This window comes from Musa acuminata, chromosome BXJ3-11 (assembly GCF_036884655.1).
Source record: "Musa acuminata AAA Group cultivar baxijiao chromosome BXJ3-11, Cavendish_Baxijiao_AAA, whole genome shotgun sequence".
NCBI lineage: Eukaryota > Viridiplantae > Streptophyta > Magnoliopsida > Zingiberales > Musaceae > Musa > Musa acuminata.
Genome location: NC_088359.1, coordinates 25,900,489 through 25,972,577, shown reverse-complemented (window position 1 = coordinate 25,972,577; position 72,089 = coordinate 25,900,489). Strand labels below are relative to the sequence as shown.

The window sequence follows — 72,089 nt, the reverse complement described above, 5'->3', positions numbered from 1 at the left end:
AGCAAAAGATGCTGTAGTAGCTGTTGGAGAGGTCGCCCTACATCTGCCTAGTGGAGCTTTTATTGCATTAGATGCATGTTATTTTGTTCCTTCTATTATCAAAAACATTATCTCCATTTCATGTTTAACAGTTAGTGGATATAAATTTGTTTTTGAGAACAATGGTTGTTCGATATTATTAGTGCTAGTCATAGGTGCCCAGCAAGCCAATCACGTGAGTGATGGCACGTGTGACTTGATACATAATCTTTTTGCTTATTATATTTTGTTATATATCACTTTATAACTATTGCATAAATGCATACATATATTGTGATGTCCTTGGATTTGTGCAATGGGAATCGGATCGTGATGAGATCACGATAATGAGATCGATTCACCTTTAAACACATATCCTAAATGATCCCGGTCATAGGTTACTCGAGAGGGACATCGTGATAACCGGATAGACTGGTGTGCTGTATACCCATCCATATGATGGATGCAGCTGGTCTCATAGCCGCTCGTGTAGGGACACTAGGGATATAGTACAGGTGCTCATTGGAGAATGAGTTCACTAATTGATCCGCTTACGGAATGTTGGATGGTTGATGATGCCTTATTGTCAGACAGCGATTCCGTAGTCCTAGTGGTGTATCTGGTCCTTAGACTTGAGACACCAAGGATGTCCTGTATGAGTGCTCCACTCTTTGATACCAGACTTATAGGTTTGGCAGTCCCAGATCTAGTACAACTGGTCATTGGGAGTGGTAGTCGACCTTACGAGGGCTATTGAGTGTCGATAGAGGATCATCCACTCTCGGCGTCATGAGAGGAATATCCCATGTGTTCTTGCTCAGACAAATCCCTGGCCAGGGTCATTCGGGTTGAGAGAGAAAGAGTTCTCCGGGAGAATCCGATTAGAGCGAGACTCGATTAGAAACCGTATGGGTCTGACAACACCATGCTCGATATACGGTCTCTGGGATATTAGATGGATGAGGGACTATAGGTACACGGTAACTAAGGACAGACAGGTCCAATGGATTGGATTCCCCTGTATCGTCTGGGGACTACGGCGTAGTAGCCTAGTACTTCCGTAGTCGATGAGTCAAGTGAATAATTCACTGAGTTAGAAGGAGTTCTGACAGGTATGACTCACGGCCAGCTCGATATTGGGCCTAGAGGGTCACACACATATGGCAGGCATTGCGATGAGTAGAGGTTCGGATATGAGATATCCGACGGAGCCCTTGTCTTATTGGATGCATATCCAATACCTACTAGGGGAGGACCCATTAGGGTTTGACAGGGGATCTCTATAAATAGGAGGGATTCAGAGCCTCATAGGCTATGGAGTTTTTGAGGAGCGTCGTCGCAACCCTACTGTGTGGATCACCGCTAGAGAGGAGGACGCTTGACCTTCTTTATCCTCTCCTAAGGATCTGCAAGGAAACAGGGATATACGATCTCCCTAGGTAACACAATCTACTCTATACGCAGTTTCATGTTTCGCGGATTTTTCGCACCAATCTTCGCACGACGACGAACATCTTTTTGGGAATCAGGGATTTTGTTTTCTTGTTCTTCCGCTGCGCATGTGATGTTGCCCCCATGATTTCCCAACAGTGGTATCAGAGCCAGGTTGTTCGTGCGAATGATTGGTTTTGAATTGCGTGTGTTGTGTTTAGGAAGAATTTTGACGTCAAAATCATTGACGCAAAAATAAGGAAGGGCAGCAACAGTTGCTGCCCTCGATCTGCGTGTGTGAAGCGCAGCCGAAGGCGGGCAGCACAGGGGCTGCGTCTGCAGCAGCTTGCCGGCGGCCTGCTTGCAGCAGGCTTGCTGCCGGCGGGGCTGGCAGCCCACAGGTAGAGGTGCCGTAGGCTGCTCCCGCGGGCGAAACCCCCCCCCCCCCCCACAGGGGCGGCCACCCGGCGGGACAGCACCGCCTGCGGAGGCAGCGGCGCCCGAAGGGGGCGCCCACCCGCAGCGGCATCGCCGCCAGCGGGCGTGCCGCCGTCAGGCGAGGGCAGTGCCCTCGCCCCGCCGCACAGGCCGCCGTCGGCTGGGTGGCGGCGGCGGCAGCAGCGAAAGGGGGAAAGGGCATTAGGGTTTTCTGGGCAAAAGACAGTTTTGCCCCTCAGAATTTGAGAAATTCCAGTTTCTGTCTTTTGTCCAAATTACGAAAATACCCTTAGGAATTGAGAAATTCCCTACATGTCCCTGATTTCAGAAAATATTAATTAATTAAAAAGTTTAGTTGATTATTATTTTTATTATTATCTAGTAGTCCTACATGATGATGATTATTTATACATGTGATGTATAATGTGTGGACGGATGATCATGGACCGTGTGATGTGTGTACTTGTGATTATTATTATTGAGGTCTGCGAGTCTCCATTATATTTCTCGTTTATTGTCGGGCCTGCGTGCCTATGATTAAGTTGTAATCACATGAAGAGGCGCAGCGGGAGTGTGGATGCGATAGCGGGACCCACGAGACGGACGATCGCGATGCATGAAGATGCATCAAGATGTCGACGGAACCGACGAGGACGAGATGGACGATCACAGGGCATGGAGATGCACCGTTGCACACATAGATCTTGATGTGAGTGATTAGGCCTACTGGCTCGGGCCTAATCACATTAGGTTGTGGTCCATGATCATCTGGTGTAATTGATTATACACATACTAGATAAGTATATATATTTACATGCGATGTAGATATATATTAAATATGTATATGTGTGACATGTCATATTAGGAGACCAAATCTTAGAAACATCTCTCGATAATATTAAGTCGGTAAATGTGAGGCAATTAGATTGACCCACGTGGCCTTCCATCGTTATAAGTAGGAACCGATTCCCGGTGTAGGTTGAGTTGGTCGAGTCCCTCGAGACTCACCTATATCGCGATTCGCTATCTTGCTTAAGACATAGAGATGTCACCGGTGACCTGAGGGCATGGTATACTTGGTCGAGTCCCTCGAGGGTATATCATCAAATCAGACTCATCTTGTAACGAAGGTGTTGACTTAACCGAGCATCATGGTTGGTCGAGTCCCTCGAGGCCATGGTGATTCGGAGGCCGAACAGGACGGGAATCACAAGGAGTTGTGATCGGCAAGAGTTGCCTACCTTTTAGGCTTAGTGTGATTGGTCGAGTCCCTCGAGGTTACACTAAGACGCTGATTGGATCCTGATCCCCACTAGAAGTCTGCCGGAGACTTCTGTTTCACGTGCTGAGGGTGTCGCGTGACTCGTTAGTAAAATAGTGGGAGCATATTAAGATAGAAGTTCATATCTAGTTTATTTCTTGCAAAATCTGCATGTTATTCATTTCTGCTGCATCTTTATTTTCAGAAAATGTCGCTTTCAAATCCCTTACGTGGCATACTTGATGTCAACCGCCTCACTGGTCCAAATTATACGGATTGGCTCCGTAACTTGAGAATTGTTCTCACAGCGGAGAAAATCATGTACGTCCTTGATTCAGTGATGCCTACGCCCGAAGAAGGGGCAAACGAGTATCAGAACTCTTCGATCAGATCGAGGAGGTGAGTACTTAAGTACAGAGTTTACTCAGTTCCTCAAGGACCATAGGATATTATCCCAATGGACACCTCCTTATACACCTCAGCTCAATGGTGTCTTTGGAAGGAGGAATCGTACGCTATTAGATATGGTACGGTCCAAGATGAGTTTCGCTGACCTACCCATCATATTCTAGGGATATGTCCTAGAGACCGCAGCTTACCTTCTGAACAGAGTTCCAACTAAGTCGGTAGTGTCTACACCATATGAGATATGGAAAGGGAAGAAGCCTGATCTTAAGGTTGTTAAGATTTGGGGCTGCCTTGCCCACATTAAAAGACACAACCCCGATAAGTTAGAATCAAGGACAGAGCGATGCAAATTTGTGGGACACCCCAAGGAAACTTGTGGGTATTATTTCTATCATCTCTAGGATCAAAAGGTCTTTGTAGCTAAGAGAGCAGTGTTCCTTGAGAAGGAACACATTCTTGGCGGAGACAGTGGGAGAATGATATAATTGAGCGAGGTTGGAGAACCAAGCTCAAGCACCACTCTACAGCCCAAGTCTGTTCAGGTACTTAATACACAATTTTCAACTTTACGCAGGTCTGATAGAGTATCTCATCCTCCTGAGAGATATGTGGGACATATTAGAGGAGAGGATGTTAAGGATATTGATCCTCAGACCTACAAGGAGACTATTATGAGTATAGACTCCGAGAAGTGGCAAGAAGCCATTAATTCTGAGATGGATTCTATGTACTCCAATAAGGTTTGGAACCTAGTTGATGCGCCCGAAGGTATTGTACCCATCGGTTGCAAGTGGATCTTTAAGAAAAAGATCGGAGTAGATAGAAAGGTAGAGACCTATAAAGCAAGGCTAGTGGCTAAGGGGTATCGTCAAAGGCAAGGTGTTGACTACGACGAAACCTTCTCACCCGTAGCAATGCTAAAATCCATCAGAATTCTATTGGCTATTGCAGCACACTATGATTATGAGATTTGGCAAATGGATGTGAAAACTGCATTCCTCAATGGGAACCTCGAGGAGGAGGTGTATATGATGCAACCTGAGGGATTCGTGTCCAAGAACTGCCCAGATAAGGTGTGTAGGTTGCTTAGATCCATTTATGGACTAAAGCAAGCTTCCCGAAGTTGGAACATAAGATTTGATGAGGCAATCAGATCTTATGACTTCGTTAAGAACGAAGATGAGCCTTGTGTGTACAGGAAGGTAAGTGGGAGCGCTATCACCTTTTTGGTGTTATATGTGGATGACATCCTCATCATTGGGAATGACGTATGAATGCTATCCACAGTAAAGGCTTAGTTATCTAGACACTTCTCCATGAAGGACTTAGGGGAAGCATCCTATTTCTTGGGGATTAAAATCTATAGAGATAGATCCAAAAGGATGCTTGGCTTGTCCCAGTCCAGGTACATAGAAACCATTGCCAAAATTTTTGGCATGGAATATTCCAAAAAAGGGCGAACATGGATATAATACCTTATGCCTCAGCAATAGGGTCTATCATGTATGCCATGCTATGTACTAGGCCTGATATAGCGCATTCTCTGAGTGTCACGAGCAGGTATCAGGCGGATCCAGGCTTGGAGCACTGGAAAGCAGTAAAGTGTATCCTTAAGTACTTGAGAAGGACTAAGGATCTTTTACTAATATATGGAGGTAATAGCCTTAAGATTGAAGGCTACACTGACTCAAGTTTTCAGTCTGATGTCGATGATAGCAAGTCGAATTCAGGGTATGTGTACACCTTGAATAGAGGAGCAGTGTGCTGGAAGAGTTCCAAGCAAGATACCACTACTGACTCGACCACAGAGGCGGAGTACATTGCTGCATTAGATGTAGCAAAGGAGAGAGTCTGGTTGAAGATGTTCATCACAGATTTGGGAGTCGTTACGGATAGCGAGAAGTCGACTTCCTTATATTGCGACAACTATGGGGCGATTACTCAAATAAGGGAACCCGGGTCTCATCAGAAGTGTTCTAAGGAGGTTCCAACTTATCAGAGAGATCGTAACCCGAGGATATGAAGTAGTGGAAGGAGTTCCATCCGAAGATAACATTGCAGATCCACTGACAAAGCCGTTGTCTCATTTTGTCTTTGAGCGTCACAGGGGTCTGATGGGGATCAGACACATAGGTGATTGGCTTTAGGTCAAGTGGGAGATTGCTAGTCATAGGTGCCCAGCAAGCCAATCACGTGAGTGATGGCACGTGTGACTTGATATAGAATCTTTTTGCTTATTATATTTTGGCGTATATCACTTTATAACTATTGCATAAATGCATACATATATTGTGATGTCCTTGGATTTGTGCAATGGGAATCGGATCGTGATGAGATAACGATAATGAGATCGATTCACCTTTAAACGCATATCCTAAATAATCCCGGTCATAGGTTACTCGAGAGGGACATCATGATAACCGGACAGACTGGTGTGCTGTATACCTGTCCATATGATGGATGTAGCTGGTTTCATAGCTGCTCGTGTAGGGACACTAGGGATACAGTACAGGTGCTCATTGGAGAATGAGTTCACTGATTGATCCGCTTACGCAATGCTGGATGGTTGATGATGCCTTATTGTCAGACAGCGATTCCGTAATCCTAGTGGTGTATTTGGTCCTTAGACTTGAGACACCAAGGATGTCCTGTATGAGTGCTCCACTCTTTGATACCAGACTTATAGGTTTGGCTGTCCCAAATCTAGTAAAGCTGGTCATTGGGAGTGGTAGTCGACCTTACCAGGGCTATTGAGTGTCGATAGAGGATCATCCACTCTCGACGTCATGAGAGGAATATCCCATATGTTCTTGCTCAGACAAATCCCTGGCCAGGGTCATTCGGGTTGAGAGATAAAGAGTTCTCCGGGAGAATCCGATTAGAGCGAAACTCGAGTAGAAACCGTATGGGTCTGACAACACCATGCTCGATATACGGTCTCTGGGATATTAGATGGATGAGGGACTATAGGTACACGATAACTGAGGACAGATAGGTCCAATGGATTGGATTCCCCTGTATCGTCTGGGGACTACAGCGTAGTGGCCTAGTACGTCCGTAGTCGATGAGTCGAGTGAATTATTACAGAGATAATAATTCAGTGAGTTAGAAGGAGTTCTGACAGGTATGACTCACGGCCAACTCGATATTGGGCCTAGATGGTCACACACATATGGTAGGCATTGCGATGAGTAGAGGTTCGGATATGAGATATCCGACGGAGCCCTTGTCTTATTGGATGCAAATCCAATACCCACTATTAGGGTTTGACAGGGGACCTCTATAAATAGGAGGGATTCAGAGCCTCATAGGCTAGAGTCTTTGCTTGTCTTTCCTATTCTCCTCTCCCTCTCCACCTCAGAGCAGGCCTGGAGTTTTGAGGAGCGTCGTCGCAACCCTACTGTGTGGATCACCGCTAGAGAGGACGCTTGACCTCCTTCACCCTCTCCTAAGGATCTGCAAGGAAACAGGGATATACGATCTCCCTAGGTAACACAATCTACACTATACGCAGTTTTAAGTTTCGCGGATTTTGCGCACCAATCTTCGCACGACGACGAACATCTTTTTGGGAATCGAGGATTTTGTTTTCTTGTTCTTCCGTTGCGCATGTGATGTCGCCCCCAAGATTTCCCAACACCAATAATTCATGGGCTTATTGGATATCCAATAAGTTAGGAACTCCGGCAGATATCTCATATCCGAACCTCTACTCATTGTAACGCCTACCATATGTGTGTGACCCTTTAGGCCCAATATCGAACTGGTCGTGACTCATACCTATCAGAACTCCTTCTGGATCAGTGAATTATTATCTCCAAAATAATTCACTCGACTCATCGACTACGGACGTACTAGGCCACTACGCCGTAGTCCCCAAACGATATAGGAGAATTTAATCCATTGGACCTATCTGTCCTCAATTATCGTGTACCTATAGTCTCTCATCTATCTAATATCCCAGAGACCGTATACCGGACATGGTGCTGTCAGACCTATACGGTTTCTTCTCGAGTCTCGCTCTAATCGGATTCTCCCGGAGAACTCTTTCTCTCTTAATCCGAATGACCCTGGCTAGAGATTTGTCTGAGCAAAAACACATGAGATATTCCTCTCATGACACCAAGAGTAGATGATCCTCTATCGATACTCAATAGCCCCCGTAAAGTTGACTACCACTCCCAATGACTAGCTGTACAAGACTAGGACATCCAAACCTGTAAGTCCGATATTAAAGAATGGAGCACTCATACATGACATCTTTAGTGTCTTAACTCTAAGGACCAGATACATCACTGAGACTACGAAATCGCTGTCTGACAATAAGATATCATCAACCATCCAGCATTCCGTAAGCAGATTAATCAGTGAACTTATTCTCCAATAAGCACATGTATTGTGTCCCTAGTGTCCCCACATGAGCAACTATGAGACCAACTACATTCATCATATGGACGGGTGTACAACACACCAGTCTGTCTAGTTATCTCGATATCCCTCTCGAGTAACCTATGACCGGGATTATTTAGGATCTGTGTTTAAAGGCGAATCGGTCTCATTATCATGATCTCATCACGATCCGATTTTCATTGTACAGATCCAAGGACATCACAATATATATGCATATATGCAATAGTCAATATAAAGTGATAAATGCCAAAATATAATAAGCAAAAATATTATATGTCAAGTCACATGTGCCATCACTCACGTGATTGGCTTGTTGGCCACTATGACTAGCAGTTATGTTCCTATTATTTCTAGAAATTTAGTTTCTCTATCTAGAATTGATAAGTTAGGATATTATCTTTTTTGGTAATGGTAAACTAAGTATATTTTATGATTCAATAAAATTTAGTTCTAGAATTCTATGTGATGGTTTGTACAAAATTAATTTGAATCTTGAGTTTGCAAAGATGTTATTGACCCTACAATCTAAGTGTTAGATTGAAACATAGTTTCAATAATGAATGATCTTCTATATTGTAGCATAGACGATTGAGGCATATCTCCAAGGAAAAAATTTAAAGATTAGTGAAGGATAATATTTTGAAACATTTAGACTTCACTGATTTTGATGTTTGTATAGATTGTATTAAGGGAAAGGAAACTAAACATACAAAGAAAAATGCCACAAGAAGTAAAGAACTCATTGAGATTATTTATACTGATATATGCGGATCATTCCATATTCCTTGTTTTAATGGAGAAAGGTATTTCAACACATTTATATATAACATGTCTATATATGACTATGTTTATCTAATACATAAAAAGTCTTAGGCCATTGACACTCTTGAAGTGTACATAAATAAGATCGAAAGATAATTAGATAGAAAGTTAAAATTATTAGATCTGATAGGGGTGGTGAATTTTATGGTAGATATGATGGATCTGGTCAGAATATTAGTCCTTTTGCTAGATTCCTAAAACAACGAGATATTTGTGCTCAATATGCATTATCAAGTGTGCCACAACAGAACGATGTTGCTGAAATGCGAAATCATACTCTTATGGATATGGTTAGCAGTATTATAAGTTATTCCTTTATACTTGAGTCGATGTGGGGTGAAGCTCTTAGGACAGCTATGTACATCTTGAATAGTGTTTCTAGTAAGTCAGTTCCATCAACTCTATTTGAGTTGTGGACTGGTAGGAAGCTTATTTTGAGACATTTACATATTTGGTATATCCTATAGAGATAAGAGTATTCAATCCACATGAAAAGAAATTGGATCTAAGAACTATTTCTTGATATTTTATTGGTTATCCAGAAAAATCCAAGGGATACAAGTTTTATTGCCCTAATCATAGTAAGAGGATAGTAGAATCTGGTAATACAAGATTCCTAGAAAATGACAAAAATCAATGGGAGTGAAAAATCTGGAAGGATCAATTTTGATATTGAGGAGATTTAGGTTAATTCTCCTATATCATCTCCTATTCGAGAAATTGTTATCCCTCAAATCAATGAAAGTATTTACGAGGGTGAACAACAAAATAACATCGAAGAACTCTCATATGATATTAATGTTGCTGTTGATGATCTTGTAGAACAATCATAATTGGCAGCTTTGAGAAGATCTCAAAGGAAAAGGAAACATGTCATTTTTTATGATTATGTGGTATATCTACAAGAATCATATTATGATATAGGAATAAAAGGAGACCCCTTATCGTTTTCACAAGCCATAGAAAGTAACAATTTAAAAAAATGATATGATATAATGAAAGAAGAGTTAAAATCAATGGTCCAGTGTTTGGGAACTCATTGAATTGCCCAATAATTATAAAAGAATCGGTTGTAAATGGGTCTTTAAGACAAAACGTGACTCAACAGGCAATATCGAATGATATAAAGGCATACTTGTGACCAAATATTTTTATCAGAAAGAAAGCATCGATTATAACGAGACATTTTCTCCAATTTCTAGAAAGGACTTATTGAGAATCGTCATGGTATTAGTAGCTTATTATGATCTTCAGTTGCATCAGATGGATGTGAAAATAACATTTCTGAATGGAGATCTAGATAAGAAAATCTATATGAAAAACTTGAAGGATTCATATAAAAAGAAAAAGAAAAGAAAGTTGGGCTTGTAAACTTAAGAAATCTATTTATGACCTTAAATAAACTTCTAGACAATGGTATATAAAGTTTCATAATACCATTACTTCCTTCGGATTTAAAGAAAATATTGTTGATCAATGCATATATCTGAAGGTAAGTGAGAGCAAGTTTATTATATTGGTCTTGTATGTGGATGATATTTTACTTGCCAGTAGTGATCTTGGTTTATTGCACGAAACCAAGATATTTCTCAATAAAAACTTTAAGATGATTGATATGAATAAGGCAACCAATGTAATTATTGACATTGAGATATTCAGGGATAGATCTCAAGGATTATTATGATTATCTCAGAAATGATATATTAATTATATTTTCGAGAGATTTAATATACAGTTTTGCTCAACCAATTATATACCTATTACTAGATGTGAAAATTTTAGTTAAAACCAATGACAAAAAAATGACTTAAAAAAGAATCAAATGAAGAATATTTCTTATGGGTGCCTAATTGAAAGTCTATTATATGCTCAAACCTGTACAAGATCAGATATTAGTTTTGTAGTTGCAATGTTGGGAAGATACCAAAGCAACCCAAGAATGGAACATTGGAAAGCTGCAAAGAAAGTAATGAGATATCTACAGGGGATAAAAGATTATATGCTCACATACAGCAGATCAGATCAGCTTGAAGTGATAGGATACTCAGATGCTGATTTTGCAAATTGTCTCGACAATAGAAAGTTCACTTCAAGATTTGTATTCATGTTAGTTGGTGGGGTAATTTCTTAGAAAAGTGTAAAGTAATCACTTATTGTATCGTCAATAATGAAAGCTGAATTTGTGGCATGCTTTGAGGCTACAAATCAAGCTTTATGGTTGCAAAATTTCATCTCTTGTTGTGGTGACTCAATTGTCAGGCCACTAAAGATATTTTGTGACAACGTCACAACAGTTTTCTTCTCTAAGAATGACAAGTACTCTAGTGGTTCCAAGCACGTCGAGATAAAGTATTTGATGGTTAGAGAAAGAGTTCAGAAACTGTAAGTGTCAATTGACAACCTGAGCACCACTATGATGATTGTTGATCCATTGACAAAATCTTTACAGTGTAAAATATTAAAAGAACATATTTTTAGAATGAGGCTTGTGAGCAAGTCATAAAAGATATGATGATACATGTTTAGGTGAATGCTATTATTGATATTTTTCTTGCTTAATTAAAGTTATATGTTTCTTTGTTTACATTTATATTTATGCATATTATAGTTGAATGTAATAATATGATTCTCTTGACAAGATAAATACTAATAATGTTGTGGTATATAGAAGGGAGTATGATATTGATGATATACAACCGCTATTACTCGCATTGATAGTTAAACTTAATATAGTATTATTATGTTTATTTGACTTATTAGCTTGTTTTAAAATTTATGACTATGTATAAAATATGTTTTTCAAAATTCTTTGGAATCCAATTCGATAAAATTATTTTCAAACAAATTTTATGTTATTTATTTTGATTTTAAATATTTTTATATCTTATCAAGGGCAAGTGGGAGAATATTAGATTTTGTAACCCTTTGTAATTGGATAAGATATATATAATATATTAGATTTTGTAACCCTTTATAATTGGATAAGATATATATAATATAACTAATTGGATTCTGATGATATATATTGACCAATTGCTTTTGATAAGAGGAATTATCCTAATAACTTATCCTAGATTCTCTATTCTCATCTGTAAATAGACAAGACACTGGATAAAAAAGTATGCATCGTTAAACTGATCTAATTTTATTTGATTTCAATCCTAATATAAAAAATTATTTTTATATTTAATATAACATATTATAGATTTTTATGCTTAGTTTATGACAAGGTTGTTATCCAAACCCACCATCAATCAATAGTATCATTTACTGCAATCCCTAATATAATCCTGTTAACTAATATGAGAAAAGAAGAAAACAACACCCACTAGACACATAGCAATGTTGAACCATTTCTAAAGAAAAAAAGAAAGAGAGAAAAACCTGAAGTACGCTCAGATGGATAACAACTTTTACTGAAGCCACAAACGCAAATATATACACACATGCCAAGCAAGCGAATACAGTCCTCGACTATCTATCGTCTTCAGATCTACAAAAAAATAGTCGATGCCGGTATCACAGCAAATCAGCACAAAACAATTTTCTACAAATGTGTATCAACCAAACCCAATAGATCACTCGCAAACTATGCAACACTAGGAGACACCAGTCCTTTTCCAATGCACCAAAAGGCATCCACAAGATCCATGCCTTTACGAGCGTGTCGCTATCTGAACACCTCATAAGTTTGCTGCAGACATGCTGCGGCTGCCACTGCCACTGCCTATCCTACTTGTTTCCCACATTGCAGATGCCACAGCTCGAACCTCAGGCATGGTCTCCCAGCTCCCACCTCTTCCCCAGCTTGAGCGCCTATGGTGCAATGCAGCTTGTACTTCCACACCCCTTGTCGACAGAAACTCCCTTCTTAAATCCGGGGAAACTTCACCGAGCTCACTGTCCTTGTCATCCACCATGTTTCTACTGCTTAGACCTCCTTCTAGATCACCAGCTTGTGTGACTGCCCTCAATTCATCCCATGTCACAGGCTTTCTACCCATCTCGATGTCACCCACTGCTCTGCCCATATTTGGACTCATGAAACCGCCACCTATAGTAAGTTGTTGATATTCTTGTTCCCGTGGTACCCTTGCACGGAATTTGTTCTTTGATGGAGGGATGCTTGTAAAAAAGATCTCTTTGAAATTTTCTACTACTCCTCGGTTATATGGGTTAGCTCTCCGATCATAACGGTATCTGAAGTTTTCATAAGTCGTCTAACAAAAGAACAAAGAAAATGATCAAAGAACAGCATGGGCATATACACTGAACTGTCAATAAGAAGTTACAAGGAATAATACCTGATTGGTGCTCATTAGATATAAATGGAAGACTGAGAGGCCGCCAACAAACCAAACTGATATGAAAATGTAGATTATGAGGACAATGGAAGCTGGAGTCTTAGTCATTGCTCTCCAAAGAGATATTTGTTCAGCATTTCTAATTTTCACGATGCACACCCAGGAAAATCCAAAGACATAGAGACAGAGCAAAGTTGTTGAGAAAACAAACATATAGAAGAAACGATAGTTCCTCTGCATCAAGAATACAAGTATCAGTAATAGCCAGAGACAAACTATCTCATGAAAAAAGTGTCTTTTATCTGAAGTCATCTTTGTCAAATGCAAGTAATAGCACTAGTTTTGATAATAATGTTCTAGTTGTTGGCAAACAGTCCTGGATGGTCTACAGTTTCAGGTTTTCATTAGTCATTAAACATATTCATTTGTGAATCAAGCTGGCTCACATTAACATATAAGACAATTTCAAACAATTATACAAAAAATTTGCAACTTACAAGCCCAATGCATTGGCCAACCCATGGGCAATGATGATCAAAACGTTCCACACAGTTATTGCAGATTGAGCAGTGTGAGCAACGAGGAGGCCGATAGAGCAAGCAAGTGTCGCAGAATTTCACCTTTACGGTCATCCCGTTCACATTTACATCCTTTGTTCGTGGTAAATGTAATTGTGCAGTTCGGGCACCTCCAACTTCACTATTATCCTCAAAGATTTCAGCTTCTGGAGGATGTGGATTACGAGGTACTATACCCGGATCTCTACCCGATGTCACAAGTAGAAGAATCAAATCCTGAAAGGCCAAGCCCACATCACACTTTGATTTGGATAAAAATACTTGCAAGTATAGTGATATCATGCACAAAGACAATGTACATTGACAAATCTGGCTATCACACTTCGAATAGCAAAATGCAAGTGCAATAATATCATGCACAAAGTCTATGTACATTTTGGTTCGACACTTAGTTGTAATGTTATTAAAAGAAGAAATATTTGGCTAGTAAAGTGCTACAATGGGGCAAGAAATGCATTTGAAATCTGCAAATGCCATAAACCAAATAGGATAACAATTGGGAGAAATATATAGTATGTATGCATCATAGGGTTCCTGAAATGCAGTCCAATATAAGGTTTGTGCCATTTCAGTTCTATTAAAGTGCCTTCTTATTGATGAGTATTATATTTTATGCAGATACAAGTTATGTGTATTTTAACACCGGCACTTCATAATTCAAGGGACCAGATCAACATAATGCATATGGGCACCAACTTGGACTACCAGTTCAGTAAGAGATGTCCATCTAGTTAATCTGGTAATTGACCTGGCAGCATGACAATTATGCTACTTTAGTAAATCAATATTTCTAGGTAACAAAAGCCATGTCAAACCTTTAAATGTAAGCATGGTTATACTAACCAATGATTTCAAAAGGCACTCGGGCGCTCGGGCGAGGTAAGGCGAGGCCTGAGCGCCTCATTTAATGTCCAGGCAGCACATTTCAAAGAGGCGCCGCCTGCGCGCTCGCCCGAGCCCAAGCGCCCGGGTTAAATCATGCAACCGAACTAGCATTTTAGGTCTGGTTCGATCTCATTTGTGTTAGTTGGTTTAATCAAACCAACTAAAACACCGATATCAGCCTCCCTTGCGACTTCCCCAACCCTAACCTTGCTCGCGATTCGACCATCGACTTTTCCTCTCTGTTGCCGCTGCCACTATCGTTGCTCGCCGCTGCTCGCTGCTGCCACTGCTCTTAATTAGCAGCCTCGGCCTTACTCTTTTTACACTCTTCTTACATCAACTCAACTTAGTATACTGTTAACAGTATTTTTTATTTATTAGATTAATAATATATTATTTTAATTTAATACTGCTAATCTTTATTTATTTAAAATTATTGTTAGGATTTCAGGATAAATGGCAAGTGTACAGAGCAACTCAATAGATTCTCCAATGACATCAAAAAAAGATCCTGCGTGGAAGTATAATTATCTAAAGAATTCTAAAGATCATAATGCAGTGACTTGCATCTTCTATGATAAGACTATTAGATGTGGTATTTTTCGTACAAAACAATATCTATTAAGAAATTTCAAGAATACAATAACTTGCAAGAAGTGTCCACCTGAGGTAAAAGAAAAGTAGCTGGCTTATATGAATGAAAAGAAAATGCAAAAGAATGAATCTTACGAAAATTTACTAGAGGATAATGTTAAACATATCAGGGATGAAGAAGAATATTATTCGATAAGTGTCAACCCAAGTGAGAAAAAAGTACACGACAACAAAAGAAAAGAAGTTGAGTACCAAGAAGTGTAAAAAAGAACAGATGGATCTATATATGTTTCAAGGATCACAGAAGTAATAAGGGTAAGCAGGAGGCTCAAAATTAAGATAAACAAATATAAGTGATGCTTGTGATAAAGAAATAAGAAGAAGAACAATTCAGCACATTGCTCGCTTATTCTATCAGACTAGTCTTCCCCCTTAATACAACTTGTTTAGACAGTCTTAAGGAGATGATTGAAGCTATTGGAATATATGATGCGGGATTAAAACCTTCAAGTTATTATGAGATGCGAGTTTCATTATTGAAAAAAGAGTCGAATTATACAAATGGCTTACTAAAGGGCTATAAAGAATCATGGGCAACACATGGTTGCTCTATTATGTCAGATGTTTAAATCAACAAGAGATGCAGGAGTATAACTAATTTTATGATTAACTGTTCTTTAGGGACCATGTTTGTGAAGTCGATAGATGCTTCATCTTTTGTAAAATCTGAAGACAATTGCAAATTCATGGAAGAAATTGGAGAACAAAATGTCGTTCAAGTCATAACTGACAATAGAAGCAACTATGTATTAGCTTATAAAATTCATATTTTGAATTTTTTAAAATTTTTAATTACTTTATCTTCAATTATATGTGTTAAACTCTTAAGTCTTATCAATTTTCTTATCCTTTATCTCAGGTAAATTACTTGAAACAAAAAGACAACACTTATATTGGACTTCATGTGCAGTATATTGTATTGATTTAATGTTGGACGATAATGAAAAGATCCCTGACTAATCATGCTGAGGCTTTAAATATGATAAGAGAACTCACATGTAATAAAAAATTGGTGAGATATGGTGTCACCCGATTTGCTATTTCATTCTTGACATTATAGAGTGTGCATCGTCAAAAACATAACCTAAGAAATATGTTTACTTCTGAGAAATTGGTAATAAGCAAATGGGCAAAAGAAGCAAAAGACAAGAGGGTCACTGATATCATCTTAATGTCATCCTTTTGGAATCATATAATTTATATATTAAAGATAATGGGCCATCATGTTCGAGTCCTTCAAATTGGTAGATAATTAAAATAAACCTGCAATGAGATATATTTATGAGACTATGGATAGAGCAAAGAAGACGATTAAAAATTCTTTTAATGAAAATGAAGAAACACATGAGAAAATTTTTACAATCATTAACAAAAGATAGAATTATCAACTTCATCGTCCCTTATATGTAGTAAAATATTATTTGAACCCAAAATTCTTTTATAAGATTAAATATGTTAGGTTTAATACAGAAGTTTTGGATGAGTTATATCAATGCATTGCAAGATTAGTTCCGAGCCTTGTGGTGCAAGATAAGATTATTCATGAATTATCTCTATATAAAAATGTCGAAGGTCTTTTTGGAATTCCAATGACAATTCGATCCAGGACAATTATATCGCTAGGTATTAATAATTTGATATAATTAATTTCATCTATAGTATGTTGCTATGTTATTGCTAATAATAACATAAATTTTGCAGTTGAATGATGAAGTCTATTTAGAAATTCCACCCCAAACTTGCAGCAATTTGCTATCAAAATACTTAGTTTGACATGTAGTGCTTCGGGTTGTAAGCGAAACTGGAGTGTCTTTGAACATGTAAGGATCACTAAATATTTTTGTTTCAATTAATTTATTTATTTAGATATATGTATTAATATATTTTTAAATTATATGATATGACAGATTCATTTAAAGAGAATAAATCAATTGGAACATCAACGATTACACGATCTTGTTTACATAAAGTATAATCAAGCTTTGAAGGCTCGTCATGATTTGCGAAATAGAATTGATCCAATCTCATCACAAGATATTGATGATTTAAATGAGCGGTTGGTGGGCAAAATGAGTGTCAACTTGTAAGATGTCGAAGGCGATCTTGTATTTGAATATGTTAGATTGACATGGAGAGATATGACAAGAGCTTCAGGTGTTGGAGAATTACAAACATATACAAGATATATGACAAAGAGAAAAATGAATACAACAACATCAAGCTTGACTCCTTCCATTGTTGAAGACATAAAGAATGAAATATATTTTGATGAAGAGAAAGGACAAGAGGAAGATGACGAACTCAATGAAGATGATTTGTTTGAAAATGACGATAATATTGACTAAGATGAATGACTTTGATGTAAATTTTTTTTGTTTTGAATTTTGAGGCTTTTTGTTAATGTGGCATTGTGACTTTGTACTATAGATTTTCTTAATTTAATATCGTATTTTTATTTAAATAATTATATTTATTAATTATATTATATATTTTTATATTTTAACGTCTCGCTTCGCTCAGGTAAGCGGCCTAGCGCTTTGTAAATCATTGATACCAACCTTGTCAAATGACACTTTTTCAATATGTAATCAATATAGGGGTCACTATATAGGTCAGTTAGTAGGTAATAAGAAAATCATAGGCAGAAGAATCTTCATATAACAAATAGCATTGAATTATGGAGATTAATCCATTAGTTTGAGCAACGATTGAATTTGTACTTCAACTAGTAGTTAGCAACAAACATACATCACACTTATGATAGTGGACTGGGATAAGGATGTCTTAACACGGAAAAACGGAAACGAAAAGTAAAAGAACAAAAATCCAAAAACCCTCTTATGCATGGGAACTTGAAGCCGACAAGGATACTTGCAAAATGACTTAACTAATCATCTGGAAGAAGCTAATGAATTAGAAACTCCCTTTTCTTCGTACTTGAATTATAAATGACAAATATGCTTACTATAGCACTTATAAACAAGGAAAATTGGAAGCTTGTATCTTCAGTAAAAACTTCTATCGAGGTCATGAGATCCAAATCAGAATTTTATGGTTCAGAGAGTAGAGAGCGAAGAGCAACAAGTGTAGTTTATGGCTAAAATTTGGAAAAATAAATCCAAATTATTAGCAAGCTTTCCATATTTGTAGGAGTTTTAGGGATGCCATATCCTTTGTTTTAATGTTCCAATGTTCAATATCTCTATAGGATACTATAGAAGCAGCAACCAAAATGGAGCATCTAAATACCAAAGGAAAAAAGCCATGATAAGGGGACAAGGATAATGAAGTACTTACATATAAAGTGAACAGGACAGCTATTACCATCACTGGTATACCCAGAGTACTGGAAAATTCATCCATTAGTTTTCTGGCAACAAACACGCAGAAGATTGAAACAGGTGCAACAATCAGGAATATGGTGAGAAACAATGATCTCACATCAGGACCAAATATAAATCTCCCTCGAAGAAAAAAAATCTGCACAAGATATGGCAAAGATGTCAATGAAGGAACCAAGTGTTCAACTTCTAAAAAAAGAATTTTCTGCATGATTGTCATAAAAGCATTGAAAACAAAGAGTAAAAACAATCCATTCATCTCACTAATAGGAAAGGTAGAGCAATCAGAAAATTATGCATGAAACTGAATCAATGTAAGCTAGTACTCACTCACTACATGGAATGCCAAGACTCTTAGTAGGTTCTACAGTTGACTTATTTAATATAAAAACTTTAATATTCAATCCAAATGCAGTACATGCAGAAACTTCCTAGTATTATTGCAGGTGTTAAACAGGTAAAATTATGCTCTCAAGTAGAACAAGGCCGACCAACAACTAAGCCGTTTTTAGCCTGACATAAAATCTCGAGCATTTCACATCCTCATAAGTTCTACTGCACATACATGTACAAAATAATTACAAAGAAGGATGACAAAAGTTAACAAAAGGTACTTTCAAGGTTGTCTTGATTGTAAAGACAATGACTACATCTTTAGTATAGCAATTTATTTAACGAGTTCTTTGTTTCAATTTCAAAAGTTCTCCATACAGGGAACTAATGCACCATAAATACAAAATGATTTACTAACAAATGACATAATAATTCAATTTACACAGAACAGGAAACTAAATGGATATGACAAGCCTAAAATAGGTCTCACAGTACTCTTACATTTTATTATGAACAATAGTGCATGCAAATAACTGTCTTGTATGGATCAGTATAAACCTTTATTTTTTTCAAATGTAAATGCAGTGCAGAATAATGAGTTAAAGACTTCTGAACATTGTTCTCCATCGGCTTCAAGGTAAAACTAATCTACACATGTTATGAGCTTATGACATTTTTTGGATAAAACCAAACACAGCAACGGAACTCTACATTCAGTGGATAACAAGGAAGCCAGTAGTTAAATATAATTAGCAAAAGAATCAAGCCCAACATACAATGCAGTTCGGATTCATTCGATAAGGAAAAATAAGCTGAAAGTTGAGAACTTTATAATGCACACAAGATGAAGATTGGAAAAGGAAATTCACTTGACACATCAAATTCATATCCAATAACACACACTTGTACACTCACGCATGAACGCCAGAGGATTTGAAGAAACAATACAAGAAAACTTCAGAAACTTTTAACTTTCCGATCTCTCCTAGACACGAATCACGCAATCAAAACCGAATTTGCCCAATAAGCAAGTCGCAGCCATTCCACCAATCCAGCTGGACGGAGGCGTCGATGAAAGTTTGAGGACATAGATCAACAACACTTACGTTGCTTCCCTTCCAGGCCTCGAACACTCTTGGCGATTCCGCATCCGCCGCCATGCCGCGGGAGGCCAGATCCGAGCCGCGGGGAGGCGGGCCGACGTGCATTAATCACCTCCAAACCACCTCGTATCGTCCTTCCTGAGAGACCTCGATCCTGCCGAATTTTTCCGCTGTCGGACGAAGAAGGGATCTTCCCTAGGGTTCCGACTTGCTCCTTGCTAAGACAGGCACCGGGTTACCCCGATCCGTCTCGCGGATTCCAGCTGCCTCATCCTCGATCGTGTGTCGCATTACCTCTGCCGCCAGCCGCCGCCGCCTCAGGCGGTTGGCTTTTAGACCGACGAGAGCATCGGTGGAGACTGGTGCCTTGGACAGAAGAGAGTGAGAGTATTCTACTGAAGGTCTGAAAGTATCTTTTATTGGATAAATTGCATATAAATATCCTTGGAGACTTCCCGGAAAAAGTTGGGAACTTTGGGTTTTTTTCTCTGTAACCAAACAAATTCTGACAGAGTACTACTCTCGTGTGTATATAAAAAAAATCATTTTAACTCTATAATTTTAAAAAACTTTTATCATAGCCTCAACTCTTAATTGTACCCCCTCACACTTAGCCGCTTATCCTGTTGATCCTCGCCCGCCCATCAACTCTCGTACGGAGGCATAGGCAACTAGAGGAGAAGGAGCGATCGGTGTTGTCAACCTATAAAAGTATTAGCGATTAAGGAAGGAGAGAGAAGGTGATCGACATTGCCTGTCAACCTATGTAAAAAGACACAAGTGATCAAGAGAAAAAAAAAAAAAAAAAAGACAACTGTATTGTTTATCAGCTTGCACATAAAGACATGGATGGAGGGTGAAAACTAATAGAGATAAAATAATCAATTTTTTAGAAGAAAAAAAATAATTTATAAAAAAATTTCAAACTTATGAAGCTATACAAGAAAAACCCAAAGTTATGATTTTCTTTCATGAATTTTCTTGGCTGGCGATCCTGTAGTGACACCATCACTGTGAATTGGGAGACCTGGCAGTGCTCCCTGCGTCCACCGACACAGGAAAACCTCCAAAAATCTCGTGCTCTTATTGGTACTTTCAGCACCGGGTTTGTCTTTGACGGATCTAGTAATAAAAACTTTCCAAAAATTCACACGCAGAAGATCAAATTGGATAAAATTTGAATGGGAGACTAAATAATAATCAGATTCTGTGGGTAAACTTTAAATAAACAAATTCAAAATTGAGTCAATTTGAATTTATCCATCATAAACTCCTAGTATAAAATGCTTGAGTACGATTCTGTTCTTCAATCAGTTTAATTTGACACAACGATATTTTCAAATGTGAAATAAGTGAAAAAGGTTAAAGGCTCCTATTTTTGAGAAAATAAGGTAACCAGCTCGTTCTTGAATTTTTTTTTAAATCCAAATCTTACTCATTATACTGCTCATTACAAAGAACATCTCAACAAGAACCAAATTGAATTAGATAAAATTTCATACTCTTTTAAAAATAGCCTGAATTGGCATGTTTAACTCGTTTTATTCCTAGTGTCAAAAACAAATTCCAAACAAATTAAATAAAATTTGAATAAGAGATATTTAAATGATGACGAGATTTTAGATGTAAAATTTGGCTTGTTGCAGAATTTCAACTTTCTGATCAATCAATGTGCCTGCACACAATCATTTAACAGGGGCTTTATAGTTCTAATAACTTCGAGAAATTCAGTTGCAATTAGGGGAAAAAAAACGTTGTGAAGAGCTCATTGCAAAAACAAGGAAAGTGTTGAGAATGCATGCAAGGCATGTCTGTGCGTGAATGTTGGATGCAGATTATCATTTACGAGTAGTCGCCCAAAAGACTCCCTTGCTACAAATGTTTTGATACATTTGGAATGGCAAGCGCCTTGCGATTTGCCATGATAAGCAATCTGCAACTCACAAAAAATGGCAAGTGCAAGTCAATCGATGGAAACCAAGGGATGTTAAGAAAGTTATGCAGTTAGAGAACATACCAAGCCTGTAAGAAATTAAACACTACTGGCATTTGGGGTACAGAACATCGTAGTGGCCAAGATGACACAGCAACTTCACCCGCGGTGTCGATGACAGATACGTCCTACTTGGATTGCTCCCATTAGTCACGACGTCACTTGGAGTAAGAGCACCTCCATCGGACGAGTTCTGGTCAAGATACTCCACGCTTATAGGCACACCCAAAGCATCCGATAAAGCTACGATCTGAACATGGTTGCTTTCCTCCCCCAACATCTCCACCGACTCCTTGCAGAACTGTAAGCAAGACACAATAGATGGATAAGAAATTATTCACCAACAAGTTGGACACTGCAAAAGTGGAATACATTCGATGACACACGCAACTGCATGATACTAGCCTAACACAAAAAAGTCTACGACCAAAAATACATGCGATGGACAGACGGACAGCCAACAGGCAATAGAAAAGACAAACTACTAAGATGCCTCATAAACTCTACTAGGCCACCTCTACAGATTTACCAGGCCAATAGGCAACAAAAGGGACATATTGGTTGTACATTAAGCAATCTGACCTTCGGATGCAACCAAACATGGATGTAACGAGGATGAGAAGTCACAAATAACCTGGTCTACGCTTGTATTCTCTAAGCCAATAATAAATGGTTCAAAAAATGCTGCTCTTCTGCGTATTTCACCAGACGCAACAATTCTGAAGAACAAAACAACTGCCAGAAAACTTGCTTAGAAGATAAGAGTTATGTTACAGAAAAGGACAAACAGTCTGGGGCAAATTTCTTACGGTTATCTGAGAACGATTCATCACGGCTTATCTGCAGAAGCTCCTCATGACTGTCAATGCAAAATGTGCATGTTATGACATTGAATGGCAGAAAACTCAAAAGTTATTTTCAGAAAAATATACATTGTTTCTTGGTGGCAAATACAAGACACTTGCAATTGAAATCCTACCTTATTGGAGGACAGCTTTCGTTCAGAACATTTTCCAGCAGGCTAATGAACATCTGAGATAATACTCATAACTATCAGAAAATTATCTTCACCGAAGCAGACCTTTTTTTAGTCCTTATCGAAACAAATTTCACAATGAGAATTTCAGCAGGAAGCAGTATATGATCCAACAATATGTAGTAGAAGGGGGTTCTTTGTTCAAAATCCGCCAAGTACTCCTATATGTTCATAATAGATATACCTTAAAGAGTAAATACTGAAGCCAATTAAAAAATTCTTACAACATGCCAGAGGATATGGATCCACTGAAAGTGATTGGTCACCAGTAAAGCAAGATGGTCTCTAGTTAGTTACCTCACAAAAAGTGTTCAGATAATTTCACAATTAAAGCCACAGTTCCATATGTCAGTTAGGCCATTTCATGCCAACTGGTAATTATTATTATTTTCTCAATCACCCAGTATCTCGATACTATATCAGTCTGAATAAAACTCTGAGAAGGGCGAAACCAATCAGTAGAGAGCTGATTGGGATTTCATAGGTAGGCAAAGATAAGCATGTCTGCTGTTGATCACATCCAGAGAGCGGAAACGGCAAAGGTAGAAGAAATGAGAGAAAAAAACAAATATGAGAGAGGATAAGGGTCAAGCTACTCAACCAAACTACATAACCTAAACAAAAACTAAAACCATGTATATCATATTGTCTATGTAGGCCATTGACAATTACATATGAAGGTCATGTAATCAACACATATTAGGCTCTTATATCAACGTCACAAACAATAATTAGATTATCTGTTAAAAAAAATAAAAAAGACAACCTAAAAAATTCAGAACTAAACCTAAGCAGCACTCAATTCAAACCTTATTAAATCATACATAGAATATAGTGCATGGCCAGATGACGCTATATTATGTTTATATATGAAAGTCGGATAAAATGGATGTAGGATCTAGAAATATTATCAAAAGAATTTCTTGGACCTAAAATCTCAAACCCATGCCATTGCCTGAAGTCGTGGCCTAATTTATTATTCATTCTGGGTCAGCTAGCTGGACCAATCAACTAGCTTGACTGCTTTGCATATGCCTATGGATGCTGAGGGTATTCTGCACAATCGAAACTAGTGATACGCTAGGCTTTCAATGGAGCAATCTATTAATTGCTTACAATGAAAGAACAAGTCATAACGTCCCAACTATTGGGGATATCTAACTACTGCTTACACCAAAAAATAGACCAAGGAACCAAGGATTGTATTGAACAATCATGTCCATCAAAAGCCTAATTCCTTGGCTGACTGGGCTGGGCTACCTTTTCCAATGTCCTCCATCAGGGAATTTATGCTTCATTTGAACTTTCCTACTGTATTCGAGTGAACGCAAAATTAGATTAAAGAGTAAGTTTATTGACATCGACAACTATATTATATATCACATTACAGATAAACAAGAAAGAAACGCTCTATGACCAGCAGTCTAGTATTTGTGAAAAGCAAATACATAGTAACATGTTAAAGAACCCCATTGGTTATGAGCTCAAGATACCGCCTAGGTGGAGGCTTATACTTCAAAGAAGAAATCACCTTGTTGTAATTGATAATCTCGGGTGGAACATTAATATGGTAAAATGAAAAGAACTAATATATCATCTAAAACACCATAAAACAACAGCAGTGCATAATAATGAATAAAGTCCTAAAATGGCTGCTTTCTAATTTACAAATGAGGGCTTGCTTGTGCTTCTTTCTTTAGTTTTGGAAAGTTGTTCATCAATGAAACAAGAAAATGTTCATTCGATTCTTGGTCCTGACACATATCCAATGATACATGCAGTGATATCAAAGAGTTGTAATCTTCTAGCTATGAATGTTTGGTAGAAGACTCCTAGAGAAGTACATATTATCCCCAAATTCTTTAATGAGAAAGTTCAAGCAGTTTCTCTGACTTAAAAGACTCGTATTGTTCATCTACACAATGATATAGGCACATTGAATTGGAGGATAAATCAGAAAGGGAGATCTAAACATTTTTACATGCTCTATTTAATCTGAGAGAATTAACAGGAATACATCTAGCATCAGTTACCAGCATTTGTGTTGGTTCAGTATACTAACTAGAAACATGCATAGATCAAACTGCAGAAATTAAATTAAATATAAGTAAAAATCAGGAGTTACAAAACTTACGAAGAAGAATTCATCAACCATAAAATCTGGATCTCCAAGAACTTGTAGTGTCTTCCTACACATTGCAACATTTGCAAGAATACGATCAACCTCAGCTTTGTCTTGTGTTGCCACAATTTGTTCCTATTTTCATATTACATAAACATCACTAACTCATGCTCAGAACATCGTTTGCAGTGAACTCACAAAATACAAAGTTCACAAGGGTTGTCAGAATTTTCTTTTTCAATTACCAGGTAGGAGAACATAAAACTTCGATAGAAACAATTTCCATCACCCCGTATTCGCCTCAGTGCAGCATATTTATTGTTAAGGAGCTGCAAGTTAAATAACATATGGATACAAACAAAATAGAAAACAGTGTAATGCTCAGAAACTATCAACAAGCATAATGAATAGATCAGCAGCATCTGTCTGTGTGTCACCCCACCAAAATGTACCTTGATCTTTTCCTGAAGGATGTGGTCGCCTGACCGAATCTCAGCAGCTAAGAAGGAAAGAGGTTCCTGCACAGTCAGAAGAAGAAAAGTATTGTTTTTACATGACCACATTGTATAATTTGTTACAAAATTTTTTTTATAGTACTTACAGTGAAAACATCAGCTTAGTGAAGTCATGACATAACATTTTAACTTTTGAACAGTTGCTGACCGGTGAAATGCAATTTCAAGTCCTAAAATTGTGTACAAACATTTTGCCATGTCTTTAAATGTTCAATGCATGGAAGGAGATATGGACACACAGACAACATATAATAGACACTGATACAATGAACCCCCATAAGTTGTATAATACAAGATGGCAAGGATATGGTTAAAAAACATAGCTTGTGTTATAGACCAACTTTGGTACAATGCACTTGATTTATATTCTTATTTAAGACTGGCACTGATGGCAAAAGAAGGGGTCATGAGCCCTCTACCCGAAGTCATCTACCCAGTGCGCTGTCGATATATGTCACTAAAGGCCAACTGCCAAACAACTCTTTGATCACAAATTCTAGTGGCGGCCATAGAGACCGGTCCTCACTCCAATCATACAGACCCTGATACCTCTGGCACACTGGCACCGACTAAATTTTGAACATTTATTTCTCAACAATAACCTTGCAGTTATTGCTCTTAACTGCACATCGTACCCATTGGCTCCAATTCTTGGATCATCTTGCAGGTCAGACATTGAATTTGGAGCCCGGTCGGAGGCAAGCCTCAACATCAAAGCTCTGATCCAAACAACTCACGTTAACCATCACTCCTGCTACTACAGTGTGCTTGACAAAGCAAGACATGGGTCATGCAGGCTCATTAATCAATGATGGCAGTTAGCTAAAAGTTAAACACATGAGATACAAATTCAAAAGGACTTTCCGTCTTATAGTAAAAAAATGATCAAAATTAGCAACAAAAATAAAATTGAACTCAGCCAGAATTAGTCAATTCTATCTAATTCTAGGAAATTTAATCGACTAAAGAAGAGGAGAAGAGTGGAAGGGAAGAATAGCAAAAAATAGAAAGTTGACGTGAAAGAGAAACGAAACGGAAACTTATGACAATGGTTGAGATAGAGAAAATACTGCTACTGTTGCGTTCACTAGCCATTATAACCATTGTTTTTGTTGTTTGGCATCATTATTGCATTGTTTTGTTCATTTTCAATACAATGGAAAAAGAAAGGATACTGGAAGTGTAAAGAAAAGGAAAAATAGTAGCCTAACATTTCGACGAAAATGAACATGATATGACGCAGAAGGGAGATATATCATGGGATTCAGAATTGATCTCGAATTCAATGCGAACTCTCTTTATTGGTTTTACTTACTAAGTTGGGCAAAATACTCTTCCAAGAATTCGGGAAATGTGCAACATCGACATGAAGAAATTCAAAGATAAGAGATGAAAGAAGCTAAGATCCAAAAGAGCAGGGCGATTCGCTCACCTTGTCTCCAACGCAAGGGTTCTTGATGGCCACGTCGTCGCAGATGCCGAAAAAATGCTGCGTCAGGTCCCTCCAAAGATAAAAGACGAAATGAACTACGATCCAAAATGGTAGGGCGATTCCTCACCTTATATCCAAACCGGTGCTTGGAGTCGCCGTACCGACCATCAGACAAGCTGGCAATATAGACATCAACAAGATCAGGGTAGGAACCGGGGACCTCGGCCGACGATTTGGGATCGACCCCCAAGGAGGGCACCTCCGGCATCGCCGGCAAATCACCTTCGGCGCCGTCCCCGTCGCCGCTTCCATCGCCGACGAAGTCGTTTCCGGCCTTTCGCTTGTTCGTGATCGCCTCGGCCTCTTGCGCCATGTCGCCTGCTGTTCTTCCCCGCCGGTTTCAGGAACCAGAAAGCAAAAGGGGGAGAGAGCAAAAGAAAGGCGGTTCCAAACCTTAACAACCTCCGAACTGTGAAGATGCTGAGTTGGCGAAGTAATCGTTGGACATTTCGTTTCCGGCTTCAATCTTTTTTTTTTATGAAAATGAAAGAAAAAAAATGGTTAAGCAAATTTTTTTTTTTGCTATTCGTAAATCTTTACTTCATACAATCATTAAAAAATAAAATAATATATTTTTATTAAATACAATCCTCAATTATCTATCATATTTTTCTGCCTTGGCTCGATCTCACAACGCGTGAGGCATTTGCCACGCTCCGAAGGTGATAATATCATGCACAACACATGATAATAACCTTTTGCCTTTGGACTTGTGAGTCGAGATCGAAAGGACGAGTGCCACCATAATCAACATCAATGCTAGTATTAGAGTGACTCCTTTTAACCCTCCACTCAAAAAATATAAATTTTTGTTAATAGTGCTTTGCTTTGGTCATCCACTGTGCTTGACTAATTATATAGTATCATATGTAATTAATTTCATTTAACATTTCGATCTTTACACTTTTAAAAATTATATTGAGATCTTTATATTTATACAAATAAAATATTTAGATTCATTAAAAAGATAATTTTATAATATTAAAAATAAATAAAGAAAAATTTTGTTGGAACAATATATTAATATTCTATTTTCTTAAATATATGAATCTTAATATAATTCTTGAAAATATAAGGATCAAAATATTAAAGATAACTAATTATCTTTTATATACCCACTTAGTGGTTTGTGACGGTAACGACAAGAGCACGAGATATAGAGAAATAGCACGAGAGATAGAAGCGATGAGAAAACTAAGACAAGCACATGCGATTTGAATGGTTCTCTCTATTCATAGTAGATACTTGTACTTAAATGTTGGGCGGCCGTTCAGTGGAAGTTGGTGTTCGATTTAAAAGATGTGAACATCGCTGCTATAAACATCGAGAGAAGAACAAACCCTATTCGCAATGAACACGGCCATGCGCATCTAAATGTATTCGGCCATGGATGTAGTCTCTCATATTTAAAATAAAATAAAATCAACGTACAAAAAGGGAAATTATTTTATTTCAATTTGAAATCAATATACAACCATTCACGGTTGAGTCGGATCGAGTTATTTCAAGGACAACAGAAGGAAAGAAACAGAGCCTCTCTCTACTTGCCAAGGAGACACAAATAGATGGGCCGATGCATACATCCATAATGCAGAAGAAGCATAAGATAAGGGTATGAGCTCAATGGCCCCGTGGATTAACCGCAACAGACTTTAAGCTCTCCGTAGCTCGTGGCCTGCACCGAAAAGAGGAGGATGAGGGCGAGGGAGACACATACAATAAGAGGGAGGAAACGAAGGAAAAGAAGGCGATCATACGTGTAAAAAGGGTCCGAGGTGCCGGATCGGGCGGCGTCCAAGTCTTGGATGTGAGCCACCTTCCGGAGGAAGGACTTGTTGACGAAGCGGCCGGCCTCGCCCACCACCTGATCCGGCATCTCCACCTCCGGGATGGACTCCCGCTTCTTCTTGCTCACCCAAACGCTGGGCGAGTGCACCAGTTGCTGCTTCGCGGTGTGGGCGCCGATGGACAGCGCCACCACTACCAACCCAAACACCACCGCGATCGGCGTGAACTCGGCCTTCGACTCCCTGATGAATGCATTCGGTCAAACAAATAGACGATGCATATAGGATTTGTAGGTTACGACGTTGTCGTGGAGATCAATCAGACCTGGGCTTACTTCCATGATGATCTGACATACTAGCAGCAGTTGCAGGTGACATGGGCTTCATGTTGGGGACGGTCATTGTCGACAGGCGTCGTCCCGATCCCATTTGACGAGCAACCGACCTCCAATAAAACTACAGAGATCACAAAGCAGACCATCATAACAAGTGGAGCAACGAGGGGAGATGGCTTATGGGCAACGGAGAACCCATCGCCGACATCGAAGCCATGATCGAAGATGATGACGATAGCTTTTTGAAGGAACCAATGCGGTGCACGAAGCGTTCGGGTCAGGGTTAATAAAAGCAAACGGTAACGAGGAGACGCGTGGCGGATGCACACCGGCTGCGTGCGAGGGGCATGGTAGCTCGAACACGCGCCGTGATCCAGGACAGGTAACGGGGGCAGTTCGGCTCCACCAGTTCGCCGAGTCCACCACCGCAACGCGTTGGACACCACCAGTTTCGTTTGGTTCTCGTATGGATTGAACGGTCCTCGCGATGGCTTGGGTTAATGATCCACATCGATCCTAGTGAACTCTACTGTGAAATTGCTCTCTGGGATTTCACACGCACACACACTTATATACACTTATATACAAACATTAGAAACATTCTAACCAAAGATTCCACAGCAAAAGGGCCAAATTAAATAATCCACATTTACACCAAGTTGTAAATCAATCAGTCTCCCTGATTTTTTCACTTCCAAGATATATAAACAATTCCATAAACCATGTGAGAGAGATTAAAGAAACTATTTCGTCCAACTCCACTCTAAGTAGAACAAGGACTTGATGCAGAAATTACTGTTGCGAATATATAAGATTAATCCTCACAATGGAATTAGAACCAAGTGCAAAAGATGAAACCGAATTTAAACGTGGGTTAGCAAATGTCAACTTGAAAGGATCACCAATAACAAAATGCAACATACTCAATCACGTCCCAAAAATTACTGTTACCAATATCTAGTACTAATCCTCGTAATGGAATTAGAACCAAGCGCAAAAGAACAAACTGAATTTAAATGCAGATTAGCAAATGTCTCCTTGAAATGTTCACCAATAACAAAATGAAACACACTCAATCATGTCCCAAAACTCCAGTAATTACTGTAACCAATATCTAAGACTAATCCTCATAATGGAATTAGAACCAAGCACAAAAGATGAAACTGAATTTAAATGTGGATTAGCATAGCAAATGTCAAATTGAAAGGACCACCAACAACAAAACACAACATACTGGATCATGTCCCCAAACTCCAGAAATTACTGTAACCGATATCTAAGACTAATCCTCATAATGGAATTAGAACCAAGCACAAAATATGAAACCAAATTTAAATGTGGATTAGCAAATGCCAAATTGAAAGGACCACCAATAACAAAACACAACATTCTCAATCATGTCCCCAAACTCCAGAAATTACTCTAACCAATATCTGATACCGATCCTCATAATGGAATTAGAACCAAATGCAAAAGATCCAACTGAATTTAAATGCAGATTAGCAAATGTCAACTTGAAAGGATCACCAATATCAAAACGCAACATACTCAATCATGTCCTAAACCTTCAGAAACTGCTGCTACCCATATCTAATACTAATCCTCGTACTGGAATTAGAACCAAGTGCAAAAGATGAAACCGAATTTAAATGCAGATTAGCAAATGTCAGCTTGAAAGGACCACCAACAACAAAACACAACGTACTCGATCATGTCCCCAAACCCCAGAAATTACTGTAACCGATATCTAAGACTAATCCTCATAATGGAATTAGAACCGAGTGCAAAAGATGAAACTGAATTAAAATGCGGATTAGCAAATGTCAAATTGAAAGGACCACCAACAACAAAACACAACATACTGGATCATGTCCCCATACTCCAGAAATTACTGTAACTGATATCTAAGACTAATCCTCATAATGGAATTAGAACCAAGTGCAAAAAAAGAAACCGAATTAAAATGTGGATCAGAAGATGTCAAATTGAAAGGACCACCAACAACAAAAGACAACATACTCGATCATGTCCCCAAACTCCAGAAATTACTGTAACTGATATCTAACACTAATCCTCATAATGGAATTAGAACCAAGTGCAAAAGATGAAACTGAATTAAAATGTGGATCAGAAGATGTCAGCATGAAAGGATCAACAATAACAAAATGCAACATACTCAATCATCTTACAAAACTCCAGAAATTACTGTTACCAATATCTAAGACTAATACTCATGATGGATTTAGAACCAAGTGCAAAAGATGAAATTGAATTTAAATGCGGATTAGCAAATGTCTAACTGAAAGTATCACCAATAACAAAATGCAACATACTCAATCGGGTACCAAAACTAAATAGAATACAGACGCAGTAGCATCTGAATTCATAAGACTCGTGTCCCTTACGGATGATCAATAGGAGAGCGGTGTGAATGAAGAACCACAATACGAAATCAATCTCCCTTGCGCCTGAACGAGCATCCCTCGGTGAGCCTCGCACGGCCTCCGGTCGGCTGACAGAGAACCGTCTGGCAGTTTCCGCAGACCACCACGGTCTGCGAGTGGCTGAACACCGTAGTGCTGCAGAACACCATCGCGACGGCAATCAAGAATCGCAAAGAACACGAATAAAATTTGTATCTTCGAATTAGAATGAATGAAAATTACAGGATGGAAAAGAAGCCTTACATGTTGAAGCAGCCTTGGCACTTCACATCCTAGAGACAAAAAAGGAAAACCAACACCAAGACGGACATCGTTACAGGGTTGAAACAATCAAAGGCAATAAACACAATGTTACAGTTGATAATCACCATGAAGAAGGAATTGGGCGACTGCACGAGACGCTTAAGCTTGTGCCTCTTTTTCTCGAGCTCAGCCGGCGGGTTCAACAGATCGATGTCGTTCGGAAGCACCTTTTGTTGGCACAAACACAGACACACAAAAGCAACATAAAGAACAAAGAAAGTAGAAGATCTAAAGAATCGGGAACGAATTAGCATCAGACGAGATAGAATACCGAAATCCGCACAGACATTAGGGACTTACCATCCTGCTGAAAGCGTAGGGAGACCTTGAAAACCCTACGGAAACGGTGGCCACAAGAGAGGCGGAAGTGAGCAGCCCCGGCGGCGAGCGATAGCGAAGAGGAATCGCCCTAAGCGGACGGGTATCATATGTATATAGGAGTCGTCTGGAAAGCGTAAACCGCAGGATGGAACCGTGTCCGATCAAAACCGTTCGTCTCGATTTCTCGTGGATGGTGCCATTTGATACAACGGCGCACTGCACGATGGGGACGGGCGGAATTCGATTCGCTAGTGTCAACCCGAATCCAATAGGAGCTGAACTTTTCATACGTCGATAAGGATCGATAAATACAGATTGTCAATATAAGAGCTTAACTTTAATATCTCTATTAAGAAAACAATCTATCAAAAATGATTAATACAAACAATGGTAAGATGACACCTTTTCGATTTCATCTACCCCATCAGATCTCAGTTTTTATGAACCCAAATAGTAATAATGCCATTCCAGTTGACTACAACCCAAATTTGAAACCATGACCTGCATCCAACTGACTACAATCCACACAAGAATGATTTACTCAACAAGAACAGATTTGTCAAGCTGTTTGCCACATAAACCATCTCCCTTCCAAGTAACTAAAAGAATTTTATAAATCAACAGCCTTTTGACAATATAATTTGTATCACAAGATTCACATTATAGTTGTCTCCACTGTCAGCAAGCCTACCAAATGATAAATGGCTATATTTGCAACTGCTGCTATTCCTGGGAGAGCTGGACAGATATACATGAGGAGTTTTTGCCGTTATGAAACACAGGATTTTCGATTTTAAACATGGTAAACTGTATTAATCATCGTTAATCATAATGACATTATTCAGATTCTCCTAATTCCTCGTTGAAAAGTTGCAAGAAAGGACCCTGAAGAGTCTGATCATACGTTTCTCTGTCATCTGCACTTGCTTCACCAGATGAAAGCTCACCCATTCGCTGCATGCACAATCTATCATATGCCTCCATGTTTAAACCTGAAACCAGGAACAACTCTAGCTCGTCGATGAAGCTCTTGGTGTATCCAGCAAGAAATGGTCGTGCAGCTTCAGATAGCAAAGTCCTGAACTCGGTGCGTTTTTGCTCAGCCATGGCCTTGTTATCCTCCCTTTGTTGTCTGCAACAGTAATTTCTTATCATGATTAGTATGTTTGCAGACCTTCAACATAACATGATAAAAATAGAAGGAATCTAACTTCATAATTTGATAACAAAAGAAACGCTAATTTCAATGTTTATTTTATCTTCGTAGCATAGAAAAATTAAACACACAAACATTAGATATTTAACTTTGCATCTACTATACCAAATCTTTGCCTCCCTACAAACCATCCATGATTGAGTGACAATTTTCATGAAAGAAAAAGAAAAGCAATGTTCGATTGCTCGACGAAAGGTGAACGATGTAGTTGAGCATGTGCGTAAAAGGCACAAATGGGCATTGATTAGCCAAATTTTACTTGATCTAACCAAGATGAGCAAGACATGGGCTTCAAGGTCTACACAAGATCCATTAGAAGAGCCAGATTTGGGGATGCCAACAGAAGAAAAATGGGTCAAGGGCTAAAAGGCCCCATAACAAGAATTTAGAAAATCAGAATTTCTATGTTATTTAACAATAATTTGCAATAATAAGAAAACAAAACAGTACAAATCACTTCAAGTAAAATTAGGTGAATCAATGCATGTGGCTACCTATGACTAGAGAGGCTATTTCTTTAACATTAATCAATACAATTTTCAGTCACGAGGAAGTTTGGTACTTTACCTTCTAAAGAAAGTCTCAGCAACACCATTAATGTGATGCACGATAATGTCAACATCTTTGTCCTATATAAAATTTTATTAGCCTGATAAAATTGAACAAACTAATCAAGTAAGAATTAACATAAAAGGCCTTAAATGAAATTTTAAGAAAGAAGACAAACTTATTTCATTCTCATACTGGGATAATATAGAATCCATTTGTATTCATTTGACACAAACACCAAATATGAAACTGAAACAAACATATCCAGGATTTTTACATGTCTGTTTACTTCAAATGTATTCTTACAGGGATCAAAATTAAATATCAGAGACAAAAAGATCAAACAACTGTCATTCTTTCTCCATGGCATGCATGTTTGCATGGTTCACATGTCACCTGTGATACACTAGGATAACTTGAGATATTAAAGTCTTATCCTCTGTCAACTAAAATTTAGGCTGTGTATATAGAGAGTAGCATCTTAAATTGTAGCATTTTCTATAAAAGAATAGACAAAAACTTTTCACACCCCAAATGTTAAATACATGTCATGAGTATGGTGGCAAGTTTTGGTGCACTAACATTGGCATTCAAGACACTATAACCACAATAGTGATGCACTATGATAAATTGAAATATTATAGAGTCCTATCCTCTGTCAACTAAAATTTAGGCCCAGCAGATATAGAGAGTAGCATCTTAAATTGTAGCATTTTATATAAAAGAATAGACATTAAACTTTTCAACCCCAGATGTATCCTATATCCCCCTTCTTCTACTTAAAGTGAATCTAATCATCAACATCTACCTAATCCCCTATCTCAACTCCTTTTTCTTCCATTTTAGCTTGATAATATCTTTCTAAGCTACTCTTGTTTATTCTTTTAACCAAAGGGAACTTGCCTTCGCGCCCGATACCGGTGAGCAGTTGTTTACGGACTTGCAACTGTTCGTTCAACGTTCTAAGGTCCTTCTTTTCTCCTTCCTCTCTTTTCTCTCTTGCACTAAAGATACATGCTGAATTGCTCATAAAGCTTCTCTCTTTGCGAGACGTCGGGACTTGTCCGCAACTCGTTTTCAAACTAATCAACTTGCTATTTTACAGGTCCTTTGGGACCTGCACGAGGTTGCAACTAAGTTGACCCTTTACGGACGCATATATCGCAAGAGCACCTCATGGCTTAGGCAATCCCAGCTAAGTATGAGAAGTTGGCGCAAGGGTACTTCGTGGCAACTCCAACTAAGTGCGTGACAATTATCGTAAGGGTGCTTCACGACTTAGGCAATTCCAACTAAATCCGTGACATTATGGTATCAGAGCGGGCAAGCAATTCGAGCAAACAACGAAGAAACTTCACAATCTCGCCATAGCAAAGCATCGTGGCAAATCGAGCAAGACGGGGCAAGTCGGACCATTGCCCCAAGCAGCCACAGGTGGGTTGCAAGTGCAGACTCACTGTCATGCTGTTGGAACATGACGAGCGAGAAGTTGGCTACTCTACGCGAGCGGAGGAGGCACAATCTGGAGCGCCAACTGGGAAAAAGAGCCACAAGGAGAGACTCACAAATCGACAAGGTTGAGTTCCTAATCGATTGACTGACGGAAGACACCAAAGACTCTGTGCAACATCTGTACGAAGTCGTGGCGGAACTCACTTCCAGAGTAACATTGCTCACAAGGGCCCTAAATGCAGGGGGGAGCAACACCGGTGTTGCGCCGCCACAAAACTTGAGGCACCTGAGCCTCATTGCTACGGGGATGCCAAGGACGCAAAGGAGCTAGAGAATTTCTTGTTTGACATGGAGCAGTATTTTCAGGCTATAAGGCCCAATTCTAAAGATGCCAAAGTTTCAACAGCAACCATGTATCTAAATGAGGATGCAAAACTTTGGTGGGAAACCCGTTGGGAGGAGATCCAACAAGGTCGGTGTCGAGTTGACACATAAGAGGACTTAAAGTGGAAGATGAGAACTCAGTTCCTACCCAAGAATACAGAGTTCGTTGCAAGGAGAAAGCTGAAACAACTCCGCCAAAGCACTTCCATTCGGGACTGCGTGAAGCAATTTTTCGCACTGATGCTGGACATACATGGCATGTCCAAAAAGGATAAGTTGTTCAGCTTCCTCAATGGCATAAAGTCGTGGGCACAACAGGAATTGCATCGAAGCAATGTCACCGATGTGATCGAGACAATTACGGCCATGGAAAGGCTCAATGACTTTGTTTCCTCGGAGGACTTGGGGAAAAAGAAACAACCTTCAGAAAATTGCCCACCGAAATATTTTCGAGGGAGGGAGTCCGAGGGCGAACAGAGGAAGAAGAATTCCCACAAAGGGTCAAACTCAAAAACCAAGGCCCCAAAACCTGACGGATGCTTCTTATGCAAAGGACAACACATTGTGAGAGAGTGTCCATAGAAACAAATACTCAACACCTTAACAGGTTCAATCCACCCCCCCAAATCGGAGAAGGGCAAGGTCGTCGCTCTTAGTTCAAGTAATTCGGAATCCAGCAATGACGATGAGGAGTCGCAAGGACCCCGGATGAGAGCAATGCGTTTGTTGAATGTCTTGTGAGGTCAAGTGGGGGAGAACATGAAGGCAAAGCCACAGAAAGCAAGGAGCAGCGAGCTGATGTACATGGATATCAAGCTCAATGGCCAAACAATTCGTGCAATGGTGGACACGAGCGCTACCCACAACTTTATTATCGACCAAGAAGCAAAGCGACTTGGGCTAATCTTGAAGAAGAACCCAAGTCGAATGAAGGCGGTGAACTTGGAGGCCAAACGAATCTTCAGGCTGGCAAAGGGAGTCCCATCAAGATCGGAATGTGGAGCGGGAGCACAAGCATGATGACGATGCCACTAGACGACTTCCAAGTGATTCTCGAAATGAAGTTCATGCAAGCGGCGAAGTTAGTGCCAATGTCGTTCCTAAACTCCCTAAGTCTCAATGGGGAGGCCATTTATGAACCTGTTGTGGTGGTGAACGTTCTGAAGGAGTTCATAAACGTTATGCCACCCAAGTTGCTGAAAACTCTACCGCCACGCAGAGGCATGGATCATCATATTGAGCTGGAGCCGGGAGTAAAGCCTCCAGCAAGACCACCATATCACATGTCCTCTCCAGAATTGGCAGAGCTCAGAAAGCAATTAGACGAACTGCTAAGTGGTGGTCTCATCCGTAGTTCCAAAGCATCATTCGAAGCTCCAGTCCTCTTCCAAAAGAAACAAGACGGGAGCCTCCGACTATGCGTCGACTATCGAGCCCTCAACAAAGTGACGGTGAAGAACAAGTATCCCATCCCGCTCATCCTAAATAATCTCGGTCATAGGTTACTCGAGAGGGATATCGAGATAACCGAACAGACTGGTGTGCTGTATACCCGTCCATATGATGGATGCAGCTGGTCTCATAGCTGCTCGTGTAGGGACACTAGGGATGCAGTGCAGGTGCTCATTGGAGAATAAGTTCACTAATTGATCTGCTCATGGAATGCTGGATGGTTGATGATGCCATATTGTCAGACAACGATTCCGTCGTCCCAGTGGTGTATTTGGTCCTTAGACTTGAGGCACAAAGAATGTCCTCTATTAGTACTCCACTCTTTAATACCGGACTTATAGGTCTGGAGGTTTCAGATCTAGCACAACCGATCATCGGGAGTGGTAGCCAATCTTACGAGAGCTATTGAATGTCGATAGAGGATCATCCGCTCTCGATGTCATGAGAAAAATATTTTATGTGTTCTTGCTCAGACAAATCCCTGGCCAGGGTCATTCGGATTGAGAGAGAAAGAGTTCTCCGGGAGAATCCGATTAGAGTGAGACTCGAGTAAAATCTGTATGGGCCTGACAATACCATGCTCAGAATATGATATCTAAGGTATTAAATGTATAAGGGACTATAGATATAAGGTAACTAAGGACAAATAGGTCTAAAGGATTGGATTCTCCTGTATCGTCTGGGGACTGCGACGTAGTGGCCTAGTACGTCCGTAGTCGATGAGTCACTAAGCTAGAAAGAGTTCTGACAGGTATAACTCATGCCCAACTCGATACTGGACCTAGAGGGTCATACACATATGGTAGGCATTACGACGAGTAGAGGTTCGGATATGAGATATCCGCCGGACCCCCTATCTTATTGAATATCCAATAAGCCCTTGAATTATTGGATCATGTGGATGAGATCCAATAAGAGCCAATAAGAGATTATTGGATAGAGATATACTAATCTAAGAGGCTTGGGTAGTTGGATGGAGATCCAACACCCAATAGGGTAGGATCCATAAGGGTTAAGTTGATAGGGAGCCTCTATAAATAGGAGGGAACCAAACACCTATAGGCCAAAGGTTTTCTTGGTTGCCACCTCCTATTCTCCTCCTTAGATAACAGGTCTGGAGATTTGAGGGGCATCGTCGCAGCCCTACTGCATGAATCACAGAGAATGCTTGACCTTCTTCATCCTCTCCTACAGATCTACAGGGATTCAAGGATATACGATCTCCCTAGGTAACACAACTATCTCACCCTTGGTTTTCAGTTTTACGGATTTTACGCACCAATCTTCGCACGACAACGAACACATCTTTGGGAATTTGGGGATTTTGTTTTCTGTTCTTCCATTGCACATGTGATGTCGCCCCTAGATTTCCCTACAGAACCGATGCTCAAATTGTCGGAGTAAGGGGAGCCCTTCGAAGTCCATACAAATGCTTCAGACTTCGCTATTGAGGGAGTACTCATGTAGGAGGGTCACTTGGTGGCCTACGAGAGCCGCAAGCTCAACGAGACTAAGCGATGGTATCCGATGCACGAGAAGGAGATGACAACGGTGGTCTACTGTCTACGAGTTTGGCGACACTATCTTCTCGGATCGTGATTTGTGCTGAGGACGAACAACATCGCTTTGAGTTACTTCCAAACTCAAAAGAAACTCTCCCCAAAGCAAGTGTGATGGTAGGACTTCCTGGCTGAGTTTGATATGGTAATGGAGTGCAAGCCCAAAAGTGCAACTGTTATGGCCGATGTATTGAGCAGGAAGGTGGAGCGGGTGAATGTCATGCAAATGGAGAGCGGAGGCCAAGCAAGTCAGTTGCACTCCAACTTCCTTTCTAGGATCAGGGATGGACTGTACAATGATCCCTAGGCAATAACTATAATGCAACTAATCAAAGAAGGCAAGGCACGACGATTTTGGGTCCAGGAGGGACTCGTCTACACAAAAGGGAATATGGTTTATGTTCCTCGAGTGGACAATTTGAGGCGTGAACTCTTGAGAGAGTGTCACAATTCCCTTTAGGCTGGACATCCGGGCATTCATCGAACATTAGCTCTCGTAGAGAGAGCCTTTTATTGGTCGAAGATAGGAACTGATATGGAGCAGGGATGGACTGTACAATGATCCCTAGGCAATAACCCTAATGCAACTAATCAAAGAAGGCAAGGCACGACGATTTTGGGTCCAGGAGGGACTCGTCTACACAAAAGGGAATAGGGTTTATGTTCCTCGAGTGGATAATTTGAGGCGTGAACTCTTGAGAGAGTGTCACGATTCCCTTTAGGCTGGACATCCGGACATTCATCGAACATTGGCTCTCGTAGAGAGAGCCTTCTATTAGTCGAAGATAGGAACTGATATGGAGCAGGGATGGACTGTACAATGATCCCTAGGCAATAACCCTAATGCAACTAATCAAAGAAGGCAAGGCACGACGATTTTGGGTCCAGAAGGGACTCGTCTACACAAAAGAGAATAGGGTTTATGTTCCTCGAGTGGACAATTAAAGGCGTAAACTCTTGAGAGAGTGTCACGATTCCCTTTGGGCTGGACATCTGGGCATTCATCGAACATTGGCTCTCGTGGAGAGAGCCTTCTGTTGGTCGAAGATAGGAACTGATATGGAGGCCACGAGAGCCTTCTATTGGTCGAAGATAGGAATTGATATGGAGGAATATGTTCGAACGTACCTTACTTGCCAACAAGATAAGGCAAAGCAACGGAAGCCAATGGGACTTTTGGAGTCGTTGCTCGTACCAAAAAGGTCATGGGAGAGTATTTCCTTGAACTTCATATCAAGCTTGCCGGCGGTATGGGGACTCGGATCAATACCCGTGGTGGTCGATCAATTTTCAAAGTGCAACATTCATTGCGGCACCCCTACACTGTTCAACAGAGGAAGCGACCAAGCTGATGATGAAGAATATGGTGAAGTACTGGGAAGTCCTGCAAAATATCATCAGTGATCTAGACGCTCGATTCCTAGGACAATTCTAGATCGAGTTATTCAAGTTGTTGGGGTCTAAGTTATACTTCTCCACAAGCCTCCACCCCTAGATAGATGGCCAAACTGAAAGGATAAACTCGCTCTTTGAGCAATATCTTCGGCACTACGTGAGTGTCAACCAACAAGATTTTGTGAAGTTGTTGGACATAGCCCAATTCTCCTATAACTTGCAGCGGAGCTCTGCATCCAACAAAAGCCCCTTTGAGATCATTATAGGACAATAATCGTCGACTCCTCACACCTTGGCTATTGGTTATACTGGGAGTAGTCCGTCGACATATCACTTTGCAAAAGAATAGCACCAAAATGCAAATATTACGCGGGCTTACTTGGAGAAGACGGTAAAAAAGATGAAGTGGGCAAACTTGGGAAGGCAACCGCAGGAGTTCAAAGTTGGTGATTTGGTGTTGGTGAAGCTCCAACTAGCGTCACTCCAGTTCTTTAGGCATAAAGTGCACAAAGGATTGGTCCGCAAGTATAAAGGACCCTTCCCAATTATCAATGGAGTGGGCAGCGTCTCCTACAAGTTGTAGCTAACAACATGGCTCTAAATTCATAATGTTTTTCGCAACAGCAACTTGAAAGCCTGCCACTCAAACCCGCAAGTTGCTTCTCGAAGTGTTCCAACTCGGCTACCCCTCCACCAGAGCCTCCTACGAGAAGCGAGTTGAAACCATTTTAGCGGATCGCCAAACAAAGCTACCCACCAGAGCTAAGCAAACCGAATACTTAGAGAAGTAGTGAAAGCTTCCTCGAACCGAAGCCAATTAGGAGCTTGAAGACACCCTACGACATAAAGAAGCAGCCATCAAAGCCTACCAACAAGTGTTAACGAGGGCGTCGACAGTTTAAGTGGGGGAGAATGTCACGAACGGGCGTTGACAATTTAAGTGGGGGAGAATGTCACGAACGGTCGAGTAAAAACTGTATGGGCTTCGACAAGGACATCAAAGGAATAAGTGGGGGAGAATGTCACGGACAAAACTGTAAATGGGGTATTTGATGTAATGCTCATGTATGTCTGTGTCTTTCGATTTTATTCATGCTTTACACAGCATGCAAATGGCTGACAGTAGGCTTAGCAGCCCCATTTTCTTTGGTTTTGGTAGACGTCCTAGGCTTGCAAACAAAGGTTGTGTCATGTGGGCACTTGTGAGGATTTCGATCTATAGTGGGCCATTTTGGACCTTTTGTTGTACGACCGTTTAGAGCTTGTATAGTATGTTTGTAATTTGCATTGACTATGAAGTGTTTGCTAAAGTGATTGCTTGTGGATCCCGAGTAAGACGCTTTCTCTAACCCGTTTTCTCTTTTGTAGGTCCTAAGGGATGATAGGAGGTTTCGGGGAGACTGACATTTGCGGACGGACACGCAAGGGTGCCGCACAACTTGGGCAAAACTAACTAAGTGTGTGACACCGTGGTGGGCGGCGACGGTCGAAATCGACCGTCACCGACCGATTTCGCGTGGTAACGAGGCAGAAACAGCTCCAATCGATGGTACCGCCCAGTAGCAGGCGGTCCGCGTACCAGTTTGCCGGCGGACCGGTACACACCGCCCAGTACGAGCGGTATCATTCGAAATTAAAAACCTTGTATATAAGTACCTACTATCTGTCAGGATTAACTCACTAAATTAACAAATCCATCAGAACAATTAAGGAAATATTTATGATAACCATTATGGCAAAGCCACTTTAGGTCTCCACAACACCAACAGGCAGCATATGTTACAAAAGTTACAAATGAACACAACTTTATTACACTAGAATGGAACTTCTGGCATTCAAAAGACACAAAATTTCATCATCGGCAATGTTCTTAATAGTCACCTTTTAAGAATATGACCAGATGTCAAATCTGATAGTGACATATTTGTAAACAAAACTATTCTAAGCCTTCTTCACATGGATGAATATTCATACTTTTGAGTAAGACATATAATACAACTATTATTGTAAAATAAACTAATGCCAACCATAACATAGCATCTACTTCTGAGTAAGACACATAATACAACTATTATTGTAAAATAAACTAATGCCAACCATAACATAGCATCTATCAGACACTTCTAGTGTGTGTTAGATGATCTTATACTAATACTGACATGCCTAGGTATATCATCAAGCATGTGATTACAAGTGTGCTTCTATGCTAGACTATCAATGACTATGCTTGTATGCTTCTGTGCTAAGGAATCACTTATTATGCGTGTATTCTTCTGTTCTAAAGTATCAAGGAGTACCAGAAAATGCTTGATTCTTTCATGTCAAACCTTTCTTGAAGCTTATAACTCTGTCCTCTATCACTAGACCGGGACAATATTTGTATACATTGTCAAAATCATGGTTCGAGCAGAGCATCTGACTTGTAGTTTAACATTCTCTTGTTCTATATATTGTTTTCATTAATTAAAAACAACAAAAGAAGGTTTATCTAAATCATATTTGTAAGTTAAGACACACCTGATTTAACAAAAAAAAAAAAAAAAAAAAGACTAACATGGTAAGTTGATATTTATCAACAAGTGCTACAGCTTTTATAGTCTTGGTGCTTTTATAGGAACATCAAATATATTCATTGGCATTAACTAGGCTACTCAATGTAGAGTCATTACCCTTACTAATAATGGGGACCATCCTGTTGATTCATCTGAGGGGCCAGCGAGGATATCATGCAGTTTGATTTGCTTAGCCTCCTAAATTTTCTATAATTTGGAATGTGAAAGATCTTTCAGATCTAAAAGTATGGTTGCAGTTGGTTGTAGTTCTTGAAAGGTGCATAACCCATTATGGCTGAGAATTGGACTCTTAGTGATGGAGCCAGGAAGAATTCCAAAATGTTGAGTTCATCGTAATTTGCTACACGTTACGAATCTGCTTAGCAACTCTGATGTGATTCCATGGCCCAAAGGGGGAATTTTAAATGATATTTTTTCCCTTTCTAAAAAAATGACATGAATAAATTTTTATTTCATAAAAGTACTCCTTGATGAAAAATGAATTGAGTCATAAGATGTTTCCTAATCTCCTCCTTTTAAATTAATTGCATGACCAGAGGAACCATGAAGATTTCTCGTTGTCGATATGAGTTCTGCATAGCCAACAGAATAGACATCCTTGAGTGTCAACTGGTCTTCTACGCCCTCATTGTTCAATAATATTTCATCAATAGAAGCTCTAAACCAATTAAAAAAAGGATATCATTCTGAACATAAAATATAGATGCCTGGGTGGTAAAAAAACATTTACAAGTCAAAATTCAAATTTAGATGCCTAATTAACAAAATTAAAAAAATTATTGACAGTCATGATCAAATACCTGAGTAAGAGTCTGAACTTCCCTCTTTAGCCAATCTTGAATCCAAATATTTTTCTGGAAATACTTATGCCGCTTCCAATATTGTTCCACATTGAACATATCATTTGCATGATCTGCTAAAATTTGTCAGTTCATATTATAAGAGATAATGAAAGAAACTGGAAGTAATAACCTGCAAAGTACCTATTTGGCTGACATAAAACTTCATTCTAAAATCATGAGCATCTGAAAGATGTCTGCAGAATTAACAAACACAACACTTGTGAGCTAAGCTCAATGGTGACGGAGGACTCACATAGAAGACCACCGACAACTATGAATAGTTGTTCCTATTATTCTTGTTATAAAGTTCATGGACTGATATTCTAACAAGCAACATGAATCATGAATCTTTTGTCTTTTACCCATCAAGAAGAGAAAGAAAGATGATCAGCCCACAAACCTCTTTCCAAAATCTTGATTCACATAGTGTCTCTGAAAGCTTTTACCATTGAAGTCATGAACAATAGAAAAATTCTCAATCTGCAAGGTGTATAACAAAACAAAGTACCTCATACATGAAATATCTGAAACAAGTTTAAGAATAATATCATTAACGTACTATTAATTACTTGTTGGTCATGCTCAAACAAAAATATATGTTGCACTTCTGTAAGTACAGCAGGAACTTATTTTGTTTCCAAAGGCTGTCACCATATGCTTCATTGAGGTCTTTTATTCTTTAAATAATAATTAAAAACTCAGTTTCATCTGAAAATATTTATCAAAAAATAATAAAAACATTTTAGAAAGAGTGTTCTTATTAATGTATACCCTTTAACGAAGATGGATATATGATTTAAGATGTGTTGTCTAGGTCATTGTTATTATAATTATGATCAATGAAGTTAGATTGGAGATTCGTTGTATCTTTCTACTGTAATCTCATGTTACATTGCCTAAATTTTAAAGAATCATATAAATAATATAATTCTTCCCTGGCAAATATCTTAATCTTCATTAATTAAATGTCTTGATGTATAATATCACCTTGCAAAGAGGGCATTTGACTGAAGTCACGGATTGTACGTGTTTGCTATCAACATATCTAATCCACTGAGAAATACACCGATAGCAAAATGCATCTGTAAGTGAATAGTGAAAAGTGACACATCATATAGAAGAATAAGAATTATGCATACCAATGATCCATCATAACTGTTAATCTTCTAAAAATATCATAGCAGGAAAATCATTGAGAATATCTTCTATGACATCCTAAAACAGCGTTTACTTACAAGAATGCTAACTATAAGACATTCAATTTTTTTCCCGATTATGAATATTTTTATAGATATTTGCATACTATTAATAAGTCAAATACATCCAAAAAATTGAAACATAACAAGTATTACAAGCCACAAACACTTGAAACACAGGTAACTCTAGGAGAAATGCTTAATTTTCCTAGAGTCAAATTTATCTAAGCTAACAAAGAAAGAAAGTTCTCGTGGAACAAAGACTGTTAGTTTAGTCATACCACGAAGGTGATAATGTTAATGGATGCACAAGGGTAAAAAAGGATCCATGTTGCAAAACCCAAATGGTTGGGATCTAGAGCGTGTTATAAAAGTGAGAATGCTATTCATATTGTCCTCAGCAGAGATCAATGACAAAGAAAACATTCATGTAGACAATACTAAATAGTTGGGATCTATGATTTGTTGGTAATACAAAAGAGACCATCCCACTCAAAGTGTCTTTAAGTTATTGAACAAACTACAGCTGTTGATAATTAAAGAGGAAGTCTCCTTGAGCATGACCAAACGTACTCCATCACCTTGACCTAATTTGAAGTCAACCTTCACGATAATTTCCATCAAACAGTTTGCAACATTTGCTGCTTGTGGAATTTCACAATCTTTAAATGGTTAAAGACCATATAGATCTGTAGGCATGTACTTGGCGAGTAACAAACTTCAGGATTACTAAGTACAATTATATCAATACAAGAACCATTTGTAGTACAAAAATCAGTTCGTTACATTTGTGTACTACTCAGGACACTAACAAAAATATATTAGAGAAATATATATAGTCAGTGTTTTGTTAAATCTGCTCTACTCATAACAGATGAAGAGGGAAAAAAAAGGAAAGTGAGACGAGAAGAACCCAAACCAATGTTTGCATCTCTTACCTTATTTCCTCCTATCCCACCGTTTGTTAATTTTTCACATGAACATTGGCACACATTACCATGGACCTAAAACCCTCATAGACTTTAGGTCTAAAATCAATAACAGTTATCTCATCTCTGGACCAAGATCTTACTTTCATCAAGTTACATAAATGCATCCATGTGGAAATGTCCTTCAATCTAGAAAAAATAGATGCAAAAATGTAAAATAAAAAAAGACAAAAAGTGTCTAGAAAGTAAATGTAATCAAATCAAATATTTAATTTAGGAATCAATTTTTATTTCCTTACTTATCATTGTAATTTAGGAAATATTAATCTTGTTTCCTTGTTTCTCATTACGAATTAGGAAATGATTATTAAACATTCCAAATAGGATGATATCACATTTATTAATATATTAAATAGAAATAATTCATATTAAATAAATACAAAAATTAAGATAAATTTCTTTTAATAGAGGCTCACCTCCTCCTATTTAAGGGAAGGAATTTCTCTCCTTCGTTCCTCACCTAGTCGGGCCCAACAGCGAGAGGAACAAGGAGTTACATCCTGCTGACGAGAGATAGGTTTCCCTACCTTTCTTAAAAATAAAAGTTGTTATTTCAATTCCTTAAATATTGAATTTTTTATAGTTTAAAAATATTTATCAATTTTTTAATGTCATAATACTTATGGTTGGATTAAGATATATTATCTAAAGTTTTTAAGGGATTCTTCAATCCTCTTTAAAGGTTTCTTTAGGTTTAAATACACTGAAATTATACATATTTTATGTATTGAATATATGATATTTGATTTTTTATATTTGGATTAGGAATGTTATTTCCTAGTATTGCAATTTACCTTTTAATCTTATCTGGATTAAAATATACTATGAGTAGTTAAAAAAAATATTTCTTAATCCTTTAATTATTAAAATTTTTATTGTTAGATTATAATATATTATTTGAAAATTTTTATCCCTTTTTAAAATTTAAAATTTTATTGTTTGATTAGATCATGGTGAAATTATTCATGTAATATATATTGAAAATATGATTTCTAATTTGTATTAAATTAAAAATGTCATTTTCTTGTATTGAAGTTTATCTTTCAATCTTATTCTTTAATCTGTTATTATGTTTTAATGTATTATTGTTAATGAATATATACTGTCATAATTCAATATTGATGAAAGTGGATAGGCATAGGGTTAGAACAGCCTGTAAACTAGGCCCAACCCATACGTCAGGCCACAGCCCACTAGCTAGGCTCAGTCAGTAGACTAAGCCCAACCCGTAGACCAGGCCTAACTCGCGGGTCAGGCCCTAGATTACAGGCTAACCCAACCCAGCCCAACATGGGCAGTCATGTGTGATGCATATGACCAATCCATGGGCCAAGGTTGGCCCAACCTATTATGGTGCATGCACAGTTATGTGGAGTGCACATGACCAGTATATGAGTCGACCTAACCTAGTCCAATATTATGTAATTGCTAGATTTGAGCTCAAACGTTGATTGAACTAAACCAAACTTGATTTGTCTAGATCAATTCAGGGTGATTCCGAATTGGTTTGACTTATTCAAGTCAGTTTAACCTAAATTGAACATAATCTAGTCTAAATTATACTAGTCTAGGATAGTTTCAGACCAGTTAAATGAGGATTAGAGATCAGTTCAGTTATGTTCTAGTAAATCAAGTTTAAATGGGATCGATTGAACTAGGGTTCAAGTCACTTGAGAGCTAATTTGTATTATTTGATATTGTTGACATTTGAAAGAGATGTTTTAAATGTGTTGTTTCATCCCGATATAGACATGAACAGTGTGAGATTATGTTATTTCCCTACCGAGGGCAGGTAGGACGATTCCCTCCGGGAATTAACCGGCCGTCAAACGTGACGATTGGACGGTTCCTCCATCTGTTGTTTGGAGGAACGTGTCCCCACTTTGGTGAGTAAGGGACACCACTCCATCCATTGTTGAGAGTGTGATACGAGTTTACCTCCATTCGCTGTTAGGAGAATACAAACTCATCCCGTAGCCGTAGGATAAAACCTCTCTATCCGCTGTTGAGGGAGTGCTCCTTTGTGTATTTGATATATACCAATGGAATGATTTATTTTTTATCATGCATTCATTTTCAGTTAACTTTTGGGGTTCCTACTCAACGTTGCTGAATTTTCTTTGTTTTTTATTTTCAAAGCAGCCTCCCACTAGTACTAAATCGGATTTCAGTGGAGAGAGAACCTTCCTCTACTACTAGGTAGAGCCACTTGGATGATTCATCAAATTAACATTACTATGTTTACTTTTTCACTTGTGATTTAACGAATGAATAAATGAATTATAATAAATGTTTATAAATTATGAATAAAGTAATGTTCATCTACTTGACTCTGAATGTGTGAAAAAATATGATCTTAAAAACAAAAATCCAAGATATGATAGTAAAAGAAAAGAGTACTTAATTATTATCCTTTCTTTGACTGCTTTATTTTCAACCCCTCATATATGAAAAGTACAATTTCTTGTTCAATAGATTAAAGTTGTTCCACATTTAGTCTTCTGTTTAAGGATGGAAAATACACATAAATAATGAAGCCCATTATACATAACATTACTGTGATTATACATAGTCTATTTGCAATTATGCATTATGTGAAACTTCCTACTATAAAGAATTGCAACCTGGGTATACATATGTATATCCACAGGTAGGGAATCATATACATGATTATTATAGGATTCATAAACCATGAACAGTCTCATCAGAAGATGATGATGGATCGGACTCATATATATGATTACATGGGCCGAGCACTATTGAATTAGGCTTAAGTATTTTGAGTCATATTCTTAAGGCCTATCCTATCCAGCTTCTTGGACCAATAAGTCTACCAGATTGCAGTAGGACTCTCACAGTCGACATATTGATAATAGTATGATGGGTAAGTGATATGGAATGAAAATTAAGTTCCCATAAATGGGGGCCAAGACTTTGGGTGTGGTCTCACAGGAGAATACTATTAAAATAAAAAATTAAATAAAAAGAATTGTTTGGAACTTTATCTTCAAACATGGAAGTTCGACTTACCAAGATAAATTCAGTGACAATTCTCCATAAACAAAAATGTCTTTACCACAGAAATCTAGATGAACTATTACATGGATCAATCTTGTACTCAAATCGCCCTTGCTGTAGATTTGTATTTACCTTCAAGGAAGTGTCGTATAAACTAGCTTTGTATTTCAATCTCCTATTCCATCAGTCAAATGGCATCCGGTTACAATCACCTATCAACCCTTCTTAGTCTATATGGAATATCTTGCCTTCCATAAATCATTTTTCATCAGAAGGTCATGTCTCTTGAGCCACTCTTCGCAGATTATTGCATGGTCAGCTCTGAATTCCTCTTTATGAAGACAACCTCCAGGCTACCCGACACCTTTGCTTTTACAAACCTTCTATTCACAAGGAATTCCAATTCTATTGGAATCAGATAGAGGCAAAGAGTCAGTTCAAGGATGGGTACAATCTTGTTGGGCACAATAATCTTGATTTCCAAGATTTGCCTTCGCACACCCTAATACTGAATATCTTTAACTTGAGGCCGTAAACTATTTAGAGATGCGATGCATCTCTAACTTGTTCGAGGACGGATAGATAAACCTTTATGAAAGATATTTACCCTAGCGTTTGATAGGAGGAAAACCGATTACTCGAAGATGTTGCAATGTTCGTAAGGTACACTTCCAACAAAAACGGTTATTGATCGGTACCGCGGTCGACATTTAGATCTAAGTCGCGAAGATGATAGAAGTCTGAGACCAAGGTGAGAGGAGCAAAAAGGGGGGAAAGAAGACTTACGGAAACAACGATCTAAGTAGGCTTCTTGGTCTATAGGTTCGAGGCAGATGGAGCACGGAGGAGGAGGAGGTGGACCATCCTCGACGGAGGAAGAAGGCGGAACGACCATCTCGAAGCGAAATCGGAGCAGGGCCCAACCTCGACCCAGATGGCGGTGGGAGTCGGTAGCGGATGACTGAGATAGCCAAATTTGTGTATCTGAAACATATACGTATGTGTGTATATATATACATATGAATATAAATATATATATATATACATGTATATATATATATACATGTATATATATATATACATGTATATATGTATATATACATGTATATATGTATATCTACGTATATATAAATATATACATACATATATATACATAAATATATATATATATATGCATATATATATACATATATGTATGTATATATACATATATATATGTATATATACATATATATATATATATATATATATATATATATATATATATAAATACATATACATATACATACATATATATATATATATATGTATATGTATATATACATATATATTTATGTATGTATATGTATATATATATATATACATACATATATACATACATACACATATATATACATATGTATATACATATATATATATGTATATAGATATATATATATATATATATATTTATATTTATATATGCATGTATGTATAAATATATATATATATGTGTATTTATTTATATATATGTATATGTATGTATGTATGTATGTATGTATATGTATATATGTATGCATACATACATATATATGTCTATATACATATACGTATATATATGTATTTATATACATTTATATAAATATATATATATATACAAAAAATCTCGTTTATCTTAACATCGGTAATTTTATTAATAGAAAATACAATAGTGAGATCATATACTGAATCATGAAAATGATGGATAAAGATATAATTTCAACATCTTTTTCATTTCCAATAGGTGGGATATTGAAGTTACCTCTTTATTAATAAAGTCATTAGAAATAAAGCGGATATTAAAATTATTTTTGTGCTGATCACTTTTGTATCGATTCAACATCTGGTATGGTATCACATGTTGTATTTTTCATCGATGCAGTTGACAATGTTACGATAATTTTTTTATTTTTACAACTATAGAAATCTTAATATAATTTTTTTAAGTACAAGAATCATGATGTTAATAGGATCCAAGTATAAGAGATAATATTTTTACTCTACAAGAGATAATAATTATAAGAGATAATTATAAAAGATAATATATATATATATATATATATATATATATATATATATATCGGATTTTGATGATGAAATCAATTGGTAAATTAATGATCTGATCCATGTGTTAAGATAAATGATATAGGACTAACTATAATCATGAGAAAGGCAAAACGATTAAAGAAGAATTGAAGTTGGGCCGGAGTTAATGATCGAGCATCAAATCCGAGGGTACATCGAAGGATCATCAATGCATCAAAAGCTCGCCGAAAGCTCGTCGAAGGTTCACCGGGAGTTCCTCGAAAGCTCGCTGAAAGATTGTCGCGAGTTCACCGAAAGTTCGATTGAACCATTGACATACAGAACAACTTAAATTATAAGTAGAGTAATTTTTTTAGCCTTAACTATCGTAGTTAGGACTTTAATTTGAGTTAGTATTGAGAGAAATCCTATTAACTTAATTAGGGGCCAATTGGGCCTTTAATAGCGCTGAATTAGGCCGGTTGGATGGCCCATTCAGCCACTTGGAGCAACGTCAAGTTTGTCGAAAGCTCGTTCGAAAGACTATCGGGAGTTCGCCAGAAGTTCACCGAAAGTTCGATTGAACCAATGACATGCAGAACAACTTAAATTATAAGTAGAGTAATTGTTTTAGCTTTAACTATCGTAGTTAAGACTTTAATTTGAGTTAGTATTGGGAGAAATCATATTAACTTAATTAGGGGCCAATTGGGCCTTTAACAGAGCTGAATTGGGCTGGTTGGATGGCCCATTCAGCCACTTGGAGCAACGTCAAGCGGTAGTACCGCCCGAGGCTCGACCTCGTAGGTGGTTTGGGCAATGGTACCGTCGGTAGTTATTGATGTCAAGCGGTGGTACCGCCTTGTCAAGCAATAGTACCGTCAGAGCTCGGTCTCCGAGGCTCTATCAGGCGGTAGTATCGCCCAGACTGAGCGATGGTATCGCCAATACACTAGAAACCTAGGATGAGACACCTTTTGGCTCCATTTTTGAAGCCATTAGGGCCTATAAATACCCTATTCTTTCAAGAGCAACAAAATTGTGAACAAAAGTCTTGTGATATTGGGTTGTGAAAGTGTTCTAAGTGTCGTCCTCCTCTTTCTTTAGTTTTATGATTAATCTAAGAGAGGTATGAGGCTTGTAAGGGTTGCCTCCTAAACCTGTAAAAATAAAAATGTATTGTAAGAGGGTGGTTGGTCTTCACCCATTTAAGGAAGACCGTTAGTAGACGCTAGTGGCCTCAACAGCGAGGAAATCGAGAGTGGATATAGGTCACGACGACCGAACCACTATAAATCTGGTGTGATCTCTTCCTTGTCATTTCTATGCTGCTTTTTCTTTATATTGCCTATTGACTTGGCTGCTTACTTCACTTCACATCTTCTTTATGTAAACACATTTCTGATACACTTTTAAATCGAAATGAAGTTTTTTGACTCGATGTAATTTTTATAAAAATACTAATTCACCCTCCCCCCCCCCCCCTTAGTGCCAACTTGATCCTAATAGTTGGTATCAGAGCGAGGTTACTCTCTATTTGGTTTAAAACCCAAGAGAGATAGCTTTTGCCGGCAATTAAGAGGGTCTTTCTATCACTCGTTCTCCTATGTTCAATGGGACGAACTACATTTATTAGAAAACTATGATGAGAAATTTTTTGCTTTATATGTGTTTCGAATTGTGGAACATTGTTGAAAGTGGTTTTGAGAAGTCTTCCAAACCAATGGAATAATGAGATGATTTGGAAAAGAAGATATTCTCCTTGAATGCTAAAGTGATGAATGCTTTGTTTTGTTCTCTTGATAAAAATGAATTTAATCAGGTTTCTATATGTGAAGCTACACATGAGATTTGACACATACTCGAAGTCATACACGAAGGCACAAGTAGGATTAAAGAGTAAAAAATTAATCTTTTGATGCATAATTTTGAGTTGTTTCGAATAAAATCAAGCGAAACCATTGGAGACATATACACCCGTTTTATGAATATCCTCAATGGTTTGAAAGCACTTGATAAAGGTTTTTCTAATATTGAACTTGTCAATAAAATATTAAGATTCCTTTCGAAAAGTTGGGATCCAAAAGTGACGACAATACAAGAATCAAATGACCTAAATAACCTTGTTCTTGAAGAACTTATCGGGTTATTAATGACCTATGAAATGATATGCAAGACACATGATGAACATAATGAACATGAGAATAACCTTCCAAAGAACAGGAAGGATATGACACTTAGAACTAAAGAAGACCACTCGAGCGAAAAACTCAAGTGATGATGATGACTTAGCACTTCTAACAAGAAAATTCAAAAGATTCCTAAGAAGAAATAAAACAAATTTTGTAAAATAAGATACTAAGAACAAAAACAAACTAAAAAAGGACACAATTGTTAGGACCGGAGTGGCACTAAGAGGGGGGGGGGGGGGGGGGGGTGAATTAGTACAACGGTAAAGTATGATAAACTTTTGATGATTTAAACACTTTCGGAAACTTCGTATGATAAAAGCAATGTTTCGTTTGAAACTGTTTCGATTGCGTTTTAACTTGAAGGCAATAAGCTATTGAAGGGGTTTGCAGTAAGGTAATAGCAGGAAGTAAATGCAAACCAAAGAAGACGGTAGTTTATAGTGGTTCGGTCAATTGTGACCTACATCCACTCCTCCGATTCCTCTTCCGTCGAGGCCACCGGCATCAGCTAACGATATTCCTTTACTAGGCGAAGATCAACCTCCTTCTTACACCCCTCTTACAACCTCTTACAAGTGGTTCACTCTTTTACAAAGATTTCAATGAATAGAAAGGAGGTGAACACTCAAGCTATTGAAAACAAGACTTTTCCTAAAGCTTTTCTCAAAAGGTTGTTATCTCAGCTGAGAATAGAGGGGTATTTATAGGCCTCAAGAGGATTCAAATTTGGGCTCCAAAATTTGAATTCTCTTCGATTTTCGATGCTGGCGATGCCATCGCCTGTCAGTGTCTGACACTGACAGTGGCTGGCGGTGCCACCGCCCAGCCCAGGCGGTGCCACCGCCTAGGCCAATTCAGCTCACTGGTTGGGCTCCAAACTTGGCCCAAACCAGTCCGAACTCGGGCCCAATTGGCCCCTACTTGAGTTATAGGATTATGTTAGGAACCTTTTTCTGAGCTTTTAAATAATGTTTATTGAGTATGTTTAGTCCAGTTGTTTATTGAGTCGGTTTGGTTCAGTTAGAGTCAAGTAGAGGTTTATTTAATATTTATTTATTATTAGAGTTCAAGTCCTGATGGACCCTGGGTGGAACTATATAAATAGGGGATGTACTACTTCTTTTTAGTAATCTATGAAAAATATTATTATGTCTTTTGACAAACCCTAGGAGGCTGATCCCCTCGAAGTGATCAAGGAGGGTCGATCCCCTCGAAGCGATCAAGGAGGGCCGATCCCCTTGAAGAGATCAAGGAGGCCGATCCCCTCGAAGTGATCATTATCATCCTCATTTCTCCCCTTTCTCCTACGATAAGACTTTAGGGTCTTATCATTTGGTATAAGAGCCTACGATAAGACTTTAGAGTCTTATCATTTGGTATCAGAGCCTACGATAAGATTTTAGGATCTTATCATTTGGTATCAGAGCCTACGATAAAACTTTAGGGTCTTATCATTTGGTATCATAGCCTATGACAAAGCCTACGATAAGACTTTAGGGTCTTATCATTTGGTATCAGAGCCTACGTTAAGACTTTAGGGTTTTATCATTTGGTATCAGAGTTTACGTTAAGACTTTAGGGTCTTATCATTTGGTATCAGAGTCTACGATAAGACTTTAGGGTCTTATTATTTGGTATCAGAGCGGCGATCCTTAGCGTTCTCGCTGCCGTAGCTATCAAAAAAAAAAAAAAAAAAAGAAGAAAGAAAGAAGAAGGAAAGAAAGAAAGAAAGAAAGAAGAAGCAGCAACCGCAGCCACGCACCCCTGCTTCCTGCTCGGCGACCACCGTCGCCGCTGCTCCCCGGCCAGCGCCCACCGCTGCCGCTGTGCCACGGCCAGCAACCTTCTCACCTCGCCTCCTCGCTGCCCGCATCTCGCTCGAGCGAGAAGGGCCACGGTCGCCGTTTCCCAGCCAGCGGACCACGCATCGCCGCTTCTACCGTCGGCGACGCTGCCCTAGCCGCACCGCCATCGCTGCCTTCCCTTGGTTGCAGCTTCGGCCGTGCGATCTGTCGGCGTCGCTGTTTCTGTGGTGCGATAGAAACAGAGCAGCCGCCGATCCCTCTGCTACTGCAGGCGCCGGTTGCCTCTACCGCCGGCGCTGTTTCTCGGCCACTTCAACGCCACCCCTCTCCTTCGTTGTCGAGCCACCACCGCTGCCAGGCACCGTGCGACGACCACCGCACGCCTCCCAGCAGCCGATCCACCTTGCTCTGTATCTTTTGTAACCGAAACAGGGCAATCACGGCAACTCACATCTGCTGCCCTTGTTTCCAGCCGCCGCCGTCGCCTCGAGCGCCGTCGCCGTCGCCTCGAGCGCCGTCGCCGTCGCCTTCCAGCCGCTGCTCCCCCGTGCGACGACTGCCGCTCGCCTCCCAGCCGCTGCTCCCGCTCGTTTCCCAGCCGCTGCTTCCCCTTGCTCTGCATCGGTGGTGACCGAAACAGGGCAGTTACCACCGTCGCAGTCGCGGGTCCCCTTGCTGCCGCAGTCGTGGATCCCCTTGCTGCTGCGAACGCCAGTTGCCACCACCGTCGCCACTGCTGCCCAGCCAACGACGACGCCGCTCGCCGCCCAGCCTGCCACGACCCTCGCTGCCTCCTTCTCCACCGCCGCCGCTGCGCTCCAGCCAGCAACGACTGCTGCTGCTAGCCACCGCAGCCTTCACCTCAACCCCCTCGATCTGCACCGTTGCTGCAGCCCACCTTGCTCTGCATTGTTGGCGCAGCCTCAACCCCGGCCGCTTCATCGCCACCTCCCTCTTGTTCCGCCTCCGTTGCTGCAGTTGTCGGTTGCCATCATCGCAACGTCAACACGGCTGCTTGGCGATTGCTTCCTTGGGTCACAATAGTTGCAACCGTCGTCTTTCAGCCTTGGTGCTCTCATCGCACGCAGTGACACAAACACAGGGTAGCTACTCTTCCTCTAACGCAACGACCGCAGCACTGCCTTGGCGTCCACCTCCTCGGCAACTTCGCATCGATAGTGTTGATGCCCTTGACCCGACACCAAAAACAGGAGTTGAGATTACAGATTTGCAGTCTTACGCAATGGCCACTGATAACTCGGTGAAAGCACAAATGGAAGCATTGGAAATCAGAATTGAGAATCGACTGCAAAAAACACTTAATGATTTCAAAAAGAGCCTAATGGAGAGCCTCAGCAAATTTCAACAAAATGGGGGCTCAAGTTCTACGTTGCATAGATCTGAAAATACAGGAAAAAGGTCCCAACATTGTGACACAAATTACTCATACATGAAGATGGAATTTCCAAGATGGAAAGATGGAGATTCGACCAATTGGATCTCTAAGGTAGAAAATTTTTTCCGTTTTCACAGAACCCCAGAAGAATCCAAGGTAGAAGTGGCCTCAATCCAGCTCGAGGGAGATGCACTCCAGTGGTACGATTGGTATGAAACTTTTCACGGAGTTCCTTCGTGGGAGCAGTTCAAAAGAGGGCTTCTTGTTCGCTTTGGCCCATCCGAATATGAGAATGTTGATTGCCAGCTCGCCAAAATTCATCAAACTTCTACAGTGTTAGAATATCAGAGTAGGTTTTAAACATTATCAAATCAAGCTAGAGATTGGTCGAACCGACAACTTCTGGATACATTTATTGAAGGGCTTATTCCAGAGATCCGTTGTGAAGTTAAAGCTCGTCAACCTCGTACTATGATAGCTGTGATCTCATTTGCAAATCTACATGAGAAAAAAATTAGCAAAGAAAGATCAGCAAGGGGTTTGTATTATGATGAAAAATGGAGTATGGAGCACCGATGTAAACAAGGGCAACTTCTGATGATTGAACCAATTGGAGAGGAACCGAAAGCTAAGAATATGGACTCTGATCATGAAGGTATAAATTCTAATAATGATGTTGGACCTACCATATATACAATGCATGCATTAGCCGACTACTCTAACCCGTAAACTATGGAAGTTGGCGAAACTCTGGAACATCAGCCTGTTATAGTTTTGATTGATACTGGTAGCACTAACAATTCTATGGACAGTGAGACTGTTGACCGATTGGCCCACCATATTGAAGACTATAACAGATTCGAAGTAAAGATCATTGATGGACAGATTTTCACTTGTGATAGCAAAGGTTCAAATATAAAATTGATTATACAGGGCCAGAAGTTTCATGCAACGATTACTACACTGAAAGATCGACCTGGAGACCATACTTACTTGATCAACAGGTTGTGATGCGTTGCAGATAGTCTATGGCTAAAGTGCTGAAAGAGAAGCTCCCCGAGATTGATGCTGCTCAGCCTTGAGGACAAGGCTGATTTGAAGAGGGAGGAACTGTTAGGAACCTTTTTCCGAGCTTTTAAATAATGTTTATTGAGTATGTTTAGTCCAATTGTTTATTGAGTCGGTTTGGTTCAGTTAGAGTCAAGTAGAGGTTTATTTAATATTTATTTATTATTAGAGTTCAAGTCCTGATGGACCCTGGGTGGAACTCTATAAATAGGGATGTAACTACTTCTTTTCAGTAATCTATGAAAAATATTATTATTTCTTTTAACAAACCCTAGGAGGCCGATCCCCTCGAAGTGATCAAGGAGGGCTGATCCCCTCGAAGAGATCAAGGAGGCCGATCCCCTCGAAGTGATCATTATCATCCCCATTTCTCCCCTTTCTCCTACGATAAGACTTTAGGGTCTTATCATTTGGTATCAGAGCCTACGATAAGAGTTTAGGGTCTTATCATTTGGTATCAGAGCCTATGATAAGATTTTAGGATCTTATCATTTGGTATCAGAGCCTACGATAAGACTTTAGGGTCTTATCATTTGGTATCAGAGCCTACGATAAGACTTTAGGGTCTTATCAGATTAACACTTAATCCTAACCCTAATTAATGTGCTAACTATGAATTTAAAGACATTTTCTAAGCTATTACAAAGTCCGTAAGTCAAGACTTCTTCCGGCGAGCTTCCGATACACTTCCGATGATCTTTCGATAAACTCTAGGAAACCATTCTGCGGACTCCCGGCAAGCTCCTAGACTTCACGATTTGATCTTGGCGAGTTCCAACGAGCTTCTTCGGCAAGCTCCGATCTTTCTCGACGAGCTCCGCGAACTTCCAACGAACCTTCTGGCGAGCTTCCGAAAAACCCTTCGGCAAGCTCCCTACTCATTCTCGGCTAGTTCCGGCAGCATTCCCGACGAACCTTCGGACTTCCGTCGAACCCTCGAACTCACAACAAATCCTTCGCGCTTGACTCCGGCACTTTGTTTCGCTTTATGTCTTCATCATTATCGTAGTTAATCCTGCACACACAAACCAAAACTCTACTCCGATCTAGACAATTATTACAACGCGAATTGACATTCTGTTGCCCGACACGTCATTAGTTGGCGCTTCGTCCGATTCTTCAGCGCATCATCCTCTCTTGCAGCTTGTTGCCCAATTGGCTGTTGACCTCCGCAACCCCGATATCCTTGGCATAATTTCGCTCTCCGATGCTCGACGTCCGAAGCGTTCTGCCGCCCAATATCCTGACGTGATCTACTCCAGCGCAACGTCAATTCCTCCTGCGTTAACTGTCTAATCCCGATCGAGTAGACCTGTATCACTCAAAATGCAGTTAAACATCTAAACACAATCAATTAGTTTCATCATCAAAATCAGAGATTCAACAATCTCCCCCTTTTTGATGATGATAACTAATTGATGACTAACGGAGTTAACCTTAACTCCCCGGAGTTTAACTAAACTCCCCCTATCAATATGCCATTGATAGAATACTCGGATTATCCCAAATCCAAGTAACATTCATCACATGTTATGAAAAACATTTAAACCATCATGCAAATATATATAAAATATTTAATTCAATGCATGAAGTCATCAATATACTTCTCCCCCTTTGTCATCAACAAAAAGGAGAAGTTCCTACTCTTATGTGTTTAGAGAAAAAAAAGTTCCATACATTGCATGAAAAACATAGTATCAAATTTTATCATCATGCAATCTAGCAATTAAAGATGTGTAAGTTTAGCATGTTTGCTTTTCTTGAGATAACAACTAATTGCTTCTCTTTAGACTACAAGCTAGTAATTTTCATGATATGCAAGTTGCAAGCTAGCAAATTTTTGCTTCCTTTGCAATGTTGGAGCTAACAATTTTGCTTCCGTAGAATGTTTTGTATTTTGAGATAGGCAAGATAGCACATTTGCAAATTTTTTGTTTCTTAAGATAGGCAAGCTTGTGATGTTTAAGATAGCAAGCTCTTTCTTCTCTTTTGAGAAGTGTCATTTTTGCTTTCTTAGCAAAATGCCAAACTACCAAGAGACAATGTTTTACATGAGGCAAGCAAACAATGTGGCAAGTGTTACATTTGCATCTTCTCTTTAGATGTGCAAGAAAGTAAATAATTTTTTATATTTTCTTGACATTTCAAGCTAGCAATTTTCGGTGATGTTCAAGATATCAATTTCTTCTCTTTTGAGAAGTGTAATTTTTTGCCTTTTTTCTTGAATTGTGCTAGCAATCTATCTCCCCCTTTATCATTGTAAAAAAGAAGGGAGAACTCAATGGCTAAAAATTTCAACCATTCAACAAGCCAAATATGCAAAGAATTCATGAAAGATATCAATAAGGATCAATTCGTGAATACCAAAGATATGATTCATGGTTCATTAAAATTCTTCTTAACAAGTTCACGATCAAGATTCATATAATTCATAATAAAGCAAATTGATGTACAATCATCACACAAGGCATACAAGGCAAAGAAATCTTGTTATTGCTATATTATGAAATATATGATATCAAGGCTCATGATTCATTTGAAAAGATATAGCACAAAAAGCAACTTGAAACATTCTTATCAAGATCACATTTTACAAGAAATTTCAAGTATCAAATATCAAGTAATCATCATGTTTTTTCAGAATTCTTAAGTCAAGAAGTCAAGGGAAAGTTCATGATTCGGTTAAAACAAAATTTAATTCAAGTTAATTAAAAAAAATCATAATCAAATTATCATTTTTGAGATTCATAACATGAATAACATTATTACTATTTCATCAAAATCAATTTCGAGATTCACACAATATCATGAAATCATTCATCTCGATAAGATAGGAAAAGCATTTTCTTTTTAAGTGATTCGTTTAACACATCATACAAAAAACTCATTCATAATTCACGTGATTTACAAGATATCATAAATGAATTTATCACTTGTATTTCATCAAAATCGAGAACTCTAGAGATAGAAAATGATTGAAGCATTTAACATGATTGAAGCATGATTCATATTTAAAATGTATCTTATGTCGTAAATACGAATCAAGCATTTGTCAAATCTGAAATCATCCTCAAAATTACATTCAATAAATTCATATATGACAAGCATAGATATATTAAAAAATCAATAAGATAGAGGATTACATTTCATTTTTATAAATTTCTATTCATGTGATTTGCTTCTTATGAGCATGCCTTTGCTTTTTTTTTTAAATGTCAACATTCAAGATAGAAAGGTAAATTTCGTAAAATAAATTATCAAGCATGATTTCATGATAACATCCTTTTAATATCTTGATATTCATCATCAAGTATGATTTCAAAAAGTATGTTCAAGAGAAATCATTAAGACCAAATGCATGATACACTCATTTATTTTCAAAATATTCATCATGTTTATTTTCATGAGATTCACAAGATTGGTAAACTAAATTCATTAATCTCAATAGGATATAAATTTCATTTCCATTTCACACAATTGATTTCATGTGAGGGTGTTCAAGTCTTTTTGTGAAAACATGTATCATAATTTAAAATCAAAACATAAGTTTCGTCATAAAGCCGTCAAGACCAAACACATAAAAAATAAAACATCATGATATCATATCTATCATCAAAAGACTATCAAGAAATTCATACATATATGTACATGCACTATGTCATCTTAATATGCCATGAGAATGTCATCTTAATTTGTCATAAAAATGATTAAACCAAAAACATGTTAATCCAAAATGAGAGTATCAAATCAACATTTACTTCAAAAACTTGACATAAAATCATCAAAATACACATGCATGGATTAATCCTAAGTATTATCACATATCATATAACTATCATCCATAATGTTGCATACATCATTCAACATTTCAAAAACATAACATGCAAGAAACCTTAGCGATATACTTTTCATGATCAATTTTTTTTTTAATTTTTCAAAGATGCTAAAAAGAAAAACATGATATAATTTTTGAAAAATAATTTTTTATTTCCTATTCTAAAGTAAGCACTCATGAAAGACTTCAAGTAATTTCAAAATAATTCAAGAGAGTTGAGTTACTTAATTTGTAGTCGAAGCTCGTCAAAGCCCAATTCGCCGTTTCACCTTTGGAAGTTTTTGATTCATCCTTGGTTGGCTTCCTCTTCTTTGGCCTCTTCCTCCGTTCAAATTCATTGTTTATTTTAGATTTTTATTTAATGAACTTATTAAGATTTAGTGTTCGAAGTTCAAGTTCATCATTGTCCTCATCACTTGAGTCATTCATTTGTCTGGAGTTTCAAATCCTTCCTATTCTTTGTAAGGTGGTTCAAGTGTTCATTGTGTTCATCATGTGCATTGCGCACCATTTCATATGTCATCAATGAGCCGATAAGTTCTTCAAGTGGAAAAATATTTAAATCTTTTGTTTCTTGTATTGCCGTTACTTTTGATTCCCAAGCTTTAGAAAGTGATCGTAAAACTTTACTAACAAGTTCAAAATTCGAGAAACATTTACCAAGAGCTTGTAAACCATTGACGACATCCGTAAAACGGGTGTACATGTCAATAATGGTTTCGCTCGGCTTCATTTGAAAAAGCTCGAAATCATGCATTAAAATGTTGATTTTCGAATCTTTAACTCTCGAAGTGCCTTCGTGTGTGATTTTAAGAGTGTGCCATATATCGAAATCTGTTTCGCACAAAGAAACCCGATTGAACTCATTTTTGTCCAAAGCGCAAAATAAGGCATTCATAGCCTTTGCGTTTAAAGAAAACATCTTCTTCTCCAAATCAATCCAATGGTTCATTGGAAGAGAAGACATTTCAAATCCATTTTCGACTATGTGCCATAAATTCAAATCCAAAGAAAGTAAGAAAACTCTCATTCGAGTTTTCCAATAAGTGTAGTCCGTCCCATTCAAAGAGGAGGGACAAATGAGAGAGTGACCCTCCTGAAAACCGTAATGAGCCATTTCTATTTGGGTGTTAAACCAAAGTAGTAAAACGTGGCTCTGATACCAATTGTTAGGACCAGAGTGGCACTAAGAGGGGGGGGTGAATTAGTGCAACGGTAAAGTATGATAAACTTTTGACCATTTAAACACTTTCGGAAACTTCGTATGATAAAAGCAATGTTTCATTTGAAACCATTTCGATTGCGTTTTAACTTGAAGGCAGTAAGCTATTGAAGGGGTTTGCAGTAAGGTAATAGCAGGAAGTAAATGCAAACCAGAGAAGACGGTAGTTTATAGTGGTTCGATCAATCGTGACCTACATCCACTCCTCCGATTCCTCTTCCGTCGAGGCCACCGGCATCCACTAACGATCTTCCTTTACTAGGCGAAGATCAACCTCCTTCTTACACCCCTCTTACAACCTCTTACAAGTGGTTCACTCTTTTACAAAGATTTCAATGAATAGAAAGGAGGTGAACACTCAAGCTATTGAAAATAAGACTTTTCCGAATGCTTTTCTCAACTTCTAGCTTCTCAAAATGTTGTTATCTCAGTTGAGAATAGAGGGGTATTTATAGGCCTCAAGAAGATTCAAATTTGGGCTCCAAAATTTGAATTCTCTTCGGTTTCTGATGCTGGCGGTGCCACCGCCTGTCAGTGGCGGTGCCACCGCCTGTCAGTGTCTGACACTAACAGTGGCTAGCGGTGCCACCGCCCAGCTCTCGGGTGCTGGGCGGTGCCACCGCCTAGGCCAATTCAGCTCACTGGTTGGGCTCCAAACTTGGCCCAAACCAGTCCGAACTCGGGCCCAATTGGCCCCTACTTGGGTTATAGGATTAACACCTAATCCTAACCCCAATTAACGTACTAACTACAAATTTAAAGATATTTTCTAAGCTATTACAAAGTCCGTAAGTCAAAACTTCTTCCGGCGAGCTTCCGACGAACTTCCGACGGTCTTCCGATAAACTCTAGGAAACCATTCTGCGGACTCCCGGCAAGCTCCTAGACTTCACGATTTGATCTTGGCGAGTTCCAATGAGCTTCTTCGGCAAGCTCAAATCTTTCTCGGCGAGCTCCGCGAACTTCCAACGAACCTTCTGGCGAGCTTCCGAAAAACCCTTCAGCAAGCTCCCTACTCATTCTCGGCTAGTTCCGGCAGCATTCCCGACGAACCTTCGGACTTCCGTCGAACTCTCGAACTCACAACAAATCCTTCGCGCTTGACTCCGGCACTTTGTTTTGCTTTATGTCTTCATCGTTATCGTAGTTAATCCTGCACACACAAACCGAAAGTCTACTCCGATCTAGACAATTATTACAACGTGAATTGACATTCTGTTGCCCGACACGTCATTGGTTGGTGCTTCATCTGATTCTTCACCGCATCATCCTCTCTTGCAACTTGTTGCCCAATCGACGGTTGACCTCCGCAACCCCGATATCCTTGTCACAATTCCGCTCTCCGATGCCCGACGTCCGAAGCGTTCTGCCGCCCAATATCCTGACGTGATCTACTCCAACGCAACGTCAATTCTTCCTGCGTTAACTGTCTAATCCTGATCGAGTAGACCTGTATCACTCAAAATGCAGTTAAACATCTAAACACAATCAATTAGTTTCATCATCAAAATATGAGATTCAACAACAATTATATGCTATAAATGCATGAAGTCGGGGCATTTCAAAAATGAATGTCCCCAAGTAAAGAAGAAGATATCAAAGAAAAAAAAAGCACTTAAGGTGACTTGGGATAATTCAAGTGCATCCAAAGATGAGGAGCCAACCAACGAAGAAGAAATTGCAAACTACATATTAACAGCAATTGGTGATGAGATAAGTGACTTAATCTAAGCTCATTTATCATTTGATGAATTATGAAGTGTTTTTCATGATTTGTTTGATGAATATAAATTAGTTGGTAAAAAATATATATTATTAAAAAAGGAGCATACTTCTCATTTTAGTTAATTTGATATATTAAAAAATAAGCATGATGATAGTACGTTAGCTCCATACACTAAATATAATGAGTTAGATTCACTTAAGAAAGAAAATGTCTTACTATAATAAATATTAGAAAATTTCAAAATAGGTAATAAATCTCTAAATATGATCCTTACTAATAGGGTCATGTTCATAGGAAGGAAGAAATTGACTTTATAAGTAACACTCAATAAAAGCCAACTATCTTCGTTCAAGGACCTACATTACATCTCACAAAGAGAAAAATATAATTTTTTATAGAAGATGTGATCATTTTGCTTACAAATGTTTATTTAAACGATTTAGTTCACATCGTTGAATCTCGAATTTTGTTGATGAAGTCAATTATAAATTGTTTGATCTAATCTATATATTGAGAAAAGTATGCAAGATTAACTATGATAGCAGTAAGACATAAAGCAGGGTTTGTGCCGGAGTCAAAATCGAGATCTCATTGGGAGTTCGAGAGTTCGACGGAAGTCCAAACATTCGTCGAAAGTTCTACCGGAACCAACCGAGAAGTCCGGGAGCTTGCCAAAGATGCTCATCGGAACTTGCCAAGAAGATCATCGTAAAGTCCAAGAGCGTGCCGGGAGTCCATCGGAACATTACCGAGAGTTCATCGGATATTCGTCGAAAGCTCGTCGGAAGAGCAATTGACGCACCGGAACAAGCAGCATTGTAATTATGTCTTAGTTATCGTAGTTAGAGAGTAAATTAAGTTAGGATTGTAAAGTAATCTCACTAACTTAATTGGGGGCCAACTAGGCCCTTAACAGGGCTGGAAGGTAGTGCCCCTAGATTTCTGGGCGGTGGTACCGCCTAGACTAGGCGGTGGTATCGCCGGCAGTAATGCTGCTAGCGGTGGTACCGCCCCTGTTCAACAGTGGTATCGCCCAGAGTTAGATCAACGACAGTAGTACCACCCAGTAACGGTGGTGGTACCGCTAGTACCCCGGATTCCAGGGATGTGACACTTTTTGGCTCCAATTTTGAAGCCATTGGGGCCTATAAAAAGCCCACCCTTTTCTGCATGAAAGGGCATGAAAGTATTGGCTTAATCTTGAATTCTTAAGTCATAAAAGTGTTGTAAAAGTTAGAGTTCTCCTCCTTCATTTCTTAGTCTTGTAACCATCCAAGAAAGAGGAGTGAGACTTGTACGGGTTATCTCCAAAACCCAGGAAAAGGACAAAGTGCTATAAAGAGGTGTTCGGTCTTCACCTATTGAAGGAAGGCCTTTAGTGGATGCCGGTGACCGTGTCAGAGGAGGAATCCAAAAGTGGATATATGTCACCTTGATCGAACCACTCTAAATTCTGGTTTGCTTTTCATTTGTGCAATTTACTTTACTGCAAACCTCCTTAACACTTTTACAAAAGCTTTCAAGTTCAACTTTTCTCCGAAACAGATTGAATCGAAACCATTTTCGTCGAAATTGGTTTTAAACGAAACGACACTAATTCACCCCCCTCTTAGTGCCGCTCTTGATCTTAACAATTGGTATTAGAGCAAGATTCACTCTCATTTGGTTTTAAACCTAAGAGAGATAGCATTTGCTAGCAATTTAGAGGGTCATTCAATTACACGTCTACTCATGTTCAATGGGACGAATTACACATATTAAAAGACTAGAATGAGGATCTTCCTAATTTCAATGGATTTTGAACTTTGGAATATTGTAGAAAATGGCTTTCAAAAGTCTTCTCTTCCAATGAACGATTGGAATGAGTTGGAGAAGAAGACTTTCGCTTTAAACGCAAAGGCTATGATATCTTGTTTTGTGCATTAAATAAAAACGAGTTTAATTGAGTATCGATTTGTAAAACAACTTTTGACATTTGGCACACACTCGAAGTGACTCATGAAGATACTAGTAGAGTGAAGGAGTCAAAAATTAATCTTTTAGTGCATTCTTATGAGTTGTTTCGAATGAAACCAAGTGAGACTATTGGAGACATGTACAGCCGATTTACGGATATCGTCAATGGTCTAAAAGGACTCGGTAAAAGTTTCTCGGATTTTGAACTTGTTAATAAGACTTTAAGATCCCTTCCAAAAAGTTAGGACCCTAAAATAACGATCATTCAAGAGGCCAAAGATCTAAATAATTTTCCTTTTGAAAAACTAATTGGGTCACTAATGACCTATGAAATGACATGTAAAGCTCATGAAGAGCTTGATGACACCCTTCCAAAGAATAGGAAGGATATGACACTGAGAACACAAGAAGACCACTTGAAAGAAAACTCAAGTGATGAGGATTTTGATAATGACGTGACACTCTTAAAAAAGAAGTTCAAAATATTCATAAAAAGAAATAAATTTAAAAATGATACTAAAAATAAATTTGAACCTAAGAAAGAACAAGTGATATGTTATAAATGCAAGAAGCTGAGAAACTTTAAAAGTGAATGTCCCCAAGCAAAGAGGAGGCAACCAAAGAAGAAGGCTCTCAAAGCTACATGAGATGACTCAAGTGCTTCCGAAGAAGAGGAGCCAACCAACACCGAGCAAGTTGCTCACTATGCGCTAATGACTATTGGAGATGAGGTAACAAGTTCATTAGATGTAAATTTAACTTTTGATAAGCTTTCGAGTGCTTTTCATGAATTGTTTGATGAATGTAGAATCTTGAGTAAAAAGTACAACTCTTTGAAAAAGGAACATGCTTCTCTTATTAGTGACTTTGATAGAGTAAAGATTGAGCATGAAAATAGCTTAGCTTCCTACACAAAATGCCATGAACTAAAAATACTTCAAAAGAAAAACTTGCTACTCAAAGAAACAATGAAGAAATTTGAGGTTGGTAGCAAGTCCTTGAACATGATCCTTGCCAATAAGGGTCACGTTCATAAAAAACGCGGAATCGGATTTGTGAGTAGCTCTCACCAAAATCCAACCACCTTTATTAAAGGCCCTACATTGCATGTATCACCTCACACCAAATGCAATTTTTGTTGTAAACTTGGACATATTGCATACAAATGTCCATTCAAGAAATATAGTCCACATAAATTGATTTGGGTTCCTAAAAGAACATCAATGACTCAATGTAACATGATAAGCTATGTAGATTGATTTTTTAGGCACCCAAGGTCAAATGGGTACCTAAAATCATCATTTTTTGTAGAAACATTTACCATCACAAGCTAGAAGCAAGAGATAGTACCCTGATAGTGGATGCTCAAGACATATGACCGGAGATCCATCTCAATTCTCTAAGCTCACTAGCATAGACAAAAGATATGTCACCTTCGGAGACAACAACAAGGGTAAAATCATTGGCAAAGGAACCATAGGTAACAAATCCACCTTTTCTATTGAAATGCATTGTTCATTGATGGCTTAAAGCATAACCTTTTGAGTATTAGTCAATTATATGATAAAGGATACATCATTAAATTTGAATCTAATGCTTGCATTATTGAAAAATCACACAAAAACACATCTATAATTGCACTAAAACAAAATAGCGTATACACTATTGACATTAATGTTCTTTGCAATTAAATATGTTTTTCGATTTTGAATTATAATGCTTGGCTTTGGCAGAGGAGATTAGGTCATGCTAGCATGAAACTAATCACTCAAATTTCATCTAAATAACTTATAAGAGGAATTCCTCATATCAAGTTTATCAAAGACAATATGTGTGATGCATGTCAACTAGGAAAAAAAATAAAAAGTAGCTTCAAACCTAAGAACCAAATAAGCATCTCTAGACCTTTGCAATTGATCCATATGGACTTGTTCAGACCAATTGCTATATCAAGCCTAGGAGGTAGCAAATACGCATTTGTCATTGTGGATGATTATAGTATATACACATGGACTTATTTTTTGGCACACAAAAGTGATTGCTTTAGGTATTTATCTAAGTTTTGCAAACTTGTTCAAAATAAAAAAAGGTTTTATGATTTCGTCAATTCGAAGTGATCACGGTGGTGAATTTCAAAACCGTAATTTTCAAAAATTTTGTGAATCTAATAGATACAACCACAACTTCTCTACTCCAAGAAATCCTCAATAAAAATGTAGTAGAAAGAAAAAATATAAACTTACAAGAAATGACAATAACCATGTTGAATGAATATAGCCTACCCAAATATTTTTGGGCCGAAGCCGTAAACATGGCATGCTATGTCATGAATAGAGTTCTAGTAAGACCTTTACTCACCAAAACTCCTTATGAATTGTGGAACAATAAAAAAACTCAATGTTTCATATTTTAAAGTTTTTGGGTGTAAGTGTTTTATCTTGAATGAAAAAGATGTCTTAGGAAAATTTGATGCTAAATCCGATGAAGGAATTTTTCTTGGCTATTCTTATATTTTCTAAAGCATTTTATATCTTTAATAAAAGAACTTTGATTATAGAAGAATCTATTCATATTATTTTTAATGAAGTTTTCGAAGTTAAGAAAAATGATTTTGATGATGATGTTAATTTTGATGCTTTGAATTTAAATGAAACCCTTTCTCTATCTAGCAACTTGGAAGCATATACTTCCGAAACATCCTTACCCAAGGATTGGAAGTATGTAGATGCTCATCCTAAGGAGCTAATCATAGGAGACACATCTAAAGGGGTTCAAACTCATTCATCTCTTAAAATTTTTTGTGCAAACATCGCTTTTCTCTTCCAAATTAAACCTAAATGCATTGACAAGGTCTTGAAAGATGATTCATGGGTCATCACAATGCAAGATGAGTTAAATCAATTTGAGAGAAATGAAGTATGAAAGCTTGTTCCTAGGCCAAATGACCATTTAGTTATTAGTACTAAATGGGTCTTTAGAAACAAGCAAGATGAATTTAGTATCGTGGTTAGAAACAAAGCTAGATTAGTGGCCAAAAGTTTCAACCAAGAAGAAGAGATCGATTATGAAGAGACCTTCGCTACTGTGGCACAATTAGAAGCCATAAGGATGCTCCTTGCCTATGCTAGTAGTAATAATTTTAAATTGTTTCAAATGGATGTTAAAAGTACTTTTCTTAATGGCTTTATTTTCGAAGAAGTTGATGTTAAACAACCTCCCCGATTTGAGAATGATAATCTCCCTATTTAAATTAAGTAAAGCTCTTTATGGATTGAAACAAGCCCCAAGGGCTTGGTATAAGAGACTTATCTTATTTCTTATCGAAAATAATTTTTCTAAAAGTAAGGTCGATACAACATTGTTTATCAAAAAATTTGAAAATAATTTTCTTATTGTTCAAATTTATGTTGATGATATTATTTTCGGTTCTACGAATAAATCTCTATGTGAGTCATTTGCTAAAAGTATGAGTCTTAAATTTGAAATGAGTTTGATGGGAGAATTAACTTTCTTTTTAGGCTTACAAATCAAACAACTAAGTAATGGTATTTTCTTAGTCAAATAAAATATGCTCTAGATTTGCTAAAAAGATTTAATATGGATAGCTCAAAGGCTATCAACACTTCTATGAGCACCTCCACTGAGTTAGAAATTGACGAAAGTAGAGAAAGCTTTGATAAAAAAACTTATAGGGGTATGATAGGAAGTTTACTTTACCTCACCGCAACTAGACCATATATCATGTTTAGTATAGGACTTTGTACTAGGTTTCAATCTAATCATAAGATATCTCATCTTAAAGTAGTTAAGAGAATACTTAAATATCTTAAAGGAACCACAAATCTATGATTATGATATCCAAAATCCGAGAACTTTGAGCTAATTGCTTATGCTGATGCGGATTTTGCTGGATGTAGATTAGATAGAAAAATTACATCTGGAACATGTCAATTTTTAGGATACACACTTGTTTCTTGGTCTTCCAAGAAATAAAATTTGGTTGCACTATCTACAACCGAAGCCGAGTACATTGCAGCTAGTGCATATTGTGCACAAGTTGTGTGGATGAAAAACACTTTAGAAAATTATAAGATTCATCTTAAAAACGTTCCCATAAAATGTGATAACACAAGTGCAATATGTTTAACAAAAAATCTCATTCAACATTCTAAAACTAAACATATTGATATTAGGCATCACTTTATATGAGATCATGTTAATAATCATGATGTAATCTTAGAGTTTATTGATACGAAACATCAATTAGCCGATATTTTTAGAGTTTATTGATACGAACAATTTAATTTTATTAGAAGAGAATTAGGAATGTTAATTTGTCCGAATGCATGAATTTGTTAAATTTCGTTTTCAGGCTTTCTTGATTCTTTGGATCACTCACTTAAATTATGTGCTGATAATTTTATCATGCAAATTTTACATGATGATAAGGTTGTGTGCTTCAATAAAATGTCTGCTTTGATGCTGAAAGTTTCTATGATGTTGTGATCTCTTTATATGATGAGCATGTTATCATACAATGATGCAATATCATGTTTACTTTGATGATTATGATCTCTATTGAATATTGAGAAGTTTTAATCATACATGATGTAATATCAGATTCTTAACTTTTGAGTGCTACAAGCACTAATGATATTACCTCATGCAAGTAGTGATGAAAGGTTATGACGAAACATTTTATAAATGCATGAAGTGTTTAAACATATCTTGATGTTGGATTCATGGAAGTCATTGACAAATGCATTTCTCACGAATTTCACTTTTATAAATTTTTAATGAGAAATAGATTTGATGTAATGCTCTTCTCACTATGAAATCTTATTCGTGAATTTCTCCTTCATGTGATACTCCTCTCCCATGAATTCTTCTCATGAAAATTAAAGGAATTCCAATGGATATCTTAATCCTTGAAAGATGAATTCTCGTGTGTGATAATGAAAGCATATGTGTAATAATTTTTGTGGGGATTTGATTTCATTTAGATATCTCGATCCTTTTTATGAATCCCTTCTCTTTATCAAAATGAAAGTGTGTTTTAACGAAAACTTATTTATCATTTTTGACTTGATTCAAATCATTTCACAAATTTAGTTCTTAATAGAGTTTTTTTTTACCACACTTGCATTATTGAATTGTTCTCCTTTCTGTTGATGACAAAGAGGGAGAAATAATACCAAAATGTGATAAATTGATGATAAATATATGCAATGTATTTCATCATATATACTTAAAATGTTTGTTTGATAAATTTCTTTCATTATGATAAGATATCTATAGCTTAACTTGCTATTTTGTAATTGATATCTTGTAATAGAATGATGAATTGATATCTTTATCATCTTTCATATTTGAAATATCATACTTGAAAATAGATATCATGCCTTCACATCATTTTGATAAATACTTAGCATCGTATTTTGAGAATGATATATCATGATAGGAATCATGATATGCATGTTGATAAGTTTAATTAACTTATCTTATCGGTTTATTTCTTGAATTCAAAGGTATTGAATTCAAGAATGTCTTTTCTCAAGTATGATATATAGATAGAGAGAGTTAAGGTTAACTCTGTCATCAATTGATTGTCATCATCAAAAAGGGGGAGATTTTTAAATCTTGGATTTTGATGATGAAGTCAATTGTAAATTGTTTGATCTAATCTATATGTTGAGAAAAGTGTGTAGGATTAACTACGATAGCAGTAAGACATAAAATAGGGTTTGTGCCGGAGTTAAGATCGAGATCTCATTGGGAGTTCGAGAGTTTGACGGAAGTCCGGACGTTCGTTAAAAGTTCTGTCAGAACCAACCGAGAAGTCCAGGAGCTTACCAAAGAAGCTCGTCGGAACTCACTAAGAAGATCA

At 38.2% G+C, this 72,089-nt stretch overlaps 5 protein-coding genes across 6 annotated transcripts; all 5 read right to left on the bottom strand.

Annotated features, from left to right (window-relative positions):
• Positions 1-12,178: 12,178 nt before the first annotated feature.
• On the bottom strand, positions 12,179-20,489 carry LOC135652247 (probable protein S-acyltransferase 7). Its single transcript, XM_065173067.1, has 5 exons — positions 19,990-20,489; positions 18,507-18,689; positions 13,590-13,886; positions 13,093-13,326; positions 12,179-13,008 (listed from the first exon to the last, which is right to left on the bottom strand). The coding sequence occupies exons 1-5, from the start codon at positions 20,089-20,091 to the stop codon at positions 12,472-12,474; spliced, it is 1,353 nt and encodes a 450-aa protein (XP_065029139.1). The 5' UTR covers positions 20,092-20,489; the 3' UTR covers positions 12,179-12,471.
• A 1,280-nt stretch (positions 20,490-21,769) lies between these two features.
• On the bottom strand, positions 21,770-27,593 carry LOC135583661 (OVARIAN TUMOR DOMAIN-containing deubiquitinating enzyme 1-like). The gene is made up of 10 exons (XM_065172753.1): positions 27,212-27,593; positions 27,085-27,105; positions 25,590-25,655; positions 25,383-25,466; positions 25,150-25,272; positions 22,959-23,011; positions 22,789-22,838; positions 22,614-22,714; positions 22,004-22,280; positions 21,770-21,919 (listed from the first exon to the last, which is right to left on the bottom strand). The coding sequence occupies exons 1-9, from the start codon at positions 27,455-27,457 to the stop codon at positions 22,026-22,028; spliced, it is 999 nt and encodes a 332-aa protein (XP_065028825.1). The 5' UTR covers positions 27,458-27,593; the 3' UTR covers positions 21,770-21,919; positions 22,004-22,025.
• Positions 27,594-28,561: 968 nt separating this feature from the next.
• On the bottom strand, positions 28,562-31,368 carry LOC103971576 (uncharacterized). The gene is made up of 3 exons (XM_065173500.1): positions 29,257-31,368; positions 28,902-29,174; positions 28,562-28,819 (listed from the first exon to the last, which is right to left on the bottom strand). Exons 1-3 carry the CDS (start codon positions 29,358-29,360, stop codon positions 28,765-28,767), a joined length of 432 nt encoding a protein of 143 aa, XP_065029572.1. The 5' UTR covers positions 29,361-31,368; the 3' UTR covers positions 28,562-28,764.
• Positions 31,369-31,507: 139 nt separating this feature from the next.
• Positions 31,508-32,488, bottom strand: LOC135652520 (small ribosomal subunit protein eS27y-like). The gene is made up of 4 exons (XM_065173501.1): positions 32,314-32,488; positions 32,079-32,180; positions 31,954-31,982; positions 31,508-31,845 (listed from the first exon to the last, which is right to left on the bottom strand). The coding sequence occupies exons 1-4, from the start codon at positions 32,314-32,316 to the stop codon at positions 31,719-31,721; spliced, it is 261 nt and encodes an 86-aa protein (XP_065029573.1). The 5' UTR covers positions 32,317-32,488; the 3' UTR covers positions 31,508-31,718.
• Positions 32,489-32,923: 435 nt separating this feature from the next.
• On the bottom strand, positions 32,924-49,933 carry LOC103971540 (uncharacterized). Of its 2 annotated transcripts, none has more exons than XM_009385581.3 (7): positions 49,746-49,933; positions 44,744-44,838; positions 44,157-44,236; positions 43,898-43,950; positions 43,715-43,827; positions 34,118-34,179; positions 32,924-33,466 (listed from the first exon to the last, which is right to left on the bottom strand). In XM_009385581.3, exons 1-7 carry the CDS (start codon positions 49,852-49,854, stop codon positions 33,172-33,174), a joined length of 807 nt encoding a protein of 268 aa, XP_009383856.2. In that variant the 5' UTR covers positions 49,855-49,933; the 3' UTR covers positions 32,924-33,171. The 2 variants fall into 2 exon arrangements, with proteins under 2 accessions (XP_009383856.2, XP_009383857.2); XM_009385582.3 differs by having other exon boundaries at positions 33,011-33,466; positions 34,118-34,199.
• Positions 49,934-72,089: the final 22,156 nt, after the last annotated feature.

Excerpts from the sequence above, each read along its gene's own strand:
- LOC135652247 (XM_065173067.1), bottom strand. The coding sequence starts at position 20,091 with ATGCACGTCGGCCCGCCTCCCCGCGGCTCGGATCTGGCCTCCCGCGGC. Across the intron at positions 13,327-13,589 it reads TTGGCCAATGCATTGGGCTT|AGGAACTATCGTTTCTTCTA; the intron begins GTAAGTTGCAAA and ends TTCTTGATGCAG. Across the intron at positions 13,009-13,092 it reads ATCTAATGAGCACCAATCAG|ACGACTTATGAAAACTTCAG; the intron begins GTATTATTCCTT and ends TTCTTTTGTTAG.
- LOC135583661 (XM_065172753.1), bottom strand. The coding sequence starts at position 27,457 with ATGGCGCAAGAGGCCGAGGCGATCACGAACAAGCGAAAGGCCGGAAAC. Across the intron at positions 22,715-22,788 it reads TGAATCGTTCTCAGATAACC|TTGTTTTGTTCTTCAGAATT; the intron begins GTAAGAAATTTG and ends GTTTTCTGGCAG. Across the intron at positions 22,281-22,613 it reads AGAATACAAGCGTAGACCAG|TTCTGCAAGGAGTCGGTGGA; the intron begins GTTATTTGTGAC and ends TCTTGCTTACAG.
- LOC103971576 (XM_065173500.1), bottom strand. The coding sequence starts at position 29,360 with ATGGGATCGGGACGACGCCTGTCGACAATGACCGTCCCCAACATGAAG. Across the intron at positions 29,175-29,256 it reads CATCATGGAAGTAAGCCCAG|GGAGTCGAAGGCCGAGTTCA; the intron begins GTCTGATTGATC and ends TGCATTCATCAG. Across the intron at positions 28,820-28,901 it reads ACCTCGGACCCTTTTTACAC|GCCACGAGCTACGGAGAGCT; the intron begins GTATGATCGCCT and ends TTTTCGGTGCAG.
- LOC135652520 (XM_065173501.1), bottom strand. Across the intron at positions 31,983-32,078 it reads CGCCCAATTCCTTCTTCATG|GATGTGAAGTGCCAAGGCTG; the intron begins GTGATTATCAAC and ends TTTTGTCTCTAG. Across the intron at positions 31,846-31,953 it reads TGCCAAGGCTGCTTCAACAT|CACTACGGTGTTCAGCCACT; the intron begins GTAAGGCTTCTT and ends GGTGTTCTGCAG.
- LOC103971540 (XM_009385581.3), bottom strand. The coding sequence starts at position 49,854 with ATGGTCGTTCCGCCTTCTTCCTCCGTCGAGGATGGTCCACCTCCTCCT. Across the intron at positions 44,839-49,745 it reads CTACTTAGATCGTTGTTTCC|ATGCATTTTGCTATCGGTGT; the intron begins GTAAGTCTTCTT and ends ATTCACTTACAG. Across the intron at positions 43,951-44,156 it reads AATCAAGATTTTGGAAAGAG|ACATCTTTCAGATGCTCATG; the intron begins GTTTGTGGGCTG and ends TTAATTCTGCAG.